The 72,089-nt window shown below is 33.2% G+C and overlaps 2 protein-coding genes across 2 annotated transcripts; both read left to right on the top strand.

Annotated features, from left to right (window-relative positions):
- Window positions 1-35,720: 35,720 nt before the first annotated feature.
- LOC136032600 (uncharacterized) lies at window positions 35,721-36,068 on the top strand. The gene has a single exon (XM_065712869.1). The coding sequence runs from the start codon at window positions 35,721-35,723 to the stop codon at window positions 36,066-36,068; it is 348 nt and encodes a 115-aa protein (XP_065568941.1).
- Window positions 36,069-42,227: 6,159 nt separating this feature from the next.
- On the top strand, window positions 42,228-62,150 carry LOC136032599 (cyclin-dependent kinase 10-like). The gene is made up of 5 exons (XM_065712867.1): window positions 42,228-42,234; window positions 47,711-47,929; window positions 59,273-59,447; window positions 61,427-61,548; window positions 61,960-62,150. Exons 1-5 carry the CDS (start codon window positions 42,228-42,230, stop codon window positions 62,091-62,093), a joined length of 657 nt encoding a protein of 218 aa, XP_065568939.1. The 3' UTR covers window positions 62,094-62,150.
- The last annotated feature ends 9,939 nt before the right edge of the window (window positions 62,151-72,089 follow it).

Raw genomic sequence — 72,089 nt, 5'->3', positions numbered from 1 at the left:
CATCCATGTCCATGTTGCTTTTTATTTTGGTGGGTTTGGAAGTATCTTCTTCTCCAGAGCTATTTTTACCATAGACAAAAATCATTTTCGTTGAGAGCCCTTGGTGACATGACGGCAAATGTTCTTATCGGAATAGTGAGCAAAGCGATGATTCTCATCTTAACTCCTGCAAAAACGTGTTCCTTTGCGACATCAGCCTATAAATGTTAATGGCTATTAAACTAAGAGTTACTTAATTTTTATATATCAAATAATTAATCCCCTTTATTAAAATTCTCTGAACATCCTAATTTTTTGACCTCTGAAAAAAAATCTATTAATCCTGTCTTTTATATTTAAAAATCCTCTTCTTCCTTTCTTCAAAAATTTAAATGTCAATAATTAAATCAATAACAAATCAATAATTTGTTATAAATTGACAAACCTATTAAATTTTAAATAGAATTTAAATTAATAAAAAAAATACCGGAATTAAAATTAACATACAGCTCGAAAAAATTACTTTCACTAGTTGCCCACAGCAGCAAGGGGCTGCTTCCTTCTCATCTTAAAAAACATTAAATGCATTAAACAAATCATCACAATGTACAATATTTTTCTACATATATAACACAAATCTATATGAACTTAAAATAAAATGCGTTTAATCGTATAGAAAATCGTTTAAATCGTTAATAAAATCGTTTAGAGTGCGGAATTCCCAGATGATAGGTGTGGTTGAATATTTCTTTGTGATAGATGCATTCTTTTGAAGATGTTGATGCTTTGTTAATGCTTGTTCCTATATTATTGTTGATGGTAACATTGAGATGTTGGGATATTGTGGTATTTTTCTTTTCTTCCGTTGTTGCGTTTATTCTTTTATACTAATTTCAGTTATAATGTCCTTGGTACAACAGCATCCTCAAGCTGCCTAGATATGGAGTCTTAGCCTCCCAAGATGAAATCACAGACTGAATGAAATCACAGACTGTAAACTGAATCAAATAAGCCAGTTAAGCTCCAAATTTGTCAAACCAGAGTACCAAATGTTTTGGAAGGCAATCGGTAAAAAAAAGTGCAATTTCCTACTATATTTATTTTGCTTAGAAATACTTTCAATAAAGCAGTAAAAAAAACTCTATAGCATTAAAAGCAGGGACCGAAAAGAGGAGAAGCCTCCCTCGTATAGAGGGAATATTCATTTGCCTCGGATATGAACTTTACCATCATCACCCTACTGTGCAAATATATACCCTGAAATGTATATATGCAATGACTTTTCTTTACTTTTGACAAAGTGTTAATTTAATTAAGAGAATAGTTTGACTTAAGGAAAATTCAATGCCCATGAATGAATGTCATATTCTGGTCAAGGATGCAATTCTGACTCTAATGGTATGTCTGCTTCTTAGCCAAGTCGGTAATTTAAACTCGAATTTTACCCTATTTATAAGTTTAATGTGACTCTCTACTTTGGTTCGTAGAGTTGAATTGGTCAAAAATATTCCAAAAAGGGATAGATAAAATTTCTGTAGATATCAAAGTGTGTGGAGGGAACTCAAACTTTGAGTGTTTTAAAATTCGAAATATTAACCTGTATTTAGAAGCACCGGTTGTGTAGCACACGTCATTATTTTCTGACCTGAGTTATATTATAGTTTAACGGTAAATTACTCTGCTGAAATGAAACTATCTTATCTCCAAATCGGCACCGATTGAAACTATCCAACGTTCAAACGTGGAAAAAAATGAATTATTGGTCCCTTATGTGTAAAATTTTGTGCTGAATCCGAATTTTCAGCACCATGCCGCTGAATGTATTCCAATCTGTTTTTTTTTATCCTATATTGAAAATTAATGTTGAAAAGTTGCTTTTATCACATCCTGAAACTATTCTAAGTGCTTATTTGGACTTTTAAGCAGTAAATTTTAACCTAATTTAAGAAACTCGAAAGGTCACTTCTTCCCCTATTTTTCCAGTACTGGAAAAAAACCTTAAACACTTCAAAATCTCTACTGAAAAGTAGCAATTTGGACATGGATAGTTTCAATTAGAGCAAATTTGAAGGTAGGATAGTTTCGTTCCAGTGCATCGAAATGTTCAGCTGCAAAGGTGTTAAGATTTTCAAGACCATGATCATTCGGCAAACAAAAAAACAGGAAAAATGCTACAGCTAATCAAGAAAAAGAGGGTAAAAAGTTGACATAAAAAATCTAACCTTATCTATAAGCTTAGGGGGTATGATTTCATCACACGCTGCTAGTAATTCCATCTCCCACACAACCAATAATATCACCTCTTTGCACTGTCTTAACGTCCCGAGTGAGCAGATCTGGCCGTTGGTAGCGACTAGCGTCAGCCATTATTTTCAGTTGATTCTCACCATGAAAATAAAAATGTTTTACTGTCTTACTGGACTTTTGATCACTTTGAATCCGTATTTGAAAGCAAAAATGGAATTGAAATCAATCTAAATAAAATAAAAGACAAACCTTGTACATCTTTACTTTACTAGAAGCTTATACAAATTCAATTTTGAAACTGACAGAGATAAACTGCCACGGCACGGTGGGATAAGGTGGGGTAAAAATTGCTTATGGGAGGGGGAGAGAAACAAAAGGCGAAATTCTCTACTAGTTGTAGTCTCGTCTAAGCTTTTTTTATGGAATTTTTCTCTCTTTGTTGTTTGTGCACTGCTAACGCTGAACTATGAAAAGCTCTTAAAACTGCAAAAACAAACGCCAAACATGAGATAATTGACGAACAAGATATGTATCAATTTGACCCTACTGATCACGATGATATCTAAATCATAAAAACTGGGATATCTTCCCAGTTGCAAGACAGTTAAGAGGTCGTCTTTTGTATATACTAATATCCAGTCCCTATTTTAAATAAATATTAATTGATTGTCTCAAAGCTAAAACTTGATAAAGTCCCTAAATCTTTCTTTTGCACGAATATATTCCGTGCTTTTGCATCGTTTGACTGCCTTCTAAATAAGGATATCACGACTTTATAATACCACGGATATTTTGATCTTGATAAGATAATCTCTTATGGAATTGACAAGACATATATTTAAATATAATTTAATTCGTGCAATCAACATTTGGCAAGACATATATTCAAATGTAATTAAATTCGTGCAATTAACACTTGCTTTAAGTCAGGACTTTCTTAAGGAGAAGTCATTTTCTTATGGATTGCATTTAAATTTATGTTCTTTTCATCTTTATAAGATATTATTTTCCTATGGAATGCATTTGAATTTATGATATTTGTTGAAGAATGTGTTGAATACTTCAAGAAAGAATTTTTTTCACTATTTCGAAATCGGGTTGCAAAAATGACGATTTTCAAAACCTTGGATTTTATAGGAGAATTTTAGGACTGTATGTCACACATCCCCCTTCCCATCCTAGAATGATGTCCTCATCGATTAATCTCCCATTTTATAATAGTTTTATCTTAAAATTTATTGTTTTGAAGTTTGATATTGTTTATTAATGTTTTTAAAATTCATCCTAATCTCTCCTTCATCGTGGAATGATTATTGATCTACATCTACAGTACTATATTCCTTTGTGTTTATTATTTTTATTCTTACAGCTAGAACCATGATAATTAAGGTAATATTAATGAAATGATTTGCCTTATTTACACTTGTTGGTCTTATAATATTCACTTAGGTGATTGCTGTCCGGTTGAAAAAGATGTGATTTGGGCATCTTTCGGTGGTTGATAAATCATGATAAATATTTTTTCAACATTTGACCATAACGTATCGCCAGCTAATGCCAGAGTTTACCAAAGTCTGTAATAAAAATTTTCAAGCGGAATCTTTTTTGTTGCGCATAAAATAATACTAACGCTACATAACTAAGAATCATTATTATAATATAAATAATTGCAAAACATATTTTCTTTAATTCCAAGGAAAATTGAATTTATGATAAATTTTTAGCTACATTAGAAGTAACGTGATGTATATAAGGTTATATAGTAGATAAGAATATTATCGTATGTATACTGCCTTAACGCTATCTATATATTATTATGATGACATGTAAATATAAAAGCACTGTCAAAAAGGGGTGGTTAAATATAAGATTACTTAGAGGTCTTGATTTACTCTGGATTATATTTTTTCCAATTTTCTAAACTTTCAATGCATGATATTGTCGAAAAGAAATAGAATTAATTGTATCATAGCCTTTCAACTATCATGCATTTGGTTTTTTTTTCCTTTGGAACAAAATACCAATTTTACAAGAGACGGCCTCTTCATTCTCTTGCATATCTATAAAAAGGAATAATTTTTCCTTAACGGTTGGAGGTCTATATTTACATAAAATTTTCTGCCAAATGTTTAATATTTTCGATGTAATACACCAAAAAGACGCACCAACGTTGCATCATAGCCTTTCAGCTGTCATACATCAACAATATTTCTTACAGTAGGGAGAGGATATGTGAATGTACGGGAAAAGACCTTTCGATTTTCCTGTAATCTCATTCCTCCCTTTTATAATGGCTTAAATATCATCAGGAGCAGTAAGGTTTAATTGATGCATCTCTTTTGCCTCAAGTATATAATTTTTTGTCTGTTTTCTCTTCAAGAGTTTTCCATGGTCTACTGTTAGTGGCGGTCTTATTGTTAGTGAAATAACAATTATCATAAATATTGTGATTATAATATTGTACCATGAATGTGGTGAGAACAATCCGTATTTGTTTTCTACGTACTTTAATCTTTGGTCCTCGTCAGTGAATAAAGGTATTTGCTGATCTAACGCTTCTTTTATTTTCGTTAATTGCATATTGCCTTTGATCTTCTCTATTTTTGGCCATATGGATGTTTTAGATTCCTTATTGTTTATGTTCGGGATTGTGAAAGATAAGTTTATTCCTTGAAAGTTTATTATTTTCGGGCTCATAGTATTAGTTCTAGTTTTGATTAAAGGTGTTTGAACCGTTGTCTGTTTAGTTACAAGTCAATATAAGAGTAAGTTAGTTACTTCCATTTCTACTGGCAAATAGATACCAAATGGTAAGTCGGTTTTTATCTCGTTTTTATGTCTGAGGGATCTACTAAGTCGTAGGAAAGGGATCCTCCTGTTAATTCAAATAATACAAACTCGAATTTACTGAAATCAGTAGCTAAGTTCAAATATGACATTATAAGAATTTCAAGTGAAACCATCGTTAAATTTGAATAGGAGATTACTCTGTCGAGCTCATTTTTTAAATAATTCATTGTGTTGACTGTTCATGAGATAGTTTGTTATACTCGCTTGTATTTTTGTACATATAATGTGGTATTCATGGCTGTATTTAGTCTTTTAAGATTATCTCTTAATATATATAAATCTTCTTCGGTGGTCAAACCGAACAAGCGAAAAGCAAGCTCCCCAAGTATTGGGATTAAACTTGTTGATCCTTTATATTTAATCCTACGGAAAAATACTTCAACTAAACGTGTTGTGCTTTGTTTAATTTTTTGTATTTCTGCATTGATTAGTTCAAATAACGCTTCCAGCCTTTGTCTGTACAATATAAGGAATGCCAGGTGATAATATATCTTATGAGTATTTTCAATTATTAATTCTGGGAAAAGTTCTAACTCATTTTTTGTTTCTCGTCAGCCATGGCCAGTCGTGCGCAAGTTTTTTTTACCATCTATGATCCAACATTCTCTTTTCTAATAATCTTCTTGGCATTTTTCGTCTCCATCCACATATTGCGTCCTACCATAGTCGGCGCCAACAAAAGGGATTACATCTAACTTGTATTCTTCCTTTTCTTGTAGAAGTCCATATCCAACTAGTGGATCATACTGGTTGTCTTACTGTTATTAAGATTTCATCGTTGCTGTTTGGTATTAATACGTTAGGGATAGTTTCCGTAGTTATTTCTGATATCGAGGTGTCTAACTTTATTGGTTGCAGGTCAGTAGTCGTGGGTATTTATGTAGAAAATGTTTCATCCACTTCTGTTGTTGGGGTATACTCAGTCTTGGGTGTAGTTTCTTCATTTTTACTATTGGATTCCCAGAAAGTAGTTATTTCATAGTTCTTTGATATACATTTTGAGATTTCCAATATTTTATTAGTGGTTACCTCGATGTTATTATTAGTAGTAAGATTTGGAATACGGGAGGTTGTGTTTATTTTTGTCGTTTCCATTGTAACATTTATTATTCTACAGAAGTATTGACATTTGAAACTATATTTCGGTTTGGTAGTACCGTTGGTAGAATTGGATGTTACTTCTATGTTTTCTATACCTTTTATTGTTTCTGGTATTTTATTTGTTCGTGTTACAAGGTCAGGCTCAAATTAGGTAATTTGGATTTCAGTTGGAACGGTTTCTTGTGTGGTTTGAGGAATATCTGTTACATTTTATGTTTGAAATTCTGTTGGTTTTATTTTAAAGAAATTAATATCTTCTTTTGTTGGTTTCTTAACAGCTGTATTAGCTGATTTTAACCTGTTCTATAGTTCTTTGAAGAAATTGCATACTGTAGGGAATTCATTAAACAATGCGTATTCTGCAACGTAAAATTTCCTTTGTTTGAACTGGGTGTCAATTGGTTTAATTATATTTGGGTCTCTATATTACTGTTATCTGGGTTAGGGTTTTCATTAATTGTTCATTTTTTTCTCTTTTCTATGGCTTTTCCAAGTCCTATGGCTTTATCAATTCCAGCAATTTTTGCATCGAAATCGTCAACTATTTTCTTTGTTTTGAGTTTTGGGTAGATAAGGGATGGTATGTTTTTATTTTTCCTTTTGGGTGCTTTTGTTTGATTGTAGTCTCCTGTCTGATCTTAGAAATTGAAAAATTGATTCTTTTAGGTCGATAGTATTTTCTCCAGTCTTATTACTTGTCGGAATAATGTTTCAAACAGTTTAGGGTCTAGCTTCATAAATATTTTCCTTGCGTTGTTACTAGTGAGAAGTGAATTTTCTTGCTTGAATATTGTTCCATCTTTTACTATGTCTTGTGCATTGGTATGTATATATATGGCCATTAAACATGTTAAGATCATCATTGCTTATCTAGAATTAATGTTTATTAAATATTTTTTTTTGTAATGAATAATCTTTATTATATTTTTTTTAGTTTATAATTTCAGACAAGTTTTTTTGGTGAGTTTAATCGTAGTATACTAGATGTTTTGTACATTAGTATAAATAAAAAAAATAAAAAATTTAGGAGCATATTGAAAATATATCATATGCCAAAGTTAATGCAACGTCTAATAAGTTAAAATTAATTTATCTATAATTGAAACAAAAGGAACAATTTTCAATCAAACTTTTAGATTTGACAAATTTTAGATTTGACACTAAATTCTTAGAGTCTTATTAAAAAAAAAATTGAAAAGAAAACAATCTCATTATAAAATAGCCAAAATATATAAATTTCGAGTTAAAGCCAAATAGTCGATTAAGTTCACCGAGCTAACCATCCTTTTGAGTAAATGTCATTAACAATTTATACCTTATTAGATTTTAATTTTTATATCACAGGATTAATTATAAAATTTTAAACATTAATCTCCTGAAAAGCTAACAAACTCCTTGAAGAGAAAAAAATTTAGAAAATCAAAGCTAATTAAAAGAACATTAAATACCTTGCTACCCTATGATGTACCGTAGTGGTCATTTCGATAGGCCTTTTGGTTTACAAAGTTATAGCCTTACGTTTTATGACAAGATTGAAATTCTTGTTGGGCAAATGTTAGTTATAGGGATGTTAATAAGGTTTAATGTTAAGAAATAATTTTTGCGGCAGAATATTTTTGTAGAAACCGAGATTACTTACTGAGTCCTTGAGCTTATCTAAGTCTGATTTACTTTTTGTTCTGAGGAACTCTTACTTGTGTATTTAGTATGTTGCTTTTCTGATGAAGACGTTTGGGACTTAGGCTTGGACCCTGCCTGTCCTTAAAAAATCTCTTCTCCTCGTGAAGTAGAGGGTTTTCTAATTGATTCGTCTTGTTGATTTCTTGGATAGAGAGAGTTGAAGGATTCTTGGGATCTTGGAGAGGAGTTAAATGTTTTCTTAGGATGCCTCCATTGTTTAAAAGCCATATCCTCAGGAGGATGCGGAATTGATTTCATTATGGTTTAATAAGAAGACAATATTTTAATAAGAAGTTTTGTTTGAAGAATCTAACCATTTATTGGTGAAAGTTCACTTCCATTTTGCGCTTCTTTATTGGTTTGTTGAACTCCTTCCTCATTGGCAGTATTCCATCTACGAATCCAGTCTCACATATTTATGAGGCAGCGACACGCTAAAAGATAAATTGGGAGGATTGCAACAGCTAACATGGTAACACCAAGCCAGAAAGTTGTTTTTAAGTCAATTTCCTGTCCAAACATGAAGACCAATTGGGCACTAAAACTGAAAATTCCACTAAAGATACCTTGAATAAATCCAATATTTTGGGGAAATGACCCCCGGGCTATATTGTATGCATGAAGCACAGCAACCGGATATAATAGCCCGAAGGAAAGGCCCTGAAGATAATCAGCGAACAGGAGCCACCAATAGTTACTGATTACATGCGCTATAAGGCAAAACCCTTGGGCCCAGATCCCCAATGCAAGGCATGTTGAAGAATACCAGTTGACTGATCCAGCCAGACAAATAAGAAAGCATCATTTCTCCAAAGACATAGTCAAATATGATGCCAACAATTCGTCTGTATCTAAAGTTCACAATGGAATGAAATCCTTCTTTTTCCGCCAAATCGTCTATGAGCCCTGCAAATTGGTTCAGCACAATACCTCTTCCAACCCCAGAAAACATCATCGGTAACACCACTAGATATAAAATTTGGCACCAGGCCGATTCGGTATTCATTTTGAGAAAAACCCCTCTGCAGGTTCGTTCTCGTCACGATCTTCCTCGTCTAACGATTCAACTGGCGTTGAAACGACACCGTCAGGTGCATCTCCCTCTACCTCAGGAATTGGCTCTTCCCTGCTCTCTTGATTTGTCTGTGCTGCACCTTCAAGGTTGAAAAATAAGATCACCAAAATCAGATCCAAAACCATTATAATGGAGAAAATCAGTGGAAGTACAAAGGCTAGGAAGAGGTGCTTGAACTGTAGGAATTCAATAATCACCAACAGGATTCAAAAGTTCTACGGATCCAAAAGCCTTATTAAGGCCAAATTCTAATCTTTATCATTTCTTTAAGGGCTCTTCAAGATCCATGTATCCGAAAGGCTGGAAAAAAGGCAGTAGCCAGCGAGCAGAGGAAGTGCCAAAACCCAAAATTGAATTGTGGCATCTGAATTTCCACCAGATACACAGGTCACCGGTAGAGCCGTATTGTTAAACCCTGGATTGCATGGGTCTACAATGATCACAAGACGAGCAAGTTAAAGTACCAACAAATGAGGGCACAGCAAGTGACACGGAGCTCAGAATAATGACTATGCAAATCAGCCATTTTGGATTTTTCTTCATATCAGACCATAATTCAACCAAAATGTTTGAGATGTTTCCAAGAAATGGAAAAGACACCACCGTGAACCAGTTCGGATGTGAGTCACTCTCCCCGAGTTGCTTCAATATTATAAATAAGGAAGGAATAAGGGATGCAGTTCCTGCGAAAATTAAAATATAATGAAGGCTGAAGATTGTTTTAAATCTCATTGTGTTCAGATGAACAAGTTTGGATGGGTTCACAAATGTTTTTTTAAGACTTCACTTGATATCCTAACTGAAATATATTTTATTAAGAACTCGTACTTGTGTATTTAGTATGTCGCTCTTTGGAAGAAAATGTTTGGGACTTTAGTCCTTCTAAAATCTCTTCTCCTCGTGAAGTAGAGGGTTTCCTAGGATTCTTTGGAGCTTGGCGAGGAGTCAAACGTTTTCTTAGGATACCTCCATTGTCTAAAAGCCATATCCTCAAAAGGATGGGGAATTGATTGCATCATGGTTTCCTTCCAAGATAATCAGTCGTTTGGTTTTACTTTTGAAACTGTTATGTTGTGATATTTTTGTTCGCTGGTAATTGGGTTTGCTTCAAATGTACTTTGTCTGGTTTTTATCGGATAATTAATAAAATCCATTGCTTCACGCAATGTTTGTTTTTGGGGCTGATTGACTTTTCCTGGCTCTTTATCACCAGGAGTCTGTAGAGCCTTATTTAATTTATCATATAACGTAAGAAGTCAGTCTATTGGTGCAATAGGGTGTACCATACCGTCGGGAGAACGTTTTGGGGGTGAACTGTTGAAATTCTATCGGGGAAAAATTGGGTTTTGGGAGAAATCATATAGTCCAATTCTTCGCTTGAAGATGAGTTGGTTTTCTTGGGTCTCCGCATGATAGGGGTACTGTTTTGGAGGGTAGCCATATTTTTCATTGTTTGAAATTCATGAAATTTTTTTCATCACTACTGTTTGCAAAATATCCTTGTTTAAAATTGAAAGGTTTAAACTCACTCAGTCTAGATTGAAGTGTTTCATTTTAGTCTTTCGAGGTATTCGATGTTTACGGGTGCAGGATCTATGCTTCTATTGATTTTGCCCTTTTTTTACGACTAATATTCGTTTTACAGATTTTTTCCCGATTTCAGTTTTAAGAGTTTAAATGTAACGTTATTATTATTCTTTTTTACTATTCTATAAGGTCCAGAATATCAATCAGAGAGCTTTTTGCTGTCCGCTTTGTTTTAATTTTTTAAGTAAACGCAATCTCCTATTTGAAAATTGAGTTCCCCCTTAATATTTTGAATATTTTTGGCTTCTTTTTTTATTTTTTATTTTTCGATTTCTCGTTTCACAAGTTTATAAGTTTTTGTCATTCTGTTAATAAATTCTTGTTTATAATCTTTGGAATCATTATAATATTGTCTAAACTATACAGTTTCATCATACGGGATTCGAAAATCTCGTCCGCATAATAATTAAAATGGGTTATCACGTATAATTAGGGAGTAAGCTGTATTAATCACATTTATTAAATAGGATAGGGTTTCGTGCCAATCTCTACTATTATCTTTTCTATAAATACCTAAAATATTTGAGAATAACTTTTACCTTTTTACAATTTTACCATTGGCTTGGGGGTGGTATGGGGTTTTTACCAATTTTTTTACTTGAAGATACGACACTAAATCCTTGGTCACTTTTGATATGAAATTAGGACCATTGTCACTTAATAGTGCATTAGGAATACCGAAATTAAAAAATATTTTGTCAAGGTCCTTGCTCGTGGCATAAGCGCTCTGGCTGTTCAATGGCTTAGCAAATGTGTAACCAGAAAAATTATCGATTACTGAAAGTACGCAGGTAAGTCCTTTGTTTGACGTGGGTAATCCCACCGCATACAGATTAAAAGAAACTATCGAATGGAATTTTGGCCGTAGGCGTTCTTCCTATTGTTGGACTAGGGTACATTTGAGGATTTTTTCTTAAATTACATGTTTCACAAGTATTGTCCTAATTCTTCAACTTTTTTAAGGCTGAAGTAACGAAAAAGTATTGTTTTAGTCTATGGAAGGTTTTATCTATACCCAGATGTCCACCTACTTCAGAATGAAAAAATTCAAAAGCGGGCCTTTTTAGAATTTGGGGTAAAACTGGTACGATGGAAGTTTGATTTCTATTATTATTATCGGTCATTATTCTACATAATATATTTTCATCTAAATCATAATAGAAATTATCAATTTCTTTTTTGAAAGATTTCATGGTATCAGTTAGTTCCTTATCATACAAGAAATAATCTGTTAGAGCAGCGCAGATATTGTGTTATGTTATTAATTGCATTAAACAAATATCATTAACAAAAATGCTTTATGTTATTTAATGAAAGAGGGCGGTCATTGTGTTCTCCCTTAACTGGATTACTGGTTTTATTTTAAAACTGGTTTTATTGTTTTTTGGAGCATATTTTGAATTTATTGTGTTAACTTCTTCGTTTTCATTTTCCACGGTAGTATAATTTGGAAATCTACTAAGATAATCACATGGGGCATTTTGTTTTCCCTTAAGGTATTCAAATTCGTAGTCTAAATCTTGCATTTTTAGTATCCATCTCGCCTGGATTTTGGAAAGTCTGTAAATATTGTAAGCTTTTATGGTCAGAATGTAGTTTAAATTTTCGTCATACTAAATAATGTCTAAGCATATCAAGAAGATGTATAGTTGACAATAATTCAAACTGTGTGGCAGAGTAATTACTTTCTCCGGGGGTTAGGGTACGAGAAGCGTACGCTTTAACTTTTCTTCTCCGTTTAGTATTTGGGAGAGAATCACCCCAATTCCCTTGGTTGAGGCAACAGTTGTAACAACGAATTGTCCTGTTTGGAAATCTGGTAATGACAATATAGGTTCTAAAATAAGAGTCTTTTTTAAGTGATCTAATGTATCTTGGGCTTTCCTAGACCAAATAATCTTCTGTGGGTTCCCTCTACTAAGGTCAGTTAGTAGTTTCGCTACCCGTGCGGAATTCCTTATAAATTTTCTAAAATAACTTATTAATCCTAAAATTCCTCTTAATTGTTTAATAGTTTTGGGGGGTTTTAGATTTTTAGCATATTTAATTTTTTCGGGGTCTGGGGAAATTTGTCCTCGTGTTACAGCAACTCCTTAAAATTATATTTCCCTTTGAAGAAGATTTACCTTTTCTAATCTACATTTTAAATTACCATCTCAAAATTTCTCAAATACTTTAGCTAAGGTTATTAAATGGTCTTCAGGATCTTTGTCCATGCAGATCACATCGTCCACGAAGTTAATTATATTATTTAGGCCTCTTAATAAGTGAAGTAAGAGTCTAAACAGTGCACTTGAACTAGTCCAAAAGTTTTTAGTCCAAAAGGTACTCTTAAATACTCATAAGAGCCATATTCGGTTGTAAAGGACGCAGTTTTATATACATCTCCCTCGGCTATTTTTACTTGATGATAGCCTCGTGTCAAATCTAAGAAAGTAAATATTTTATTTTTATTTGATATGGAATCTAGAATTTCGTCTATTCTAGGTAGGGGAAATTTGTCACTGACTACTTGCTTATTCAGGGCTCTATAATTTACTACTAACCTTAGATCAATATTTTTCTTTGGCACAAGTATAAGGGGCGGAGAGTATGGACTTATGCTCGGTCTTATGAATTCGTTTCTTTCAAACTCCTGGATTTATTTATTACTTATTCTATATGCTTATATGGGACACGGTAGGGCTTTTTTGCCAATGGTAGTCCCGTAGTTTGGATTTCATGTTCATAAAATGGGATAAGTCCTATGTCGTCTTCAGATATCGAGAAAACATCTTTATATTCCCACAGTAGGTCACATAATTTTTGTTTCAATGTAATGTTGATTATGTGATTCAATTCGAATTTTTCAAGAAACTGAATTCTTGACAGGGCATATTCCTTATCGGATTGAGTACTTATATTATTGACCAAATTTTTTTTCGGATTTTTTCTAATTATTTATATTCGTTTCTGATGGTGCTTGTATTTTCGCTAAACATGTTATTTTGTTTAGTGTAATCAGGTCATTTGCGTGGGTGTTCATTACCCAAATGTAACCTTCACCTTTTTCATAGTTTATAATTTGTTCTTCACATGTTATATTTTTTGGAATATCCTCCAGTGGTGAGTCTATCCAAATTTCATTTTTATCATTAGGAGGATCTAGTATTTGCGATATTTGGACACTGCATTGATTTTGGTGGAATTTTAGTCTTTCGTACTAAAAATCCATGTTTTTCATTATGATTTTCTTGTATTAAGTTTATGTATATGTTTACCTGTTGTTGTTATGTATATTGTTTACTTGTTGTTACTGGTATATATTTATTTTTGTCCTTTACTTTATATTCTCAATTAAAGTAGAGTTGTAATTTATTGCAACTATTTATTAGCTGCATTAGTTAGTCAATTATTAGATGATCACGCTAGATTTGGTAGAGGAAAACAGATATGGAAATGCCCTACAGATAGATAGAGTGGCTCTATAGGTGGCTAACACCAAGTAGTACCTTGTCCAAGGGGGTCCATTATAGAAACTGAGAAACCCTCTCCTAGGAGTCATAAATACAGGTGAAGGAGGAAGAAGGTCCCTAAAATGTACACTCAACAGGGGCCACTGCCGTGTTCACACGTCAGATGAGTTACAAATATTTTCCCAGTAATGGGTTAAATTGCATGGTGATGCAGAACACCATCGTGGGAGGATTCTCTATAAGAGGACAGCTGCGGCAGGGCGTAAGATCCAGATTTAAGGACAACGGCCTCTGTGAAAGGCTGCCTCGACCCTTTCGGGGTACCTGCAAGACTGGGAAACTTGCAGCCAATTTTTCCCACTTGAGGAGTGGCACCCCTTGAGGAAACTATATCTTAGTAAACAACACAGTACTCGTACAGGATTCTGATTATTGGATATTTTTCTGGGCTTGGTTTGTTTCGATGGGTGTTTAAGGGCTGAAAAACCTCTTCCTAACTAATTTATCTACTATTGGTTTCCTCCCCGTAGTAGGATAATATTTGAAGGCATGGATATATAATCACTCGGAGATAATAGGCTTGGGACTGTCTGTGAAGGATTTCGGCTCTTGTTGATAGAAGAGCATCGCCAAGTGCTGAAAACCATGTTGTGACCAAGAAGGGCCCAGGATCGCACAAAAACTCCAACTTACTGGAGGTCCCAGGGCTTATTGCAGTCCATTTCTAAGCTGGATTAAGTGCTTCGGTGTTGACTTGGGAAGATATTTTGGTCTCCGTCCTGCACTGGTACTTGGGACCACTGCTATTCCTGAGGCTAAAATAATTTCAATGATATAAAGAATGTAAAAATTGGAACTTGGAATGTTTTGACGTTAAGAAATGACTATCGTATTGACATTTTGACTGACGAATTCAGACGGTTTGAACTGGATTTATTAAGAGTTTCAGAAACTCGTATCCCAGGAGTAGGAAGCATGAAATTAGGTGACATAGGATTTGTTTATTCTGGCACGAAGGATGGGTTACATAGACAGGAAGAAGGGCTCATGATGAATAAGGAAGCCACTAAGTCTTGTTTAGGCTGGGAAGGTGTTAAAAATAGAATACTAATTGCTCATTTTATTACTAAAAAGTTTAGGGTATCAGTTATAGAGGTATATGCCCCCGTTGGACCAACTGATAGATCATAGTAACTCAGATGAATTTTACTTACAGTTACAGGAGCAAAAATACAGGGTACCGGGTAGAAATATGGTGTTTTTGCTAGGAGATTTTAATGCCCAGGTTGGTAGAAATAGGGATAGATGGTATCCTAGCCTAGGTAATTGTGGTGAAGGAAAAGAAAACAGTAAAAGGCTTTTGCAATTTTGTAGGTATAACAACCTAGTTATAACCAATACGGTGTTTGGTCACAAAATGGCCCGTAACTTGACCTTATTGATTACGTTTTTGTAAACAGAAGACTAGCATGATCAATACAAGATACTAGGGTACATAGGAGTGCTGTTATTGATGTTAAAAGTAAAGATTACCATCTAGTAGTGTATAAGGTTAATCTAAGGCTGAAATTTCGGAAGGGTAAATCCTTCCAGGAAAGTTGTGATGTTGGTTGACTCCAGGATAAAATTTGAGAAAAAACTTTCAGGAAAAGTTGAATACTAAACTTGTGAGTTTAAAATTTGACAATGTGGAAGATGGATGGAATAATTTCAGAAAAACAATTTATGAAGTTGCTGATGGTGTCCTAGGGAAGATTTCTAAGACTGCAACTAGGAATATAAGTGAAAACACTTTAGGTTTAATAGAGATTAGAAGGATTTTGTATAAGAATTATCTGAGTGATAGGTCGTATGAAAACAAGGAATTTAAAGAAAGTGGAGAAAGCATTAAAATATGAACTAAGGAGATGCGAAGTGAAGGCCATGGATAAAATTGCTGAGGATCTGGAATATGCGGCTAGACGGCATAATAGTAAAATATTATACTGGCATGTTAATAAATTGAAAGGAAGTAGTCAATCCGGACTAGTCCTGGCTATAGATAGAAATGAGACCACGATTAGTGATAAGGAAAAAGTTAAAGAAAGATGGGTTGAACATTTTGAGAAAGTGCTAAACCGAGATACAGTTGCAGGAAAACATATAGATGAAAATGAAAAAGTTTGTGATACCTTGGATGTGAAGGAAGATTTTCTTAGTGAGGAAGAATTAGCAACAGTACTAAAAGGATTAAACATAATAAGGCTCCAGGTGCTAATAGTATGATTAATGAGCTTTATAAATATGGTTGCTCTGTATTTCTCCTCTTGTATTTGCATTTTATCACCTCTTGTATTTCTATTCCAACCTTTACTAGGTTGGTTTGTCCTTCCGCGACACTGATACGTATTGCGTTGGAAATTCTGATTTTGGGTTTGGTAATTACCTCTTGTTAATAGGGTGTTCCCTCAATTACCTCTTGTGGCGTACCCAGTATAGTTTGTCCCCCTGGACAAACAGTTGCTCGTTCCCCTAAAATTAGGGCGATAATTGTTGTTTAGAAAACAATTTCTTGTTATATGGCCTAATCGGTTACAGGTGTAGCACCTTAGTGGTTCATTATTGATTTGTGATCTCAATTGATTATTGGGGGCAAAATGTACTTGTCTTGGAGGTTTGGTGGTTCGAATTTGATATCGAATGGGTTTTGGCGATGATTCTCGGGGGAAAAATTGCGGAGAAGAATCTCTTGATTTTAAAGCAGTGTTGTTTTCTACTGCTTTTAATGATAATTTTTGATGTTGCAGGATAATTGAGTCTATTTCCAAGGCCCTTTCTACTTCCTGAACTGAGAGTTCTAGGTTATCAATAGTTTTGGCTATTAATAGACGATATAATTTTTGGTTGAGTCCCTGTTTATATGTATTAAGTTTTTTTTTCATATAACTCTCCTTCCCCTGGACCGTATCGCGCTACTGTTGCGATTCTAATTTTGTGCAAGTACTTCCTTACGTTTTGAATCTGTTAAAATTTTACTAGGCCATGTTTCAGTTTTTTCAATGAACTAGTGTCAGTGAATCTTTTCTGGAAGTCCTGTTGCAATAACTCTATCGTGTTAATTGTTGAGATGGCTTCTGTGCCTATTGTATTTTCAATTTGTTTTAAAACGTTAGCGTCTGTCCTTTTAGTCTTAAGAGTAGTATGTTTTGTAATACTTTTAAGTCAATTTTTATCATTTCTACAAATTGTCCTAAATGGATGTTGAATTAGTCAATGTCCGTATATCCTTCATATTCTGATAATGATTTTGCAATTTCTACCGAAGCTGCAATAATTTGTTGCGCTTTTAATAATTCATCTTGTTCCTGAGCCATATTTATTATTTCAGTTAGGTTCCTTTTAAAGCATTATAGAAGGTATGCGGTATATAGTAATTTGTATTAGTGTTGCAAACTTTATTGGTATTTCATTTTAATTTTAAAGATTTTGATTATTTTTGGATTGAGTATACGCATATAAAAATCTAAAATAAAAACAAATTTACACTACACTTAAAAATCGAAAAATAATTAGTAAATAATCATAATGGTCTATGTTAGTACGCAGTCATGTTGTCAGGTACCTACAGTTCCTTTTACTGTCTTTCTTTCCGGGGCCGCACCAGATGTTGCGGTTTTTTTTAATCGAGCGAAGTTAGGGGATATTTATTTAAATGGGGATAGTATGGAGTTTTGTTGCTACGAGGTATTTGAGACTATTCTACGTCTTGGTAGCTTAATTTCGGTATGAGATATGGGATATTCAAATCTAGATATGGGAGCTAAATAACTAACAGAATAAGAACGTTCTATGAATAATGTCCAGTAACCTAGAAGACAGAATCATCTTTGTTATATTCTGGTCTCCTAAACTATATAGATTCCCTTGGGAACGTGCCTGAAACACTAGAGGAACTCTACCTTATGTCTTAGTTCATAGACAGAAAATGATTAAAAGAAAAATTTTTAATTTTGTACTCACATTTTAACTTTGGATAAGACAACTTCAATAACCTATAGCATAAAATGGTACACATGAACGCCAGAACTCAACTGCTTGCCCTGCCTGTCTGCCTCCTGTTCAATTAACACAAAAACTGGATTTCTAAAAAATGTACTGAGCAGATGATCTGGGTAAGTTACATCTACTGAAAATGTCAGAATACCACTGGTAATTCCCAATTATGATACGACTAGTTTTAAATCCCAAGAGACAAAAGAGAAGGGAACAAGGATTCTCCATTCTGGTTTTCTGGGTACACATAAGCGCAGGAACTCAACTGCTTGCCCTAGCTGTCTTCCTCCTGTTCAAATACTACCGAAACTGGATTTCTAAGACAAGAACTCGGCAGATAACCTGGGTGGGTGATCTATACTGAAAATGTCGCAATATCACTGGTGTTTCCCAATCATGATACATTGACTCGTGTCCACTCCCAAGAGACAAAAGAGAAGGGAACAAGGATTTTACCTTCTGGTTTTTGAGTTCATATACACCAGTAATAGAGATTCGATTTTGATTGGCTAACTCATAGTCAATTTGAATTAGCCAATCAAAATCAAATAGCCATAAGGTGCGCAATACTTCATAAGCACGTATCTTATGGAGTATTGAATTTAACTTTAAAATTTATAAATGCTTCAAATAATTTTACTTTAAATTTTCTAAAGGGGGATATGAATGAGATATTTGGTCCTGAATTTAAGATTTTCTAAAGGGATACGAATGAGAGATTTGGTCTTGAGTTTTATAGGGGGGGTGCTGGCCTATATGTTACATAGCCCCTTTCCCGTTGTAGCTTGATGTCTTCATCAATCAGACTAATCCCTTTCTTTAAATATTGCATTTTTAAAATTCTATAATGTCTATTAAATACTTTTATTATAATTCCTTCACCGTTGAATGATTATTCAAAATTTGTAGATTTAAATCCCTACACCTTATATGGACCCTACACCTTACACTTATTAAAATTGCATAACGACAGCACTTGAAATCAACTGTGTTTACACATGAATACCTGATTCCAGTTGTTTGTTTTTAATTGAATTATAATCAATTTTATCTATTATATTTAATTCTCAATGGATAACAGGTATTTTAACATTAAGGTGTAAAAATATTTCAAGATTATATAATAAAATCACCACTGGTACTTTTATTTAATGTAAATTTTCAATTCACTATTGGCACTTTCTTTAATCGTCCATCACTTATTTTTTGGAATGTTATCTTTACACCTATTCACAATTTTCGTGTCCTTGTCCAATTCACTAATTGAACTCATATAATGTCATTTTCTAGTTTGTCACCTCGAAGTGTTTTACTGCTTAAAACTTTAGCAATTGCTAAGTCTGTATTGTTTTTAAGCTTCTAATAAAATGGGAAGTGAGGGACCCAGAACACCTATCCCCAGCAATTTCAGTACAAAAATACGGCCGGTACTAAGGCTCTTCTCCCCTGTTCCCACTCTCTTCTGCATTTGTATTGTTTTTAAGCGTTATGTGTATAGTTTTATTAGTCAATCGACTGAAGTACTATTTAAGATCTTACTTGGCATATTAATGCATAAGTTATAAAATTAGGGTTCAAGTTATTCTGTTCTAAATCTTCATCTATGTTCGTGACGTTGCTAATGTTGGGTTTCCATTTTGATGCAGATTATTACTTTTGGTGTCTTCGTGGGTGTGTGGTGGTTGTACCTGCTCAACTGAATATTACGGCTTCTCAGGTCCACGGTGTTCAGTTGGGAAGATGAAAATGATTGTAGGAAAGTAGGTGAGGCTATATGAGGCGTGTTACTTTGGTCAACAGCTGTCTGGTTGAATCAAATGTGTGATTTGGGCATTTTTCGGCGGTTGATAAATCATGATAAGTGTTTCTCAATTTTTGACCAAGACGTATCGTCGGCTATTGCCAGAGTGTGCCAATTTCTATAATAAAAATTTCCAAGTAGAATTCTATTGTTAACACACAAAATAATAATAACTGTACGTAACTAAGAAGCATTGTTATAACGTAAATAATTGCAGTCGTTCCAAAGGATAATTAAATCTCTGATAAATTTTTGGGTACATTAGAAGTAAAGTGAGGTATATAAGGTCATATAGTAAATAAGAATACTATCTTATGTGTATCGATCTAACAGTATCTTTAAATCAATATGGGGACATGTAAATATAAAAGCACTATTCAAAAGGGGCGGTTAAATATATGATTACATAGAGGTATTGATTTACTTTGGATTATATTTTTCTCCAGTTTTTAAACTTCAAATGCCTGATTTTGTCCAAAACAAACACAATTTATTGTATCATAGCCTTCCAACTATCGTGCATTTATACTATTTTTGCCTTGGGAGCAAAATACCGAATTTAAGAGAGATGACCTCTTAATTCTCTTGCACATTTATAAAAAGGAACAGATTTTCCGTACTTGTTGGAGGTCTATATTTAAATAAAATTGTCTGCCAAATGTTTAATACTTTTGACGGGATACGCCAAAAAGAAATACAATATATTGCATCATAGCCTTTCAGCTGTCATACATCAACAATATTTCTTTTAGTAGGGAAAGGATATGTGAATGTACGGGATAAAACCTCTTAATTTTCCAGTATTGTCATATCTTCCCTGTTATAATGGCTTAAATATCAGCAGGAGCAGTAAGGTTTAATTGATTCATCTCTTGTGGCTCTATTATATCATTTTTTGTCTTTCTTCGCTTCATGAGTTTTACATAGTTTACTGTTAGTAGCGTTCTTATTGCTAGTGAAAGAATTAATACCATAAATATTGTGATTATAATATTGTACCATGAACTTGGTGAGAACAATCCGTATTGGCTTTCTAAGTACTTTAATCTTTGGTCCTCGTCAGTGAATAAAGGTATTTTTAGATCCAATTTTTCTTTTATTTTCGTTAATTGCATTGTACCTTTAATCTTCTCTAATAGTTCCAACGTCTTGTAACAATATTTCGGTTCGATAACTGGGGTCAATTTTTTTTGGTACTGTAAATAACCATAAATCGTTTCGTAAATTAATAAAGGTTTCTCTTTTTGCGCTTCCTATTAGGGTTTCATATGAGTTAAGAATATCTTGTTGTTGTGATTCCTTTAAGAACAGATCTAGCATGCATGATCCTATTTTTACGTTATATATGGGTAATGTTAGTTGACAGACTAAATTTTTAAATGACACAAATTCCTTTAATTCCTGGGTATTTGCTAATACGTGTTTTCTTCGGTCCTGATCTATTAACATATATTCTGCTTCTCAGATGATGCTCATGAAGGAGCTTGTTTCTTTTATGTTAATTGGGAAGGTAAATATTTTGTTTAGGTCATATATGGACTGTTGATTAATTTATGGAATTCTTACTACCGCAAAAAGTTTTCAATTAATTTAGGTGATATGCACTTTTAGTTTGGTATAATATAAGAATGGGTTAGCTACTTCCGGTTATACTGGCAAATGGAGACCAAATGTTAAGTAGGTTTTTATCTCGTTTAGAATATTTTTTAGAATTGAGGCATCTACTAAGACGTAGGAATGGGATCTTCCTGTTAATTCAAATAATGCAAACTCAAATTTACTGACATCAGTAGCTAAATTCAATAATGAAATTATAATAAAGTCAAGTGAAGCCATCGTTAAACTAGAATCAGAAATTACTCTGTTGACCTCATTTTTTAAATAATTCATTGTGTTGACCGTTCTTTTTTTTTGATATGGCCTCAATTTTTATGTCTTTGATAGTTGGCTGTACTTGCTTGTGTTTTCTGTGCATATAATGTGGTATTCATGGCTGCTTTTAGTCTTTTAACATAATATCTTGATATATTTAAATCTTCTTCGTTGGACAAACCGAACAAGCGAGAAGCAAGTTCCCAAACTATTGAGATTAAACCTTTCAATCTTTTATATTTATCCTACGGATAAGTGTTCTAATATACATGTCGTGCTTTGTTTAAGCTTTTGTATTTCTGCATTGAATAGTTCAAATAACACTTCCAGCCTTTTTCTGTACAATATAAGGAATGCCTGGTGAGTAGATATTTTATGAGCATTTTCTATTGTTAATTCCGGGAGGAGTTCTAACTCATTTTTGCTGGCTCGTCAGCCATGGCCAGTCGTGCGCAAGTTTTTTTTTCATGAAGATATTAGTCAATTTTTAAGAACAGGTCTGCTAATGCTGAATTTTAGAGGATTTGTAGGGCCTCGGTTACTTCAACAATGGGACAAAAATGTACCCCTCTCCATGCGGTTCTACTTGGTAAAGGGTCAGGCCAGACAAAGGAAAAGACGCGCCTTCTCCAAGGATGTACTGAACTGTCAATTCAAAATAGCGCCTAGCATATCTACTGTTAATCCCGTCAATCCAAAATAAAAAAAATATATCTTCCAAAAGCCCTGAAAATTAGTACGACACTGAACCTCTGTCAAGCCCAGCAAACATCATTGGTAGTAAAAATAGGCAAAAAATTTGGAGCCACACAGAGTTATTCTTAATATTTTTGAAAATACAATCCTTACAGCTGTTTTCATCCTGGTTGAATCCTGATTGGATCCATTAAACCTGGTTTGCCACTCCAACGATGACATGTGCCTGATCTGGATCTTCTGATCTTCTGATTTCTTTTGGATCATTACCATCAGCCAGTGGTCTAACTTCTTCAAAGAGGCAGATATAAAATATAAGATCCGATAGGATAATAGAGAACATCAATAAAGGTAGTAACTTTGCGAATATAAGAATGGAATACTGGGATATTATGACTTCTGTTAATATCAAGGCTAAAAAGGCTCCAATGGCTCCAAAAGCCTTGATATATCCAAATTGCTTCCAAACTTGAGTTTCAAAGTCACGTTGTCTTTCTTCTGTCAGGGTCTTGAATGCCCAGCAATCTGACTGGATTTCAATAGTAGAAAAAAACACAGCAAAGAAAAACACTCAGCATTGCTAAGCTCCAAAATTTGATTGAGTCAGTTCTATCGAAATGAAATCTAAATGAAAGTTCATTTATTGAAAAAGATTTCATATATCTAAATTGAAAGTTCTATTGAAGAAATAAATTCTTCTGCAGGGACTTTATTAGTTTTAAAGTAAAAATTTGGACCTGGATTTAATTTAGGATTTTACTTCCATGAAGATATTAGTCAATTTTTAAGTACGGGTCTGCTGATGCTGAATTTTACAGGATTTGCCAGGCTTTGGTTACTTCAACAAAAGGAAAAAAATGTACCACTCTCAATGTGGCTCTATCTGTCTATTTGTAAAGTATCTTAATGATATTCCAAAAGGTTAATTTGCCTTTATTGTAATTTTTGTAATAATGGGTGATTTTAGTCTTAAGTTTCTAAGGCAGGATCCCTCCCTTATATTTGAATTTTTGTCTAGCACAATAAGAAGTGGAAAATTACCTAGAATTAAAATTATAACAAGGGGACTAAGATTTCAGCAAGAATCATCATTTACAGTTTTTTCTACAACCGGAATAACAAATGTTTATGCAATCTTATCAAAAATTTTCTGGTCTTTTTGCAGTTACATACTCTCTGCCAACTCAATTTCGCATGTGGAGATGTTACGGTTTTTTTTTTATCATAGAGCGAAGTTGGCGGGTGTTTGCTAAAGGAGGATTACTGGGAGTTTTGTTGCTACGAAATACTTGGAACTTTTCTTGGTCTTGGTAGCTTAATATTGATATAAGATGGGATATTCAAATCTAGATATGGGAGCTAAATAACTAACAGAATAAGAAGGTTCTATGAATAATCTCCAGTAACCTGGGAGACATAATCATCTCCGTGAGGTTAAGGTCTCCTAATCTGTATAAATTCCCTTGGGAACGTACCTGAAAGACTAGAGGAACTGTACCTGATGCCTTAGTTCATAGACAAATATGATACAAAGACAATAATTTCATTTTCGTACTCACATACAACTTTGGATAAGACAACTTCAAAATCTCTAGCATGAAATGGTACACATAAGCGCCAGAACTCAACTGCTTGCCTCGGTTGTCTGTCTCCTATCCAAATAATACCAAAACTGGATTTCTAAAACGAGAACTTGGCAGATGACCTGGGTGGGTGACCTCCACGAAAAATGTCTTAATACCATTGGTGTTACCCAATCATGATACATTGACTCGTTTCCACTCCCAAGAGATAAAAGAGAAGGGAACAACGAGTCTCCCTTCTGTTTTTTTTTAGTTCATATTAACCGGTTACAGACTCTTACAGTAACAACTCATAGTCAATTTGAATTAGCCAATCAAAATCAAATAGCCATAAGATGCAAAATGCTCCATAAGCACGTCATCGAGTATTGAATTTAACATTAAAATTTATAGATGCTTCAAAGATTTTTACTTTAAAATTCTCTAAAGGGGATTAGGTCCTGAATTTAAAATTTTCTAAAGGGGTATGAATGAGGGATTTGTCGTCCTGAATTTTATGTGGGGGGTGCTGTCCTATATGTTACATATCCCCTTTCCCGCTGTAGATAGATGTTCTCATCAATCAGACCAATCCCTTTCTTTAAATATTGCATTCTTAAAATTCTATATTGCCTATTAAATACTTTTATTATAATTCCTACACATTAGAATGATTATTCAAAATTTGTAGATTGATGTCCCTACACCTTATATGGACCCTACACTTTACACTTATTAGAATTACATAACGACAGCACTTGACATCAACTATACTTACACATAAATACCTGATTCCATTTGTATGTTTTATTTGAATTATTATCAATTTTATCTATAATATTCAATTTTCAATTGATCCGGGTTATTTTAACATTAAGGTGTAAAAATATATCAAGATTATATAATAAAATAGCCACTGGTACTTTTATTTAATTTAAATTTTCAATTCACTATTGGCAATTTCTTTAATCGTTCATCACTTATTCTTTGGAATGTTGTCTTCACACCATTCACAATTTTCGTGTCCTTGCCCAATTCACTAATTGAACTAATATAATGTCATTTTCTAGTTTATCACCCTTAAGTATGTTTATTGCTAAAAAAAATCAGGAATTTTTTAGTCTGTATTGTTTTTACGTTTCTACAAAAATGGGAAGTGCGGGACCCGGAACACCTATCCCCTGCAGTTTAAGTACAAAAGTATGGCCGGTAATACGGCTCTTCTTTCTCGTTCCCGCTCTCTTCTGCATTTGTATTGTTTTTAAGCGTTATCTGTTTTATTATCATTTGTTATCTTGTTTTATTAGTCAATTGACTGAGCTAATTTTATTTAATTTAATATTTTTGATGTAATTCGCCAAAACGAAACGCAATACATTGCATCATAGCCTTTAAGCTGTCATTAATCAACAATATTTCTTACAGTAGGGAAAGGATAAGTGAATATAGAGGAAAAAACCTGTTGATTTTCTTGTGCTGTCATATCCTCCCAGTCATAACGACTTACATATCATCAACAGCAGTAGGGTTTAATTGATGCATCTCATCTGGCTCAATTATATAATTTTTTGTCTTTCTTCGCTTCATGAGTTTTCCAGAGTTTACTGTTTGCAGCGCTCTTATTGTTAGTGAAATAACAAATACCATTAATATTGTGATTATAATATTGTACCATGAACTTGGTGAGAACAACCCGTATTGGCTTTCTACTCACTTTAATCTTTGGTCCTCGTCTGTGAATAAAGGTATTTGTAGATCTAATGCTTCTTTTATTTTCGTTAATTGTATTGTACCTTTAATCTTCTCTATTTTAAGCCATATGTATGTTTTAGATTCCTCATTGTTTATGTTCTGGATTGTGAAGGACAAGTCTATTCCTTGAAAGTCTATTAGATTCGGGCTCATGACATTAGTGCTAGTTGTGATTAAAGGTGTTTGCACTGTTGTCTCTTTAGCTACAAGTCTACAAACTTGTTTAATTGTAATAGTTAAAACGTTTTGTTACAATATTTCGGTTCGATAACTCGGGTCAGTTTTTTCCGTATTGTTGTAGTAGGATAGAGTTCCTACCGTTTTTCTTGGTACTGTAAATAACCATAAATTGTTTCGTAAATTAATAAAGGTTTCTCTTTTTGTGCTTCCTATTAGAGCTTCATATGAGTTAGGAATATCTTGTTGCTGTGATTCCCTTAGGAACAGATCTAGCTTGCATGATCCAGTTTTTACGTTATATATGGGTAATGCTAGTTGGCAGACTAAATTTTTAAATGACACGCATTCCTTTAATTCCTGGGCATTTGCTAGTGCGTATTTTCTTCTGTCCTGATCTATTAACATATATTCTGCTTCTGGGATGATGTTCACGAAGGAGTTTGTTTCTTTTATGTTAATAGCGTACGTAGATATTTTGTATAGGTCATATATGGACTGTTGATTAATTAATGGCAATGTTACTGCAGCAAATAGTTGTTCATTAATTTCGGTAATATGCTCTTTTAATTTGGTATACTATAAGAATAGGTTAGCTACTTCCGGTTCTACTGGCAAATGGAGACCAAATGTTAAGAGGGTTTTTTTTATCTCGTTTAGAATGTTTTTTAGGTCTAAGGGATCTACTAAGTCGTAGGAACCTCCTTTTTTAACCCGACCTCCTTTTTTAAATAATTCATTGTGTTGACTGTTCTTGCGATTATTTTGGATATGGCCTCAATTTATCTTTTCGATAGTTGTCTATACTTGCTTTTATTTTTTTACATGTAATGTGGTATTCCTGGCTGTATTTAGTCTTTTAACATAATCTATTAATATATTTGATTCTTCTTCGTTTGACAAACCTAGCAAGCGAGAAGCAAGTTCCCCAACTATTGGGATAAAAGTTTTCGATCTTTTATATATATCCTACGGATAAATACCTCAAATACACGTGTCGTGCTTTGTTTCAGCTTTTGTATTTCTGCATTGAATAGTTAAAATAACGCATCCAGCCTTTGTCCGTACTATATAAGGTATGCTTAGTGGGTAGATATTTTATGAGCATTTTCTATTGTTAATTCCGGGAGGAGTTCTAACTGGTTTTGCTGGTTCGTCAGCCATGGCCAGTTTTGCGCAAGTTTTTTCACCATCAATGGTCCATCATTCTCTTTGGGGCATATTCAGTTTCGGATGTAGTTTCCTCGTTCTGTGTATTGGATTCCCAGAAGGTAGTCTTTTCACATTTTTTGTACACTTTGAGGTTTCCAATACTTTGTTCGTGGTTACCTCGATATTGTTATTAGTAGTAAGATTCCGAATACGGAAGGTTGTGTTGATTTTTGTTGTTTCCGTTGTAGCATTTATTATCCTACAGTAGTATTGACATTTGAATCTACATTTCGGTTTAGTAGTACCGTTGGTATAATTAGATGTTACTTCTATTTTTAAACCTTTTATTGTTTCTTGTATTTTATATGTTCTTGTTACAAGGTCAGACTCAATTTTAGTTGTTCAGATTTCAGTTGGAGCGGTTTCTTGTGTGTTTAGAGGAATATCTGTTACATTTTTGTTTGAACTTCTGTTGGTTTTATTTTAGAGAAAATTATCTCTTCTTTTGTATGCTTTTTCTCAGCTGTACTAGCTCATTTTGGTCTATTCCATAGTTGTTTGAAGAAATTCCATACTGTGGGCAATTCGTTTAATAATGCGTATTGTCCATCATAAATTTCCTTTGTCTAAATTAGGTCTCAATTGGTTTAATTATATTTTAGATCTCTATATTACTGATATCTGGGTTTTAGTTTTCATGCATTGATCTTTTTTCTCTTTTCTATGGCTTTTCCAAGTCCTAGGGCTTTATCAATTTCAGACATTTTTGAATCGAAATCGCCAACAAATTTCTTCGTTTTGAGTTTGTGGTAAGTAAGGGATGTTATATCCTTTTTTTCTTTATGGGTAATTTTGCTTGATTGTAATCCCTTGTCCGATTAAATAAAAAAACAAGTTTTTTTAACTGAAAGTAAGGAGCAAAATTAAAACTTAAAACGAACAGAAATTACTTCGTATATGAAAGGGGCTGCTTCCTCACCAACATCCCGCTCTTGACGCTAAAGTTTGACTCTTTCTCTCAACTCTTCTTTTTAAAACAGTAAAAAACTTTAGCGTAAAGAGCGGGATGTTGGTGAGGAAGCAGCCCCTTTCATATACGAAGTAATTTCTGTTCGTTTTAAGTTTTAATTTTGCTCCTTACTTTCAGTTAAAAAAAGCTTGTTTTTTTTTATTTAATTTCTGAACGTTTTTCAATCAATGCATGTTTTGATTTTGGCTCTCCGCAGAGGAATAATTAAAACAAAATTTGCAAATTATTTTTTTTTTTTGCTAAATGACTTTCTCATAATTTTGATTGAATGATTTTGAGAAAAAATAGCGGGGGAGGAAGCCTAGTTGTCCTCCGATTTTTTGGTTAATTAAGATAAAGGCAACTAGAACTTTTAATTTTTTACGAATCTTTTTTTTAGTAAAAGATATACGTAACTTATAAATTAGCTTACGTAAAGAAATTTCGTATTCTCATGTTTTTATTACATATATGAGGGGGTTCGCCCCCTCGTCAGTACCTCGCTCTTTACACTAAAGCTTAGATTTTGTCCCAATTCATTAAGAATGACCCCTGAATCACCAAAGCCGTAAAATAAATAGTTGAAATTACTAAAAATACTTTAGCGTAAAGAGCGGGGTATTAGGAGGAGGTGAGCTCCTCATATGGGTAATAATTTCTGTTCGTTTTAAGTTTTAATGCTGCTCTTTTCTTCCAGCTGAAAAAAACTTTTCCATATTTCTTTTTTGATTGTTTTTTTTAATAATGCTAGTAAATCCTGCACTCCCTTCATGGAAATTTTCTTCTACCATGACAAATTCCTCGATGGAAAGCTCCCCCAGCCTATCCCCCTATTCTCAACCCCTCCCCCCAGCCAAAAAATCCTACTGAAAACGCCTACACACTTCCCAATAACCATTACTATATGTAAGCACTGGTCAAATTTTGTAACTTGTAGCCCCTCCCCCAGGGACTGTGGGGGAGTAAGTCATCCAAAAGACATAGTTTTTATGGTTTTCGACTATGCTGAACAAAATGGCTATCTCAAAATTTTGATCCGTTAACTTTAGGAAAAAATGAGCGTGGGAGGGGGCCTAGATGCCCTCCAATTTTTTTGGTCACTTGAAAAGGGCACTATAGCTTTTCATTTCCGTTAGAATGAGCCCTCTTGCGACATTCTAGGACCGCTTGGTCGATACGATGACCCCTGGGAAAAAAAAACAAAAAACAAACAAATAAACACGCACCCGTGATTTGTCTTCTGGCAAAAAATACAAAACTCCACCTTTTTGTAGATAGGAGCTTAAAACTTCTACAATAGGGTTCTTTGAGACGCTGAATCTGATGGTGTCATTTTCGTTAAGATCCTTTGACTTTTAGGGGGTGTTTCCCCCTATTTTCCTAAATAAGGCAAATTTTCTCAGGCTCGTAACTTTTGATGGGTAAGACTAAACTTGCTGAAACTTATATATTTAAAATCAGCATTAAAATGCGATTCTTTTTATGTAGCTATTGATATCAAAAACTCAATTTTTTAGAGTTTTGGTTACTATTGAGCCGGATCGCTCCTTACTACAGTTCGTTACCACGAACTGTTTGATCTTAAGAATTGAAAAATCGATTCTTTTAAGTCAGTGGTATTTTTCTCCAATCTTATTACTTGTTTTAATAACGTTTCAAATGGTTTAGGGTCTAGCTTCATAAATATTTTCCATGCTTTGTTACTAGTTAGAAGTGAATTTTCATGCTTGAATATTATTCCATGCTTTACTATGTCTTGTGCACTGGTATGTATATACATGTCCATTCAAAATATTAAGATCATAATTCCTTATCTAGAATTAACGTTCATTAAATATTTTTTGTAACAAATTATTTTTATTATATATTCTTTTTTTAAATTTATAATTTCAGACAAGTTTTTTTAATTATGAGTTTAGTTGTTTACTATGTAATATATTAGATGTTTTATTCACTAGGAAGAATAAAAACAAAAATTTTGGAGCATATCGAAAATATGTCATATATAAAAGTTAATTGAACGTCTATTAAGTCAAAATTAATTTATCTATAAAGAAAACAAAAGAAACAAGTTCAAATCAAATTTTTAAGTTTTAGTAGTGTTATTTAGAAAATATGGAAAAGAAAACAATTTCATTATAAGAAATTGCCAAAATATGTATGTTTCAAGTTAAAGCCAAATAGTCGATAAAGTTCACAGAGCTAACCATCATTTTGAGTAAATTCAATGAATAATTGGTACCATATTAAATGTAAATTTTGATATCATAGCATTAATTAATTTTTTTAAATTAACATTTCCTGACAAGCTAACACACTCCTTGAAGAAAAAAAAATGGATTATTATACTTCCTTTTAATTTAAAATAAATTGGTATTATTGAAAAAGAAACTTAAAGTTAATTAAAAAAACTTTAAATTACTTAATCAAAAAAAATATAGGATTCAAATTCGGATTTGAAGTCGCACAAGCGAGGACGAAATAAAAAAAATAATAGAAATTCGGGGATGCCAGACAATTTAGACCAAAACACAAAAACAAATCCTAAGTAATGCCTCCGCTTGTGCAAACGCACCGAGCAAAAATTATTCTTAACAGTCAAGAAGAGAATTATCAAATAATAGCGAAAGTTCTTCTAAATTAAATCGAAGAATGGCAAACTTTATTAAATACCATTTGAATTGCTGAACATAAGTACATTTTCCAAATACTATCTTAAGTGTAGAAGTTGTACAGCCCATATTATGGTTAACATGAAAAATGTGCCCTTAAAATAGTAATAACTAATAACCTTATAATTTAAGTATTAACGAATATTAGCATTATAAATATACGTGATTTTTAAGAAGAGGCTACAAAAACATTGATTAAAGCTAAAAAAAGACCTGATAGTCTTTTAGTTAATTCAAATAATCAAATAAAATTTTGTCAAAAAAATTTAAGTTTGAAAAATTAAAACAAATTTTGAAAAGAAAACAATGATACTCCAAGGATGTAGCACTCAGTATCGTAATAGTATATTGCGAACAAATTAAAGGATCAACTTGAGAATTAATGATAATAATGTATTAGAGACTTTCTTGAAATTTCGCTTAGGTCTGGTATGGGGTTATTTCAAGACCTATTATTTCTTCATTACTCACCCATACGAGAGGGCTTAGGGCGAGATGAATATACATTAGCAACATCAGTTTAGAGAAAATATTTAGTAAAATAATAATAAAAAATATGGGGTATGGCAGTGGTAAATGCCATTAGAGGCATACTACTTAAATTTTTTATTTTAGTTAAAAGTATCTGTTCACATTATTTTATTTAAAGGTATCTGATTAAAATAATTAAACAGATATCTATTTAATATACCCTAAAACTAAGAATAATAACGTTTTTGTGGATGAGTAAGAGAAGGGTTTACCATTAAATTTTCATTAGTTTGGTCAAACTTAAAATTTATAAGTTTATTTGATTTCCTAAATTCGAATTTGTTTAAAATTCAATCATAGTCTTTATATATATATATATATATATATATATATATATATATATATATATATATATATATATATATATATATATATATATATATATATATATATATATATATTTACATACACACACAAACATACACATACTAAGATGTGATTCCTTACCATGCCTTCTAGAAATTTCCCAGAAAAATTCTAGGAAAATTTTGATAGTGTCTTTACTTTATGGTTTGGTGGGGACAAAACTATAAAGTATAGCCTATTTATTTATTTTCATTTTTTTGCTAGCATTTCTTTTTATAGTTAACACTTAAAAAGTATTAGTTTCTAAATATCTGGATTACAGGCCCCTTGTCATTTTGGTGTATTAAAGATAGTTCATTCCCCAGCAACTCTTTCATTTTCTTATTTTAATAACTACAAGTTTTAAACTTTAGTTCGAATATTTGGTCGTTTTCTTCGATGTTATCTTTAATATACATTAGATAGTTCACCGTACATCTTGGTATTTGAAGAATTTCTAAGGCATAATTAATATTTATTCTTTGCATAACCGTACGTATTTTTTCTCTGCAAATCTTTTTTAACTTGATTGACCAGTTTTAGTACGAATTATATTATATTTTAGTATCCTATAATAATATTAAGGATTGACACATTCTACTATGTTTTCGGATACGATAAAGTCTGTTTCTGGAAATACTCTTGACCAAAAGTTTTGTTCATTTATGTATAAATTGACTGTGATTTTCTTCAGCGTATGATAATCTTCGTCATATAGAATGTGATATCTTTCTACTATGTCATTTTCTAGGTTATCGGTCATGTAGTTTTTGTAAAGTGAAAGTAGTAAGTTTGATTTTTCTAATAAATTGAAGTCTTTTTCTGCTAATATTAATAGAAAATGTAGAGGCCATATGATTGTGAAACCATCTACATTATATGCAAAATAAAGATTTTCGCCAATGAGGTTTGGTATCAGGAAATAGGCCTTTTTTGGAATTTCGTAAGTAATACCTGAAGTGATGGATGAAAATTTTCGCATGTATTGATAACCTTCCCTGATTACTGTCTGTGAAAAGACACAATATAAAAGTATAATCATAAATTCTCTTATTAAATTACCTTTGATGATGATGGGAATTTGTAAATATAAGGACAAAGATTTATAATCCAGATTTCTTACTGCGTTCTTGACCGAGTTTTCCAAAAATAGGTCATTAAATTCATAATTCAATCCTGGCAATTCGGGTTAGCTCAGGGTTTCTCTAGCCAACCAATGGTTTAGCTCACGGTTCTGGATGTTAAATTTTGGTTTTGAATTTTTAAAATTTGGATTACTTAGTGTTCTCCTTAAAGGCAGTTTGTTAGTTTTTACTTTCAAGCAGGATATAAGCCAAGGGTTATGTGTTTAACGTGGGATTCACTTGAGGATGATCTAGAAATGGCAAGGTATTAATTCCTTTAGGTCGAAAACAAAAAAAAATTAAGTTATTTTATTCCTGTGTGCAACGCTTTTCTTATGTAACGCATGGTGTAGTGCGGTAATTAGTTGATTTTAACAGAAAAATAATGTTCTGGTTTGAAATTACCCTGATATTTGTTTCATGCGTCCCACTTCTTCGAAAAATATTCAACTGTCTTCTAAAATTGTGTTCCAAAAGAGAGGATAATGTCGGAGCCGATCCAGTTCCACAAACCGAGACAGGAACACAGAATGGAACTGAACTTCCACAAATAAACAGAGCCGATCAAGTCTCACAAACCGAGAAAGAAACGCAGAATGGAGCTGAACTTCCACAAATAAACAGAGCCGATCGAGTTCCACAAACCGAGACAGAAACGCAGAACGGAACTGAACTTCCACAAATAAACAGATCTGATCCAGAAGTTCCAGAAACAGACTTAACTTCCACAAATATAGTGTTAGTGTTGTTTTAAAGTATAAATAGTGTAGTGTTGTATTTAAGAGTATAAAGTAGTAGTAAGTGTTGTGTTAAAGTATAAAGTATAAGTGGTAGTGTAGTGTTGCAAGTCAAAATCCTTGTCCGTTGCTGCCACCTCCTTGTACAAAGCGTCTGCTTACCCGAAGCAGGAATAAGATCGAACCGATGAGATGCCGTACCAATCGTTTTTGAACTCTTAATTCTCAGTGAACATATTTTATTATCTTATTTATCAGTGAACTCTTTTTTGTCAGTGCATTTAATCCTTCGTAGCTCGTTCTTAATTTTCGAAGTTGTAAAAATAGCATAATTGTAGCATAATTTTGGAGGGTTTTGGTAATTTTCCAAAAGGACAATCTTTCATGGGAAGGAAAATCTCCAGGGAAAATTTTACACTTGGCGTTAGATAAGATAAGATAATATTTATTTTCAAAAGACTATCACCAGCTCTATAGAGCCGAATTCGCTTTATATGTCAGTTAAAGTTAAGAGAAAAAAATTTCTGATCAGAACATTAAGTCAAACACTTAAAATTTAAAGAAATTAAAAAGTCAAAACCACCAAAGATAAAAGGTGAATCAGTAAACTTGACAATTAATTTAAAAAAACATAACAAAAATAAAAAATAAAAACGGCAGTAGGGGAAAAGGGGATTTTGACAAGGACATAATCACGAATTATTGTTAATTTGCGAGTATATCAAAAATAGTTTTATCTTCTTCAAGAATAAAGGGGATAAAACTTTTACGAAACCTGTCGTAACAGCATGGATCGGAAAGTAAGTTGGGATTGCTAAGGAGGCCGGCCAGGGGAGTGTTGAGCTTAGCTTTAATTGGGGTCGTCAGAAAACAAAAACTAATTTAAAAAGAAGCTCAATTTTTGTCCTGGTTTCAAATCCATTTTACTCATATTTTATTGAACGTTACACTTAGATCTTAAAAAGGAATAGCTTAGCAAAGTTTGAGTGTTTCGATTAAATGTTATTTATTGGTTAGTTGGTTTGGGTCTGAACGAAAGTTTCTTATATACTTTATCGAATTTGCTTTAATCTATGTTTGTCGGAACTCTGTACCGACTGACAACTTAATTTTCAAGCACTGCCTGACGAAAGCTTACTGAATTAGCTTTTTGTGTGTTTGTTTGTGCTCTGTGCCAACGGACTAGTAGACTAGTTTCGAGCGTTGCCCGACGAAAGTTGACAAACTTTAGTTTCTTATATGCTTCATTGAATTTGCTTTTGTCTGTATTTGTTGGAACTCTATGCCGACAGACAAGTAAACTTTCGTAAACTTCATTCAAACTCTTTAGCTCGTTCTTAAACTTCTTTTTGTACGAGTTTGTCGGGTCAAAAGAAAGTTTTTTGTGCGTTTTTTCATCTTTCAGTAAAGCACCTAATTTTGAAATGCCCTACAGATAGATAGAGTGGCTCTACAGGTGGCTAACACCAAGTAGTACCTTGTCCAAGGGGGTCCATTATAGAAACTGGGAAACCCTCTCCTAGGAGTCATAAATACAGGTGAAGGAGGAAGAAGGTCCCTAAAATGTACACTCAACTGGGGCCACTGCCGTGTTCACACGTCAGATGAGTTACAAATATTTTCCCAGTAATGGGTTAAATTGCATGGTGATGCAGAACACCATCGTGGGAGGATTCTCTATAAGAGGACAGCTGCGGCAGGGCGTAAGATCCAGATTTAAGGACAACGGCCTCTGTGAAAGGCTGCCTCGACCCTTTCGGGGTACCTGCAAGACTGGGAAACTTGCAGCCAATTTTTCCCACTTGAGGAGTGGCACCCCTTGAGGAAACTATATCTTAGTAAACAACACAGTACTCGTACAGGATTCTGATTATTGGATATTTTTCAGGGCTTGGTTTGTTTCGATGGGTGTTTTAGGGCTGAAAAACCTCTTCCTAACTAATTTATCTACTATTGGTTTCCTCCCCGTAGTAGGATAATATTTGAAGGCATGGATATATAATCACTCGGAGATAATAGGCTTGGGACTGTCTGTGAAGGATTTCGGCTCTTGTTGATAGAAGAGCATCGCCAAGTGCTGAAAACCATGTTGTGACCAAGACGGGCCCAGGATCGCACAAAAACTCCAACTTACTGGAGGTCCCAGGGCTTATTGCAGTCCAGTTCTAGGCCGGCTTAAGCGCTTCGGTGTAGACTTGAGAAGATATATTGGTCTCCGTCCTGCACTGGTATTCGGGATCACTGCTTTTCCTGCGGCTAAATTAATTTCAAAGATTTAAAAAACATGAAAATTGGAACTTGGAATGTTTTGACGTTAAGAAATGACTATCGTATTGACATTTTGACTGACGAATTCAGACGGTTTGAACTGGATTTATTAGGAGTTTCAGAAACTCATATCCCAGGGGTAGGAAGCATGAAATTAGGTGACATAGGATTTGTTTATTCTGGCACGAAGGATGGGGTACATAGACAGGAAGAAGGGCTCATGATGAATAAGGAAGCCACTAAGTCTTGTTTAGGCTGGGAAGGTGTTAAAAATAGAATACTAATTGCTCATTTTATTACTAAAAAGTTTAGGGTATCAGTTATAGAGGTATATGCCCCCTTTGGACCAACTGATAGATCATAGTAACTCAGATGAATTTTACTTACAGTTACAGGAGCAAAAATACAGGGTACCGGGTAGAAATATGGTGTTTTTGCTAGGAGATTTTAATGCCCAGGTTGGTAGAAATAGGGATAGATGGTATCCTAGCCTAGGTAATTGTGGTGTAGGAAAAGAAAACAGTAAAAGGCTTTTGCAATTTTGTAGGTATAACAACCTAGTTATAACCAATACGGTGTTTGGTCACAAAATGGCCCGTAACTTGACCTTATTGATTACGTTTTTGTAAACAGAAGACTAGCATGATCAATACAAGATACTAGGGTACATAGGAGTGCTGTTATTGATGTTAAAAGTAAAGATTACCATCTAGTAGTGTATAAGGTTAATCTAAGGCTGAAATTTCGGAAGGGTAAATCCTTCCAGGAAAGTTGTGATGTTGGTTGACTCCAGGATAAAATTTGAGAAAAAACTTTCAGGAAAAGTTGAATCCTAAACTTGTGAGTTTAAAATTTGACAATGTGGAAGATGGATGGAATAATTTCAAAAAAACAATTTATGAAGTTGCTGATGGTGTCCTAGGGAAGATTTCTAAGACTGCAACTAGGAATATAAGTGAAAACACTTTAGGTTTAATAGAGATTAGAAGGATTTTGTATAAGAATTATCTGAGTGATAGGTCGTATGAAAACAAGGAATTTAAAGAAAGTGGAGAAAGCATTAAAATATGAACTAAGGAGATGCGAAGTGAAGGCCATGGATAAAATTGCTGAGGATCTGGAATATGCGGCTAGACGGCATAATAGTAAAATATTATACTGGCATGTTAATAAATTGAAAGGAAGTAGTCAATCCGGACTAGTCCTGGCTATAGATAGAAATGAGACCACGATTAGTGATAAGGAAAAAGTTAAAGAAAGATGGGTTGAACATTTTGAGAAAGTGCTAAACCGAGATACAGTTGCAGGAAAACATATAGATGAAAATGAAAAAGTTTGTGATACCTTGGATGTGAAGGAAGATTTTCTTAGTGAGGAAGAATTAGCAACAGTACTAAAAGGATTAAACATAATAAGGCTCCAGGTGCTAATAGTATGATTAATGAGCTTCTTAAATATGGTTGCTCTGTATTTCTCCTCTTGTATTTGCATTTTATCACCTCTTGTATTTCTATTCCAACCTTTACTAGGTTGGTTTGTCCTTCCGCGATACTGATACGTATTGCGCTGGAAATTCCGATTTTGGGTTTGAAAATTACCTCTTGTTAAAAAGGTGTTCCCTCGATTACCTCTGGTGGCGTACCCATTATACTTTGTCCCCCTGGACAAACGGTTGCTCGTTCCCCTAAAATTAGGTTGATAATTGTTGTTTACAAAACAATTTCTTGCTATATGGCTTAATAGGTTACAGGTGTAGCACCTTATTGGTTCATTGTTGGTTTGTGGTATCAATTGATTATTGGGGGCAAAACGTACTTGTCTTGGAGGTTTGGTGGTTCGAATTTGATATCGAATGGGTTTTGGCGATGATTCTCGGGGGAAAAATTGCGGAGAAGAATCTCTTGATTTTAAAGCAGTGTTGTTTTCTACTGCTTTTAATGATAATTTTTGATGTTGCAGGATAATTGAGTCTATTTCCAAGGCCCTTTCTACTTCCTGAACTGAGAGTTCTAGGTTATCAATAGTTTTGGCTATTAATAGACGATATAATTTTTGGTTGAGTCCCTGTTTATATGTATTAAGTTTTTTTTTCATATAACTCTCCTTCCCCTGGACCGTATCGCGCTACTGTTGCGATTCTAATTTTGTGCAAGTACTTCCTTACGTTTTGAATCTGTTCAAATTTTACTAGGCCATGTTTCAGTTTTTTCAATGAACTAGTGTCAGTGAATCTTTTCTGGAAGTCCTGTTGCAATAACTCCATCGTGTTAATTGTTGAGATGGCTTCTGTGCCTATTGTATTTTCAATTTGTTTTAAAACGTTAGCGTCTGTCCTTTTAGTCTTAAGAGTAGTATGTTTTTTAATACTTTTAAGTCAATTTTTATCATTTCTACAAATTGTCCTAAATGGATGTTGAATTAGTCAATGTCCGTATATCCTTTATATTCTGATAATGATTTTGCAATTTCTACCGAAGCTGCAATAATTTGTTGCGCTTTTAATAATTCATCTTGTTCCTGAGCCATATTTATTATTTCAGTTAGGTTCCTTTTAAAGCATTATAGAAGGTATGCGGTATATAGTAATTTGTATTAGTGTTGCAAACTTTATTGGTATTTCATTTTAATTTTAAAGATTTTGATTATTTTTGGATGGAGTATACGCATATAAAAATCTAAAATAAAAATAAATTTACACTACACATAAAAATCGAAAAATAATTAGTAAATAATCATAATGGTCTATGTTAGTACGCAGTCATGTTGTCAGGTACCTACAGTTCCTTTTACTGTCTTTCTTTCCGGGGCCGCACCAGATGTTGCGGTTTTTTTTAATCAAGCGAAGTTAGGGGATATTTATTTAAATGGGGATAGTATGGAGTTTTGTTGCTACGAGGTATTTGAGACTATTCTACGTCTTGGTAGCTTAATTTCGGTATGAGATATGGGATATTCAAATCTAGATATGGGAGCTAAATAACTAACAGAATAAGAACGTTCTATGAATAATGTCCAGTAACCTAGAAGACAGAATCATCTTTGTTATATTCTGGTCTCCTAAACTATATAGATTCCCTTGGTACCGTGCCTGAAACACTAGAGGAACTCTACCTTATGTCTTAGTTCATAGACAGAAAATGATTAAAAGAAAAATTTTTAATTTTTGTACTCACATTTAACTTTGGATAAGACAACTTCAATAACCTATAGCATGAAATGGTACACATGAACGCCAGAACTCAACTGCTTGCCCTGCCTGTCTGCCTCCTGTTCAATTAACACAAAAACTGGATTTCTAAAAAATGTACTGAGCAGATGATCTGGGTAAGTTACATCTACTGAAAATGTCAGAATACCACTGGTAATTCCCGATTATGATACGACTAGTTTTAAATCCCAAGAGACAAAAGAGAAGGGAACAAGGATTTTTCATTCTGGTTTTCTGGGTACACATAAGCGCAGGAACTCAACTGCTTGCCCTAGCTGTCTTCCTCCTGTTCAAATACTACCGAAACTTGATTTCTAAGACAAGAACTCGGCAGAAAACCTGGGTGGGTGATCTCTACTGCAAATGTCGCAATATCACTGGTGTTTCCCAATCATGATACATTGACTCGTGTCCACTCCCAAGAGACAAAAGAGAAGGGAACAAGGATTTTACCTTCTGGTTTTTGAGTTCATATACACCAGTAATAGAGATTCGATTTTGATTGGCTAACTCATAGTCAATTTGAATTAGCCAATCAAAATCAAATAGCCATAAGGTGCGCAATACTTCATAAGCACGTATCTTATGGAGTATTGAATTTAACTTTAAAATTTATAAATGCTTCAAATAATTTTACTTTAAATTTTCTAAAGGGGAATATGAATGAGATATTTGGTCCTGAATTTAAGATTTTCTAAAGGGATACGAATGAGAGATTTGGTCTTGAGTTTTATAGGGGGGGTGCTGGCCTATATGTTACATAGCCCCTTTCCCGTTGTAGCTTGATGTCTTCATCAATCAGACTAATCCCTTTCTTTAAATATTGCATTTTTAAAATTCTATAATGTCTATTAAATACTTTTATTATAATTCCTTCACCGTTGAATGATTATTCAAAATTTGTAGATTTATATCCCTACACCTTATATGGACCCTACACCTTACACTTATTAAAATTGCATAACGACAGCACTTGAAATCAACTGTGTTTACACATGAATACCTGATTTCAGTTGTTTGTTTTTAATTGAATTATAATCAATTTTATCTATTATATTTAATTCTCAATGGATAACAGGTATTTTAACATTAAGGTGTAAAAATATTTCAAGATTATATAATAAAATCACCACTGGTACTTTTATTTAATGTAAATTTTCAATTCACTATTGGCACTTTCTTTAATCGTCTATCACTTATTTTTTGGAATGTTATCTTCACACCATTCACAGTTTTCGTGTCCTTGCCCAATTCACTAATTGAACTAATATAATGTCATTTTCTAGTGTATCAGCTCAAAGTATTGTTATTGCTTAAAAATTTATGTTATTGCTTAATTAAATTTAGTACATTAGAAGTAAAGTGAGGTATATAAGGTCATATAGTAAATAAGAATACTATCTTATGTGTATCGATCTAACAGTATCTTTAAATCAATATGGGGACATGTAAATATAAAAGCACTATTCAAAAGGGGCGGTTAAATATATGATTATATAGAGGTATTGATTTACTTTGGATTATATTTTTCTGCAGTTTTTAAACTTCAAATGCCTGATTTTGTCCAAAACAAACACAATTTATTGTATCATAGCCTTCCAACTATCGTGCATTTATACTATTTTTGCCTTGGGAGCAAAATACCGAATTTAAGAGAGATGACCTCTTAATTCTCTTGCACATTTATAAAAAGGAACAAATTTTCCGTACTTGTTGGAGGTCTATATTTAAATAAAATTTTCTGCCAAATGTTTAATATTTTTGACGGGATACGCCAAAAAGATATACAATATATTGCATCATAGCCTTTCAGCTGTCATACATCAACAATATTTCTTTCAGTAGGGAAAGGATATGTGAATGTACGGGATAAAACCTCTTAATTTTCCAGTATTGTCATATCTTCCCTGTTATAATGGCTTAAATATCAGCAGGAGCAGTAAGGTTTAATTGATTCATCTCTTGTGGCTCTATTATATCATTTTTTGTCTTTCTTCGCTTCATGAGTTTTACATAGTTTACTGTTAGTAGCGTTCTTATTGCTAGTGAAAGAATTAATACCATAAATATTGTGATTATAATATTGTACCATGAACTTGCAGAGAACAATCCGTATTGGCTTTCTAAGTACTTTAATCTTTGGTCCTCGTCAGTGAATAAAGGTATTTTTAGATCCAATTTTTCTTTTATTTTCGTTAATTGCATTGTACCCTTAATCTTCTCTAATAGTTCCAACGTCTTGTAACAATATTTCGGTTCGATAACTGGGGTCAATTTTTTTTGGTACTGTAAATAACCATAAATCGTTTCGTAAATTAATAAAGGTTTCTCTTTTTGCGCTTCCTATTAGGGTTTCATATGAGTTAAGAATATCTTGTTGTTGTGATTCCTTTAAGAACAGATCTAGCATGCATGATCCTATTTTTACGTTATATATGGGTAATGTTAGTTGACAGACTAAATTTTTAAATGACACAAATTCCTTTAATTCCTGGGCATTTGCTAATACGTGTTTTCTTCGGTCCTGATCTATTAACATATATTCTGCTTCTCAGATGATGCTCATGAAGGAGCTTGTTTCTTTTATGTTAATTGGGAAGGTAAATATTTTGTTTAGGTCATATATGGACTGTTGATTAATTTATGGAATTCTTACTACCGCAAAAAGTTTTCAATTAATTTAGCTGATATGCACTTTTAGTTTGGTATAATATAAGAATGGGTTAGCTACTTCCGGTTATACTGGCAAATGGAGACCAAATATTAAGTAGGTTTTTATCTCGTTTAGAATATTTTTTAGAATTGAGACATCTACTAAGACGTAGGAATGGGATCCTCCTGTTAACTCAAATAATGCAAACTCAAATTTACTGACATCAGTAGCTAAATTCAATAATGAAATTATAATAAAGTCAAGTGAAGCCATCGTTAAACTAGAATCAGAAATTACTCTGTTGACCTAATTTTTTAAATAATTCATTGTGTTGACCGTTCTTTTTTTTTTATATGGCCTCAATTTTTATGTTTTTGATAGTTGGCTGTACTTGCTTGTGTTTTCTGTGCATATAATGTGGTATTCATGGCTGCTTTTAGTCTTTTAACATAATCTCTTGATATATTTAAATCTTCTTCGTTGGACAAACCGAACAAGCGAGAAGCAAGTTCCCAAACTATTGAGATTAAACCTTTCAATCTTTTATATTTATCCTACGGATAAGTGTTCTAATATACGTGTCGTGCTTTGTTTAAGCTTTTGTATTTCTGCATTGAATAGTTCAAATAACACTTCCAGCCTTTTTCTGTACAATATAAGGAATGCCTGGTGAGTAGATATTTTATGAGCATTTTCTATTGTTAATTCCGGGAGGAGTTCTAACTCATTTTTGCTGGCTCGTCAGCCATGGCCAGTCGTGCGCAAGTTTTTTTTCCATGAAGATATTAGTCAATTTTTAAGAACAGGTTTGCTAATGCTGAATTTTAGAGGATTTGTAGGGCCTCGGTTACTTCAACAATGGGACAAAAATGTACCACTCTCCATGCGGTTCTACTTGGTAAAGGGTCAGGCCAGACAAAGGAAAAGACGCGCCTTCTCCAAGGATGTACTGAACTGTCAATTCAAAATAGTGCCTAGCATATCTACTGTTAATCCCGTCAATCCAAAATAAAAAAATATATCTTCCAAAAGCCCTGAAAATTGGTACGACACTGAACCTCTGTCAAGCCCAGCAAACATCATTGGTAGTAAAAATAGGCAAAAAATTTGGAGCCACACAGAGTTATTCTTAATATTTTTGAAAATACAATCCTTACAGCTGTTTTCATCCTGGTTGAATCCTGATTGGATCCATTAAACCTGGTTTGCCACTCCAACGATGACATGCGCCTGATCTGGATCTTCTGATCTTCTGATTTCTTTTGGATCATTACCATCAGCCAGTGGTCTAACTTCTTCAAAGAGGCAGATTAAAAATATAAGATCCGATAGGATAATAGAGAACATCAATAAAGGTAGTAACTTTGCGAATATAAGAATGGAATACTGGGATATTATGAAGAAACAATCCTTGGGCCAGTAACCCAAGTGATATACAATAGAGGAATTTCAGATTTATTATCAGCCAGCAAAACAAATAAAGTTTCTCCCAAGAGATACTCAAACAAAATGGCAACAATTCGTATATTTCAGAAGTATACAATAGAATCGCATCTTTTTACTTCCGCCAAATCTTCCATGAACCATAAAAATTAATGCAAAAATAGCCCCTGCCCACCACAACAATCAACATAGGTAGCACATAAAACACAATGATTTGGCCCCACATTTTTCTGTTTACTTTTATCAAGCATCTCGTTGAAATATCATTAGATGCAGGTGGGTTTCTAGTCGGTGGTTCAATTTCAAGATATTTAAGGTACCAATATATCAATATCATGTCAATAATCATAAAAATCCCAAATAAGAGCACAAGAAAAAATTTCTTAAAGCCATGTACATAACCATGCTTTCCGTAGCAATCAAAAACAAGCAAGTTCCAAAAGCTCCCCAAGCCTTAACTTCAAGCGAAAAGTCCAGATATCTGACATGCTGGTAATTGTTGAGAAAAAGTAGAAGCCCAAGATGATCAAATCCAAAATTGGAATGTAATATGGTCTTGCAAAGTTCGGAAGTTTGTCACCAGTAGTATAGCCATATTGTTGCACACCAGATTGCATGGGCTGCAAGGTTCAAAGCAAGGAGAGCAAGTAAAAGCAGCGGTAAGAGATAACCCAACAAGTGCAATTGAACTAAACAAAATTGTCGATTTTAGTATCAATTTAAATTTTGCAATCCACTTATCTGCTTGGAAACAAAACAGTTACGTTACATGAGATGGCAAAAATTGGTAAAAGCCAGTAGAAAACACCAATTTCGGAGTCAGTAATCCAAGATCTTTCCAAGTTTTCGAATACGCAAAAGTCAGAGCAGCAGTACTAGCGTATGAAAAATAATAATAAAAGCTAATCAGAAACGTGGATTCTACCTACTATATCATTATAACCTATCCACAAGTTCATCCAAATTTTTGATGGCCTGAATTCTTAGTGATAATGAGCTGGTGACAGAGCCTGTAATTTCGGTCTCGGTTAAAATTTAACACGAGCCTAATTTTAATATATGAAACTTTCGATCTATATTTTCTGTAGATCAATCCAAAATAGATAAGTAAATAGTTCCTTCATTATCTAAAGGGGCAGAAAAACACACTAACATTGGGATGTCAGTTAGTATCCAGATGGTACCAAATCTCCCTTGAATTGTGGCAACTTTGCTTGGATATAAATAAGCTGAAACTTTGTAGGCTATTCGTAAGATTCCGTCACCAAAAAGTTCAATCCCAAAGAAAATACCTGCAGAAAATCAATGACCAAGACACCCCAATGGTTGCTGATGACGTAACAAACAAGACACAATCTTTGGGCCAGTAACCCAAGTGACATACAGTAGGTGAATTTCAGATGTTTTATCAACCAACCAAACAAATGAAAAATAGCGTTACTTCCAAGAGATATTAAAAAAATGGCAACAATTCGTATAATTCAGAAGTAGACAATACAATCACATCCTTCTACCTTCTACTTCCACCAAATCGTCGCGTAAGATGAACCGAACCCTAATCACGCGTGTCCTTTCGCTTAGACAATAGTTTATTCCGTAGAAAATTTAGCTTTGGTTGGAGATCGCTGCAAATGCAAACTCCACTACTTTTCCACTTATTTACCTCACTGAGAATCGACTGAATGCTACGATCCGTGTCTAGCGATATAAAAATAGGGGCCAGTCGAACACTGGTTTTCCTACCAGTAATGTTTAAACTGCTATCTCTCATTGGGCGATAACACTTGGTAAGAGAAATATCCTCGGTAATTTCCAATTTGTCAGAGTCACTGATTGGTTATGCTTTTCAGCAGGCAGACCATGAACGATCAAATTTAATCTCCTTTCTCTCACTTCGATGTCCAAAAGCCTATTCTCAAAATCGTTATTCCGCAATTTTTCTTGCTCAAAATCATTTCTAATTGTAGATTATCTCGTAGATTAGCATTATTTGCTGATATTGGCCTAACTTCGTCTTGAAGGGCAACTATTGAGACAGAAAAACTTTTTTGTTCCGCTAATATTTTATCCAGCAACACCTGAAGCCGTTTAGTTCCTTCATCAAACTTTGCTTGAGTGACCACCATAATATATACTATAATCCGCACGTAGAAGTCTTCTTGCACCAAATTACGCAATAGAAAAGTCCACAACAATATCAAATTTAATCCTTTTAACTTGAACAATAAATCCAGTTATAGGAGTTTACTCTTCGATAGCTAGTGAATTATTCATACCCCCATTCCTGTCACATACCGTCGAATTCTTTCAGAGAGAGGATCCGGACGATTCAAACGGAAGGAGCATAATCTAAATAATTAATGTTTATTTAAGAAACAGATAAAAATAAGATAAGACAAAATTGTATTACCACTAAAGCTGTAGAGCAATAGTACCGGCCGTACTTTTGTACTTAAACTGCTGGAGATAGCTGTTCCGGATCCTGCGCTTCCCATTTTATTAGAAGCGTAAAAATAGGACAGACTTAACAATTACTAAATTTGTAAGCAATGAAGATACTTTGAGGTGATAAACTAGAAAATTACATTATATTAGTTCAATTAGTCAATTAGGCAAGGACACGAAAATTGTGAATGGTGTGAAGATAATATTCCAAGAAATAAGTGATGAACGATTAAAGAAAGTGCTAATAGTGAATTGAAAATTTAAATTAAATAAAAGTACCAGTGATATTTTATTATTTAATCTTGATATATTTTTACACCTTAACGTTAAAATACCTGGAATCAATTGACAATTAAATATACTAGATAAAATTGATTATAATTCAAATAAAAACAAACCTTGGGAATCAGGTATCCATGTGTAAACACAGTTGATGTCAAGTGCTGTCGTTATGTGATTTTTACAAGTGTAAGATGTGCGGTCCATATAAGGTGTAGGGACATAAATCTAAAAATTTTGAATAATCATTCTAAGGTGGAGGAATTATAAAAAAAGTATTTAATTGACAATATAGAATTTTAAGAATGCAATATTTATAGAAAAGGATTAGTCTGATTGATGAGGACACCAATTTACAACTGGAAATGGAATATGTAACATATAGGCCAGCATCTCCCCCACTATAAAATTCAGGACCAAATCTCTCATTCATTCCCCTTTAGAAAATCTTAAATTCAGGACCAAACATCTCATTCATACCCTTTAAGAAAATTTTAAAGTAAAAATCTTTGAACCATCTATAAATTTAAAGGTAAATTCAATACTCCATAAGACACGTGCTTATGGAGTATTGCGCATCTTATGGCCATTTGATTTTGATTGGCAAATTCAAATTGACTTTGAGTTAGTCAATCAAAATCAAATCTCTATTACTACTTTATATGAACTAGAAAAAACATAAGGGAAAATCCTTGTTCCCTTCTCTTTTGTCTCTTGGGAGTGGAAACGAGTCAATGTATCATGATTGGGAAACAACAGTGGTATTGCAACATTTTCAGTAGAAGTCACCCACCCGAGTCATCTGCCGAGTTCTTGTTTTAGAAATCCAGTTTCGGTATTATTTGAACAGGAGGCAATACAGCCTGGGCAAGAGGTTGAGTTATGGTGCTTATGGGCACCATTTCATGCTAGAGATTTTGAATTTGTCTTATCCAAAGTTGTATGTGAGCAAAAAAATAAAATTATTGTCTTTTAATCATTTTTGTCTATGAACTAAGGCATCAGGTACAGTTCCTCTAGTCTTTCAGGTACGTTCCCAGGGGAATCTATACAGATTAGGAGACCTGAACATCACTGAGATGATTATGTCTCGCGGGTTACTTGAGATTATTCATAGAACCTTCTTATTCCGTTAGTTATTTAGCTCCCATATCTAGATTTGAATATCCCATATCTCATATCGATTTTATTTTGTTCTATGGACTGCTAATAGTCATCAGAAAAAGAAAAGGGTCCTTTCCAGAAAAAAAATTGGTAAAAAGCAGCCAAAAACTCACTTTTTAATGCCTGAGCCTACCCTCTCCTTAGGAAAAAAAAATCTGATACCCCTATAAGCGTCTAACCCGTCTGCATCTACATACCATAGATATATTATCTTTATCTTTTGTTATAAGATAAATTATCTTTTACAGGTAAATTATCTTTATCTTTATAAAACTTTGATCTCTATGTTATCGGAGTTTCTTTCTCTGATGTTTGCTGCAGACGCAACAACTTCGTTCCAAAATTTAAATTCAATAGTTGAAATAGTTTTTTTTTCCATTTTTGCTCAAAAATTTTCTCACAAGAAATGTATGCGAAGAAGTATTAACTTGATCTATATTTATTAAGCGAGATTTTAAAATAAGAAAAATTCAATTATTTCAAAAAATTTTCTCACTGAACCATACCCACAGAGATCAGTTTACAACAGTTTTTTATACAAATAAAATTTCTATTTTCCAATAACGTAATAGTAATAAAATATAATATTGTGACATATTATATAGTTATATATATGATATAATTAAACATATAAATATGATTAAAAATTTTCCAATAACATAATAGTGATAATATAGTATTATTCTATAGTTATACATGGTTATAATTAAATATATAAATATGTTTAAATATAACTAGGTTTAGTAATTATATAAGTAATGGATTATTTGTTATTGATTGTATTATCCTATTTTCTGACGTGTTCTTTTTATAGGCTCTTCTCTTACTAGCATATTCCTGTGCATCGAATACTGCGAGCAGGATTTGGCATCTCTTTTAGATAACATGAATTCAGCGTTTTCAGAGTCAGAAATCAAATGTATCATGCAACAACTTTTTATGGGTTTAGACTATATGCACAAGCGATATATTGTTCATCGCGATTTGAAGGTTTCGAATTTACTTCTGACGGATACTGGAATCCTAAAAATAGGTATTATCCACTTTTATATTTACATAATAATCCCTTTTGCTTACTAAATATGCGTTTGAGGAAGTTAGTAATGTTGTTAGACTGTATGTTGTATCATGGGTACTGACAGGGGTAATTGCCAACTGGTAAAAAAGAAGACACTATAAGGTTTTATCATGGTTGTGGCGTCAGACGCAACATAGTACAGAACGAACTCTAGTCTATTATAACCAAATATTTAAAAATACGTTTAAAAAATCCTGTCAAGTGTCTAAGAATCCCCATTTAAAGCTGATTAAGGAATGATAACCATTATTTCGATTTGTCGTAATGGTAAAAGTTTATTACGAAAATGAATATATATAATTTTGAAAAATAGCCTGAAACCCCTAAAAGCTGTGTTAAAAAATCAAAACGAAAGCTCAAATTTCTCAAATTTTTTAACGGTTTGGAGCTTAAATTCATCATATTTCCTAAATCAGCTTCCTCCGACCCTCACAAAAGTCACAAAAGTAAGGTTTGATTCTCTCCCTCCCCTCCCCCCTAATTTTTCCTCACTCGTAAAAGCGTAACAAAAATGCATGTGAACAAATTTTGGGTGCGTATTTTTTTTTTTTTTTTTACCCTCCCCTCTAAAACCTGAAAAAAAATCCTGGCCACGGCTCTTATGATCAATTTACTTTTTTGCTTATTGTTTTTGTTTCTTACCGGTAACTCTTCACTGAATTTTGAGGCAATAAAAATTTAAAAATGAGAAATACAAAGCTATGGTGGGACTTACCAAACCTCCCCCTCCCCAATTTCCTGGCAACGTTCATGTGTTGGTTATATTGTTTATTGCAATGATTACTTGATATATCAAATGAATGAGAACTGAATATGACAGAGTATTAAATTTAATCATTCATAATTTAACAGTTGTTACCACGGCACAATGTTCAGGGGGCTTAATATACATGATAGTAGTTCAAATTATTGTGTGGTAACTAGGGCGTTTGAATGATAAGAAGGATTACTGCCTGGTGCCATGAAAGATGGCGCCAGGCCATCATTTGAGATGGTACAAAAAGAAGTAAAATATTCATATTCAAATCTTTACAGAGACTTGGAATTATAACTGTTCGTCCTTTGGTGGCGTCGTAGGTTTGACCTTAGCCTGGTAAGACGAAACCCAGAGTTCGACCTCAGCTGCAGAAACAACCCATAAGGCTAACGCAGAGATCTTAGTAGTCAAGAAGCGTTGTTAGTCCGATGCATATATACTGTAATACTGTTCAAGTTTTTACCCTCGATTTATTCCATGGTTGTTGAATCATTTTGATACACCAACTTAAAGGAATTTTAGAGCAAACCAAATTTACAAGTTTTACAGATTGAAGTCTTATGTTTTGAGAAGGCTTTTTTATTTGTAATTTGAACTTTTTTGGGTTTTCGGGCAACAAAATTTGATATTTAACAATTTCCAAGATTTTTTCTAGGAACGGTTCTCACCCAATTCGAGTGTAACCGCAGTAAGCTTACATTTAGTAATATCTGAGATTTCTCGAGGAAGCAAAATAATAATATATTACTTAGCTATCTCCAAGGTTTTTGTTAGGAAGCTAAAAAAAGTTCTTGGAACCCGATTCGGCTGCTTAGCGAAAGCGGGTTGAAACCAGAATAAGCAACTATTTAACAATTTCCAAGGTATTTTTAGGAACCAAAAACACAAATTTTAGAAACCCGATTTTGGTTTTTCCAAAATAAATTATTTTTTTTTCTTTATAGGAATCAAATTCACTTTTTTACCTGAACCGGGTGAGGAATAAAAAAGGCTGAGGTTTGCCAATATCCAAGATTTTTTCTTGGGAACAAAAAAAAATATATTAGTAGGAATCCTGTTCAGGTTCTAACCTGAACCGGGTGATAACTGCAATAGGCTGAGGCTTAGCAATTTCTGAGAAATTTTCTAGAAAGGATAAATGAAACTCTCTAGTAAAAAGGAAAGAAAACCGCTGTTTGTCGCTTAAACCTGAATGCTGATGTTTTCTTTTGTTATACCATAGTATAACATATGGTATAACATATGGCACAACATATAACAACATGGTAAAACATGGTAACATATGGTACAGCATATATTGTATAACGTACAGCATATGGTACTGATTTGGACTAACGAGAAATACTGTTCTTAGGTTATATAAGGTTTAAGTGGTGCTAATGCAAGGTTAAATACTGTTGGGCTAAATCAATATTCTACCTGACGTGCTTCCGATTGAGTGGATAGTTCTAAGGACCACGATTTGTCTTGCAAGGGTAAAATGTGACGTAAATTAAGCAAATCAGCTACAAAATTTTTCGTGGGTTCTGACTATAACCTAACCTAAAGGTTAATATAACGTTTAAGTTGTGATAATGTAAGGTTAAATACCTTTCTTGGGCTATATCAGTATTTGACCAGACGTGCATGTGGTTGAGTGGACAACTTGTTAAAAAAAAAGTAAATATCTAAATATTTCTTTCTTCCTATCCCTTTTTTCAAATAAAAGGCTCCGTGGAAGGTCTAAAAATGTGGAAAAAGGCTAAATCTCAGTAAGTGGAAACACTAGCTCTGTTAAAATTGATTTCCAAGTGTTTTGATGTTGTTTTTATGTAGCTTTAGAGCAAGAGAAAGTAAAGTTGGTATTTCTAAGGACTTGAATTTGTCTTAACCGTATACTGCGCTCTGTATATAGCCATAAGTTTGTAAGGGCTATATGGGGTCTATAAGGATAATAGCCAGTAAAAACAAAAGAATAAATTATGCAATTATTTTGGTTGAGACTTCCGCTCAACCGTCTTCAGTGCAGAATAACAAAGATATGTTGATCAAATTCCAAAGGACAATATAAAAACCAAACCTTCAAATAGTTTCAATAAGCTTCAAAGTTGTATTTATTTTAAGGTTTAGTTTTCATATTGCCCTTTGGGCTTTTATTTGCATTTTTTTATCATTCTGTACTGGAGACGGTTGATCATAAATAGTTTCAATAAGTTTCAATATTTTCAAAATAGTGTTTATTTTGAGGTTTGGTTTTTTGTATTGTCCTTTAGACTTTTATTTGCATTTTTTATCATTCTGCACCGAGGACAGTTGATCAGAGATCTCAATCGAGATATTTGCATAATTTTTTTTTAAATGTTTTTCACTGGCTGCTATTGTCCTCGTTTCTCTCTTTTTTTTGCGATTGTTTGTTTTGTTATAAGGTTAGTCAATATTATAAGGTTACGTCTTGTGTGGTTTTTGCATATACTGTGCTTTGCATCTACTCGTGTTTGTGGAATAAAGACCTCCATTTTGTAGATTCATCTTGCTCTAAAACTAGGAAGGGGGGAATCTTGTGTATTTAACATGCTTACTGTATTGGGGACGAAAATCCTTCTATATCTTTCGGTAGACTATTTTATCGGGGTAAGAAGAAGGATTTTGCTGAAGCAGAAAGAGGGAGGCTAGGTCGAAGAGGGGGGGGATTGACTAATGTGGGATATTAGCCCTTTGAAAATAAGGAAAATGGTTTGCTTCAATTTAATACTAAGTTCTCTACATTTACAGTTGAGTTTACTGTCTTAAACCTGTAACTTGACTATGAATTCGTCATACTTAAGTCTCTATTTCCTGTTATTTATTTTTTCTTTTTTGTCATTTTTTATACAGAATCAAAAAATTATCTATCTAGCTATTCATTTAAAACGTATTTTTTATCAGAAGATATTCATTTTAAATATAAATATAAATTTGGCAATAATCAAGAGGAAAAGGGAAATTATTTTCTTACTTTTCCATGGTGAAAATCAGACTTTAATTTAATTGGTTTACGTTTGTGAAGTATTTTTGTCAGCCAATTACATTATCCCTTAAGGGGACGTTTGAAAGGAAAGCAATATAACACAACTTTTTTTGAACTTAATTGGCTCTCCTGTGTGATACTAAGGCAGTTGAAAAGACTTTCTTTTTCACAAGTGCTCTTGTTTGTTGCTTTGTTGTACAACCTCCAAATTTACAGTTGTTTGTTTTCTATAATTTATAACTAACCTAATAAATATATATATATATTTTTTTAGCTGACTTTGGTTTGGCGCGGAAAATTAACGCACCAGAGTGCCCAATGACTCCAAATGTTGTCACATTGTGGTACAGAGCTCCAGAGTTGCTTTTTCAATCTAAAACTCATACTACAGCTATTGACATGTGGGCTGCTGGATGCATATTGGGTAAGGGCCCATTTATTTCCTCTTATTTGGTGTTGTCTCCTATAAGTGTGCTAAATTCGTTCCCATAGATATTATAATTTTCTAATAATGCTGTCAGTTCTAGTAAAGTTGAATAGGACGAAAAAAGTACTCAAATGACGGAATTAATGAAGCAAATTAGCGGAAAAATCTTCGATGAATTAAGATCTATTCCGAAAATTGAGAGGATGCAAATATAGTTAAATTGAACTGTTACATGTAAACTTTGTATAGTGTAGCTGCTAAAGACTTTGATTTATAGGTACTTTGATACAGTACTTTGAATTATAGACTTTGATTTATAGGTTTATATTTATAGGTTTGATTTTTAGGTATTTATAGGTACGAGTATGCTAAATTAGTTTTGAATTCAACTATACGACAAGTAATCTAGCGACTAATCAAGACTGCGACATAAAAGAAAATAGCTGAAAACTCTAATAGTATTTTGAAGACAAACGAATATGGCATTAGCATGTCAATATATGAAATTCGTAAAACGAAAAATTGCCATAAGCAAATACAAATAAAACAAATTGTAATAATGTCGTTATATTTTTCCCGTGCTTAGTGTAGATCTGTTATTCCTAACGTAGGACACAGCCGTCCAGAATTAATGTAGATCTGTTTTTCCTAACGTAGGACACGGCCCTCTGAATCTCAGAGAATCAGGAAGTTCGAAAATCATTGGTTCAAAATCTAATAAACTCAAAATTTCCTTTGGATAGGTTGGCAGTGTCAATTCTAAAGGTAGCATATATATATATATATATATATATATATATATATATATATATATATATATATATATATATATATATATATATATATATATATATATATATATATATATATATATATATATTTATATCCCGTGGCTCTTTTTCTCAGAAATATCCAAGTCACATCTTCATTTGACATCAACGTTGGTTCTTCATACGATTATCCCAAGGGAGAGAACCCAGAAAAAATTGATTCATGGCTCTTTCAGATTTTTACCTGATTTCCCTGTACTCCTTCGTTTTCTTGGGCCTTTGTATTTTCGGCCATGGATGATTACAAATTATTCCAAGGGGCAATTCGTGTTTTAATTGAAATGTTGTGTTTATTTCACCATGGGAGGTTAAGAGGCTAGTTTAGCCAATTTTTGTTGATGGCTGGCATCATCGAATGTGCCAGAACCTGGTTCTACGCTTCTCTGAAATGTAAATTCTCGAGAGCGAGACAATTTTTGATCAAATCGTGCTAAGCATGAGTATGTTCAACAAATCTCAGGGATTTTTCCTTCGGTAAAATTCTAGTTTAGTGACTTTTGGCTCTCTCGGAAAGGGGTTAGATTAGGAAAAATGAAACTTTCAGGGATGGATCTACAAGCTAAAGTATATCCCGGTATAGATTAGGAAAAATGAAACTTTCAGGGATGGATCTACAAGCTAAAGTATATCCCGGGAAGGTATTTTAAAATACCCACCTTCACTTTTTCTCCCTCTAGAGGGCCCTGAAATTTGCCTACATGACAGGTCTATACCTATTGGAATTTTGACAAAACTACATTTTACCTTAATTTTCAGTTATCAGTTGCTTTTTCTCTGCCTTTAGTTCTCAAAATGCAATTCCTGTTATTTGAGCAGAATTCTGAGCCATATTAATGTTCTTTTTCAAAATTTAGGAAATGTAGTTGCATGTCTTTAAAACCTTATAAATTGGGATTGAGCAAAGTTGCGAAGCTGAAAACAATTTTGTTGTACTTCATTCAAGTAGAAGATCTATTTTGCAAGGTTGAACTTTTGTAACAAGTATATTTTTAAAGGTCATCAAAGGTCAGGACCCTCTAGAGGAAAAGAGAGTGGAGGTAGTTACTTTAAAATACCTTCCCAGGACATACTTTAGTCTTTAGATCCATTCCTGAAAGTTTCATTTTCCTAACCTAACCCGTTTCCGAGATAGCCAGAAGTCACTAAACTAGATTTTACCTTTTCCTTCTTCGAAATCGCAAACTTGATGTAGAAGACTATACCAACAGTAGCTTTGATTGGTTTGACAGAGATACTGAATGGACTGGAACTAAGTCAAGCGGATGGTAAAGTCATGAAACCATAATTCAACCGGTAGTTGCAGTGGAGATGTGCGAAACAAGAAAGAATATAAGACAGATGTAAATTTGGTGATTTTGAAGCTTTTATATTTTGTATATATTCGTTGTATGTTTTTAGGTTCTGACCAATGGTGTGGTGACGGTCATTTACCTTACGAAGGAGGTGTTGGGACCTTCTACCACTTTTTGTCAGATAAATGCCTTTTTTGTAGTTGAAGGAGTTCAACTCCTTAGCCTAGCTATTATTCTCTCTTGGTTAAGTGATTACGGCACGCCTGAAAAGTGTCTGCCAATTAGCTGGCTTGTGAAAAAAGGCAGGCGACTGATGACTTCAGGCATAAATTTAGCGTGCAAAATCCAAGGGTAAATTTTGTACTTCGATTTGAAGGGGCCTTTGAGTGAGGGGTAATTGCGTTTGGTGAGAGTCAGATGAACCTCCGTGCAAGGAAGCATGCCGTGACGTTTCCTGTTTATTTGTGAGTTGATTGTTAGGTACTTTTTTATGACCTTTGATCTGAAAAGAAGTAACATAATTGTTCTATAATTTGACTTCTTTATTATTAGTCTAGAGTAAGTTAGGTTATCCAAGTACAGAGAGTGTCGGATGACAGAGAGCACTTTGGCAGGAGTTATCTTTCCCGGAGGGGGGGGGGTGAGAGCTTTCAGACGATCGTTAAGCCCGAACCCTGGGGCGCTTTGGACCAATTAGCCAGGCACTTTCGTAGCCCGGGAAAAGTGCACTTGTCAGAACCCTACCGGTTGGAAAAAATTGGCGGGGAATGTTGAAATCCGTGGCGATTTATAGTGTCCCTGAACCACTGTTGCACCGCCAGGTATATTCTGATCTAAAAAAGCGATTTAGATAAGTCAGAAGTTTGCGAAAATTCACTAAGAGCCTTAATTTTTGAAAAAAATAATTATGTGAGTGACGTTATTTTAAATACATTGCTAAGGACGGCTCTTGGACATAAGGCCGAATTTAAATACATTGTTCAAAAGGAATACAACAATTCAAAAGTCTTAAAAAAGAGCACCTTTTTGTACGCAACCAGTTATATAATGTCTGTAGGAAAAGACATTCAATTGCGAAAAGAGCAAAAACTGGTAATTGCAAAAATATGGGTATATATTCTAACAAGGGATTATATCAATTCAAAAACCTTAAAACAGAAAACCAAAAGTTCGAAGCTTAGTAGAAATCGTTGTTAAAAATTGGACTTCCTTATCAATTATCTTTAAAAAGACAGAGTATGAAAAGACCTTAAATTACCCTAAAGAGTGGAAAACTGGTAATTATTATTATTTAAGAATTAACGACGCTTCTTGACTACTATGGTCCCTGCGTCGACCCTACAGTGCATTCCTGCAGCGTGAAGAAAACTGGTAATTAGAATAATTCAAAAACCTTAAAAAAGAAAACCAAAAGTCTGAAGCTTTGTAGAAATTGTTCTTAAAAAAAACATTATTACCGAATTTATTTCATTATAAGTATAAGCTATGTCTTTTTAAGACATGAAAAAAAGAAAGAAAAAAGTTGAAAATTGTTTTAATTGTGTTCAGAACCGCTAATTGTATTATGTAAACTGCAAAAATATTTACGGTGCCTGAGCAATAATCTAATGTTTCAATTCAAACTAGAAAAATACCTTACAATTTTAAAATTAGTTTGTCTTCGTTTGATAAGATAGAGTCGCTACGTGATTAACTTTACAGGTTTGAACGCAATCAGTTATATTATGTCAGTATGAAGGTGCAAAAAACGAAAATTTGTAATTATTACAAATGATGATTCTCTATTGTGACAAGAGATTACAACAATTCAGAAACCTTAAAAAAGAAAATCAAAAGCTTCAAGCTTCGTACAAATCATTGTTAGAAATCGGACTAGCTTCAATTATCAAATATCTTTGAAAAGATTTTGAATGGAAAGACATTAAATTGCGTAAAGAGCAAAAAAAAATTTATAATTGCAAAAATATTTGTATTTATTGTAGCAAGGGATTACAGCAATTCAAAAATCTTAAAAAAGAAAACCATTTTGAATGCAACCAGTTAAATAATGTCAGTAGAAGGGCAAAAAAAATTAATTGTTGCAAATGATAACTCTCTATTTTGACAAGGTATTACAAAAAACTCAAAAACCTTAAAAAAGAACCAAAAGTTTGTGGCTTAGTCTATATGGCTATTAGAAATCGGAGTAGCTTCAATAATCAAATATCATTGAACAGATCTAGTATGAAAAGACATTAAATTGCGGAAAGAGCAAGAAACTGGTAATTGTGAAAATATTTCTGTATATTTTAACAATGGATTAAAACAATTCAAAAACCTTAAAAAAAACTAGAAGTTTGAAGCTTAGTAGATAACGTTGTTAGAAATCGGAGCTTTAAAAATTAAGTATCATTGAAAAGGTCAGTATGAAAAGACAGTAAAGTCTCTGTTAGAAGACAAGCGGCAATGAGAATCCATAATTAAATATATTCTATGATGCTCAAGTATTATATATAATAATATAATAGAGTATTATATACGGTACTTGATTGATCTAGTCCAAATTCTACAGGCCCATAACAGTGCCAAGTTTGTTCAATTGAAGAGATAATTGCAATTAATGATTTCAAGCCAAATATTTTGTTACTCTCTAGTGCATGCAAAAAAAGATTTTATCCAACAAGAACCTCATCGCGCACATCGTGCTGCCGGCATCGTGCTTTTCTCGGCGTCTTGCTGCCGGCACCGTGTTATCGGCTTCTGCTGCCGGCTTCTAGCAGCACAGCCAGAAAGGAGAATTGCTTTCTTCATTTTAGTTTGTTTTAGTTTAGCTGTTCTGGAAGTTTTATATCCCGCAACGGCACCTATGTCGAATAACAGCAGCATATCTATTAATCTTTAAGTTTAATCTTTGATTGAAATCAGACTTGGCTCTGTTAAGTATTCAAATTACTTTCAATCTAGGGGAAATGATTTCCAAAATCCTCACCCTCTACTGTTTACTGTAAAGGCATAATTCTAAAGATTTAGAGAATTAAACCAGTCTTTAATTTAAGAATAGTTTAGTGCCCAATTGGGCACTAAATTATCTTATTTTTGATCGATTTATATTGACATCATCGTTCAACCAATTTTATCTAGATTCCTAGTGTGTTTTAATCGTGTCTGAAATGTGGTTGTGTCTGATATTTGGCTATTTACCTTAATACAGGCTCCTAGAATGCAAGTATATTGGCTTTAATAATCCAGCGCTATGGAGTTGGTCCACTTTACCACCAGCTCTGACTCCGGCTGAAACTTTAAACATAATTGCTCCGACTCTTAACGTTTTCTTTTAAGAAGTAAGAACTCTGACTCAAGTATTCCTGCTAATTTACTGATGAAGTTCATTTTATTAGTTTCTCCTTAAATGCTTTATTTTAGTTTTAGAAAATTCTATCCATCATTATTAGCCTAATATATTAATTTTTGTTTCTTATTGCCATTTTTTAGTAGTATTTAAGAGTATGTGGATTGACTCCAGCCTTTAGGTGTTTCCATAACTCTCGACTAAATTTCGACTCAAAAGTCTAGCATTATCTCTGTTGCTCCAACTCCATTCAGCAAACATGTACTAAAACTCCGACTCCGCGATTCCAACTTCACAGCCCTCTAATAATCTGACATCAAAATAGATTAAAAGTTGTTTCTTTTTCCCGCTATGTAACGCTAATATTCCCAAATAGGACTTTAGTTTGTCATTATTTGTTGATAAGATTCGTATTATATTAGCTCATTCTCTAAATAATAGCGGTATCATAACCAACATTAATATTGTATTACTAGCATACATAAAAAAAGATAAGTGTATGGAGAAAAAGTGGGAGAAGACATAAACAAGAAAGAATTCGCACAAAAAACACTAATAAGAGTATGGAGAAAAAGTCGGAGAATATATAAACAAGAAAGAATTGGCACAAAAAACACTAATAAAAGTATGGAGAAAAAGTGGGAAAAGACATAAACAAGAAAGAATTGGTATAAAAAACACTAATAAAAGTATGGAGAAAAAATGGGAAAAGACATAAACAAGAAAGAATTGGTATAAAAACACTAATAAAAATATGGAGAAAAGTGGGAGAATGCATAAACAAGAAAGAATTGGCACAAAAAACACTAATAAAAGTACGGAGAAAAAGTGGGAGTAGACATAAACAAGAAAGAATTGGCACAAGATTCACCAATAAGAGTATGGAGAAAAAGTGGGCAAAGACATAAACAAGAAAGAATTGGCACAAAAAACACTAATAAAAGTATGGAGAAAAAATGGGAAAAGACATAAACAAGAAAGAATTGGTATAAAAAACACTAATAAAAATATGGAGAAAAAGTGGGAGAATGCATAAACAAGAAAGAATTGGCACAAAAAACACTAATAAAAGTACGGAAAAAAAGTGGGAGTAGACATAAACAAGAAAGAATTGGCACAAGATTCACCAATAAGAGTATGGAGAAAAAGTGGGCAAAGACATAAACAAGAAAGAATTGGCACAAAAAACACTAATAAAAGTATGGAGAAAAAATGGGAAAAGACATAAACAAGAAAGAATTGGTATAAAAAACACTATTAAAAATATGGAGAAAAAGTGGGAGAATGCATAAACAAGAAAGAATTGGCACAAAAAACACTAATAAAAGTACGGAGAAAAAGTGGGCAAAGACATAAACAAGAAAGAATTGGCACAAAAAACACTAATAAAGTATGGAGGAAAAGTGGGAGAAGATATAAACAAGAAAGAATTGGCACAAAAAAACAATAATAAAAGTAGGGTGAAAAAGTGGGAGAAGACATAAACAAGAAAGAATTGGCACGAAAAAACACTAATAGAAGTAAGAAATCAAACCGTGGGGAGGCAGTCCTTTCTGACAGCCTCTGTTGTCAAAAGTATGAAGCATGAAGAAGTGGAATGTAAAGTAGAGTGAATAAACCGTAATGGAAGTTTGAAGAATATAGAAGACTCCCTTTTGTAATTTCTACTCTCTTTCAGGGGAACTGCTGCTTCACAAGCCTTTGCTACCTGGTCGATCTGAACTTAACCAAATAGAGATTATAATAGACTTGTTAGGAACGCCAAATACCGCTATCTGGCCAGAATTTGCTAACCTGCCGATGTTGGAGAATATTACCTTGAAGTCTCAGCCATATAATAATCTTAAGCCCAAGTATGATCTATTTCTTTCCTTTTTAAACAATTTTTATTTTGCTGCTTCTGAGTAGGATGCAAAAAATCCAAGAATATCAAATTAATGTAGGCTGGTAAAGCCATGGCATTGGTTGTTTTGAAAATATTTAGAATTTTTTGGACAATGCGAGGGCAAAAATCGTTCGCTGGGAAGAATAGATGGGTAGCGGAGAACCTCTTAGCTAAAGGATAATATTTGTTCATTTGAAGTTTATTTTTATTTGATTCATTTCATTATAACTTTTTTTTATCTAGTTTGTGTTCATTTTAAATTATATTAAATTAATATAATTAATTAATTAATAATTAATAATTAATTAATAATAATTATAATAATTAATAATTAATTAATTAATTAATTTAAATTCATTTAAATTAAATTATATTCAAAGCTCCTCTAAATAGTTGGGCTGATACTCTTTCCCTTGAAAGCCTTGTTTTTACACTGAATTTTTACTTATTTAGATTCAATACTTTGATAAAAGAAACCATTCAGATCTGTGTTTTCTTACAAAAATGGGATAATTTACTCCTTTCAAGCCCCCATTGTTTTCACTGAAGTTTAAACTATCCATCCGATAAATCAATAATTTGACAACAAAGTTTTTCTTTTGAAACTTAACATTTTTCTGCAATAAAAGGGACAGCTATCGCTTCCTAGGTACACATAAAATTGAATTGACCGAAAAATATAATCCTCCAAGTGAGCGAAGGTCAGGGATTACCCTTCTCAATTTTGGGATCCATCTGCGGTAAAAAATTGAAAGTGTTGTAAGTATAGGGCCCCCCTTGCCCGTCTCCCCTCCGTTTCTATAGTTGTAAGAATAGGAAGATAGAATGTCCATATTACGCCTAAAATATTTTCGTAATAAGAGGGGATCTCCCATCACACAGCACATATTATAGCTGGCCAAGTCTAGCTGTATTCCTCAAAATAAACAGAGGCTAGGGACTAAAGTCTCCCTCATACCATTCCACACTCACACACACACTTTTTTCCCTCTAATCGTTGGGGCAGAATTTTGCACTATTGGGCATAAATTAAGAAAGTCTTAGATGGATCAACTCTGGTGGGGGGGGGCATTTTCCCTCATAGATGGCAAATTTGTTTTCGTTTTATGTTTTAATGTTGCTCTCTACTTTCTTTTAAAATAATACCTCTGTTTTTTCTTTGATTATTTGATATGTCCGTAGAACTAAGTAACAAGGATTCGTTTAATAGATAAAAATGCAAAACATGATATCTCTACACAAGGATTCGCTAGCTGATTATAAATTATTTACATATTTCTCACATTAGTGTTACTTTGATATCACACTATAACCAGACGACACCATAGTAATATTATTAAATGTTAACGAGAATTATTAAAATATATAAAAATTGGATTATAAACAGTATTTTGGCTAAAGTAAGTATCCCAAAATCAAGTGTTTTACGATAGCAATATTATTTTCTTTAATTAAAACATGGAGTCCAGGGAACTTCCAAGAAAAATGAAAATATTTCTTCCTTTTTTTTAGGAAATAGGAAACCTCGAGAAGAAATCAAAACCCCATTCCCAGTATCAGAATTAAAAAATCTTCTAACACAATGATCGAGTAAAAAATGTTCTAAAATAAAAAAAAGAGATGGAAGGGTTACTTCCCTCATTTTGACGTAATTTTTTGCTATTTATGCCATTAGATTCCATGAAAATTGTTAAATTTTTACAATAAACTATTCTGAAGAAACACAGATCCTTTACTTTACTGTATCTTACGATACTGTTTGAATCGGGATAATTTAGCTAATATTTCCAAAAGATCAATTTCCCAGTGCGTTTAAAAAAGTATGTCATGCTGCCAAATTTTAGAATTTCTGCTCATGTCTCCAACAAGATGCAATTTCCTTTATTGTGTCTCAGCCTCTCACGTTTGAATCTAGACCCATGATTGAAAGGTGTGCCATATTTATAGATTTTCGTCTCTATCGAACGCTGGTTTGCGTCTTCTTAATTTTTTGTTCATGTACGACTCAAGGAAGAGAGCCACAGCCAGTGAATGTCTGCAAAGTACTTACTTCAAAGAAGAGCCATTGCGTAAGTTACTTTAATTGGCATTAATTGGATTTAATCTTAGACCTTCAGAGTTTAAAGGGCTAACATTTAAGAGTTAGAATGAGCGCGGGAGGGTTTAAAATGAAAATGGGTTTAGCCTACTTCAAAATCCGGTAATAACATCTGTAAGACTTAACTCTGAGAAATGATTTGATCTATTCGCTCATATTCTTAGTTCCGTGTTTTGCGAAAAATATTGCTGCAGCTGCAGTCTTTTTATGGAAAAAATAAAAATGATCTGTCTTGCTTATGCCCTAGCTCCCTCCCCTCTATTGTGCTACCTCACTTTTTATACTCTTCCTTTATTTTTATTTTTACCATTACCTATCTCTCTGAGTCTTCAATAGGTATTCACTTTTGCTTATTTTTTTTATTAATTTTTATTCATTTCAGCTGTTGATCCTCATTTGATGCCAACTTTTCCACAGCACCGAAATTTGAAAAATGGAAATGGCGAATCATCCACTGTAACAAATCTTTTGGGTGCTTTTTCTGACCTTAGAGAGCTAGTAAGTCCCAGCATATAAGCAAACCATTTTCTATTTATAAGGAATATCTGTAATCTTTTGTACCTTCTTGATATGCCCTACCAAGGACAATAAATATTAAATCTGTTTTTTTTTTTTTTTTTTTTTTTTTTTTTTTTTTTTTTTTTTTTTTTTTTTTATTGATTTAGAGGATGAGCTTTACCCTGAAGGCATAGCTTTACTCTGAAGATATATTTATCGTTAATGTTTGAATTTTGTGGCCAAACCGGAATGTTAAACTATTTAATTTTGCTGATTTATTCTCCCCGGTCGAACTGACAACACTGACGAAAATGTTTAACTGCTTTAAAGAGTCGATAATTCGGAAATAACCAAAAAACATGCTTGAAAATCGTTGTTTTCAGCTTGGAACAATCCTAAGATGGATCCAGGTGGCAAAATACGTTTCAATTTTAATATCCTTTGTATTTTAATATTCAGACACCATATCAAAAGGATGAGGTGCATAATCAGGCTATATGATGTAATCATTATTTTCTCGTTAATTTTTTTTCTTCCCTCAGTCAATTCAACCGATTTATACATAGCAAGTAATTATTAATAGGATGAATAAGCAGTTTTATGTCCAGCCTTTCTTTCTGCTATTCTTAGATATTGGTCAAGTATTTCAATCAGAACTATCCCAAGACTTAAAGAAGCAAGAGGTAATACAGCGAAAGCACAAATTCTGATCATATTATATATTAACATATAATCATATATTGCTTTTCTTTCTGAAGAAAAACGCAGTAAATGTTGTATTGATTAGCAGATACTTAATGTAATAAAAGTTTAATTTCTACATCATCAGTTGATCCACATTGATAAATATTCGATTCATGCTTTGCAACATTCAAACAAAATAAAGGATATACTGTTTAAAAATCATTATGACTTACAATTGTTCCACTATCAACATTTTTATGTTTATATCCTAACTATAAAAATCGTTAGTAAGCGTTTAAATAATCTTCATAAGGATCACTGAAGCCACATTTAAAATATTTTTGTGGATATTTATATCCATTTCCTCTCACGTCAATTCTATTAGTTTTCATACGGTCAAATACCATGTTGTTTTGTGTATAACGTTATCTTTTCAATTCATCAACAATTTTAGTTGTATTATAGCGTTCACTGACTACCCTCCATATTAATTCTTTATCCGTTTTATTATCGCTTTTATAGGTATTACACGTTTCCCATCTTAATTCAAATGAACTGCCCTTTTCTAATCCAACTTTTAATTGTTCAGCCTCATTTGTTAATCCAGCTTCTAATTGAGTCTATATGGGTAAACTGGGATGTAATACTGGTAACGTCCATGATAAATGCATTACATCCACTTTAAAATTGACCTCCAGATTTTATAATCATATTGGGAAATCGTTTCTTTTTATTATAATTTGATGTTTAAAATCTCTAAAAAGCACGATTAACATCTTGACAAAATCAAAATAATCCAGATAATGGTAAATATATACTAACTAGCTGTTAGTATATACTATACTAACACCTAGTTGGTGGGGCGCTTCGCCCCCCCAACGGCGCTTCGCACTGAAAAAATGTAAAACACTAAAAAAAACTATAAAGAAAAAACACTCAAAGATAAATTACAGACCGGGACACAAATGACGACCGACACAGAGGGAATATAAATGACGACCAGGAACCTCAAAGAAAAATTACAGACTGGGACACCCGGACACAAATCACGACCGGGAATATAAATGACGACCGGGACGCAGGGACACAACTACAACGGGGACGCCGGGGGCACAGGTGGGATATATAATTGACGACTGAGACACAGGGATTGTTTGAATAGAAATTACAGACCGGGACACCGGGACACAAATGACAACCGGGACACTGGGACACAGGGAATATAAATGATACAAACTGGGACACCAGGACACAAATGACGACCGGGACGCAGGGAATATAAATGCTATTTATATGCACAGACAATGGGACAGCGAAGAATGTTGTATATTCGCATGTTTTACGTAGTTAAAAATATATATTTATATCTATCTCTATTCACAGGTGGGACACAGGGACACTGCTACAATGGCGCGTAACTAATATGGCGCGTAACGACTTACAAGCGCGGGGGGGCCTGGGGGGCGCGAAGCGCCCCACCAACTAGGTGTTGGGGTGGCGCTTCGCGCCATCCCAACAGCTTGTATATATATATATATATATATATATATATATATATATATATATATATATATATATATATATATATATATATATGTTTTTAACTACGTAAAACATGCGAATATACAACATTCTTCGCTATCCCATTGTCTGTGCATATAAATAGATTGTCAGGTTTACTGACTCTTGAACATGCAACATATAATTGTCCATGGGAAAAACAATCCGTATTCAGATCTATACCTCATTATTCTAATGATGTGTGGATGTGTCCTGGTCTTCATTTATATTCCCTGTGTCCCGGTCGTCATTTGTGTCCCGGTATCCCAGTTTGTAATTTCTCTTTGAGTGTCCTGGTCGTCATTTATATTCCCGGTGTCCCGGTCTGTAATTTCTATTCGAACAATCCCTGTGTCCCGGTCATCATTTATATATCCTGCCTGTGCCCCCGGCCTCTAAGCGCCACCCCGACACCTAGTTGGTGGGGGCGCTTCGCGCCCCCCAAGCCCCCCCGTGCGCGTAAGTCGTTACGCGCCATATTAGTTACGCGCCATTGTAGTTGTGTCCCTGTGTCCCACTTGTGAATATATATATATATATATATATATATATATATATATATATATATATATATATATACTAGCTGTTGGGGTGGCACTTCGCGCCACCCCAACACCTAGTTGGTGGGGGCGCTTCGCTCCCCCCCCAAGCCCCCCCGCGCGCGTAAGTCGTTACGCGCCATAATAGTTACGTGCCATTGTAGTTGTGTCCCTATGTCCCACCTGTGAATATAGATAGATATATATATATATATATATATATATATATATATATATATATATATATATATATATATATATATATATACACATATATATATATATATATATATATATATATATATATATATATATATATATATATATATATATATATATATATATATATATATATATATATATATATATATATATATATATATATATATATATATGGTTTTAACTACGTAAAACTTGCGAATATACAACATTCTTTGCTGTCCCATTGTCTTTGCATATAAATAGATTGTCAGGTTTACCGACTCTTGAACATGCAACATATAATGGTCCATGGGAAAACAATCTGTATTCAGATCTATACCTCATGATTCTAATGATTGCCCTTGAGCTTTGTTGATGGTGATTGCTAATCGACCATTCCCTGTCCCGGTGTCCCGGTCGTCATTTATATCCCCCTGTTTCCCCCGGTGTCCCCGTTGTAGTTGTGTCCCTGTGTCCCGGTCGTCATTTATATTCCCTGTGTCCCGGTCGTCATTTGTATCCCGGTGTCCCGGTCTGTATATACATTCGTTTTTTAGTTTTGTTTTTCTCCTTTATTTTTTTCCTTTTTTTTTCTTTTTTAGCTTATTTAGATTTTTAGATTTTTTAGTCTTTTTATTAGTTTTTAGTTTTTTTTTTCTTTTTAGTTTTTTTGTCCCGGTCGTCATTTATATCCCCCTGTTTCCCCCGGTGTCCCCGTTGTAGTTGTGTCCCTGTGTCCCGGTCGTCATTTATATTCCCTGTGTCCCGGTCGTCATTTGTATCCCGGTGTACCGGTCTGTATATAAATTCGTTTTTTAGTTTTGTTTTTCTCCTTTATTTTTTTCCTTTTTTTTTCTTTTTTAGTTTATTTAGATTTTTAGATTTTTTAGTTTTTTTATTAGTTTTTAGTTTTTTTTTTCTTTTTAGTTTTTTTGTAGTTTTTACCTTCTTTTTAGTTTTGTTAGTTTTTTTTTTACTTATGTCCTGGTCGTCATTTATACTCCCTGTGTCCCGGTGCTTTGTTGATTGCTAATCGAACATTCCTTTTGTCCTGGTCGCTTTCTCTTTGAGTGTCGTCATTTATTTTTTTCTTTTTTAGTTCTTTTAGTTTTTACCTTTTTTAGTTTTTTTTTAGTTTTTTAGATGAAAAATTTTTTTAGTTTTTCCTTTTTTTCTTTTTAGTTTTTTATTGGTTTTTACCTTTATTTTAGCTTATTTTTCAGTTTTTTCCTTTTTTTTTATTTTTTTTTTTATTTTTTATTTTTTTTAGTTTTTTACCTTTTTTTAGTTTTTTTAGTTTTTTTAGTTTTTTTAGTTTTTTAGCTTTTTTACTTTTTTTATTAGTTTTTAGTTTTTTTGTAGTTTTTGCCTTTTTTTAGTTTTTTCAGTTTTTTTTAGTTTTTTATTGGTTTTTACCTTTATTTTAGCTTATTTTTCAGTTTTTTCCTTTTTTTAGTTTTTTTTTAGTTTTTAGTTTTTTTATTTTTTTACCTTTTTTTAGTTTTTTTAGTTTTTTAGCTTTTTTATTTTTTTTTATTAGTTTTTAGTTTTTTGTAGTTTTTGCCTTTTTTTTAGTTTTTCAGCTTTTTTATTAGTTTTTAGTTTTTTTTTGTAGTTTTTGCCTTTTTTTAGTTTTTTTAGTTTTTTAGCTTTTTTATTTTTTTATTAGTTTTTAGTTTTTTTTGTAGTTTTTGCCTTTTTTTAGTTTTTTCAGTTTTGACTGAAAAAACTGATCCACGATCCACGATCCACAGATCCACAGACAACTTATTTTTATATATATAGATAGTTTTTTTTGTTACTTATGTCCTGGTCGTCATTTATACTCCCTGTATCCCGGTGCTTTGTTGATTGCTAATCGAACATTCCTTTTGTCCTGGTCGCTTTCTCTTTGAGTGTCGTCATTTATTTTTTTCTTTTTTAGTTCTTTTAGTTTTTACCTTTTTTAGTTTTTTTTAGTTTTTTAGATGAAAATTTTTTTTTGTTTTTTCCTTTTTTTCTTTTTATTTTTTTATTGGTTTTTACCTTTATTTTAGCTTATTTTTCAGTTTTTTCCTTTTTTTAGTTTTTTTTTATTTTTTATTTTTTTTAGTTTTTTACCTTTTTTTTAGTTTTTTAAGTTTTTTTAGTTTTTTAGCTTTTTTACTTTTTTTATTAGTTTTTAGTTTTTTTTTGTAGTTTTTGCCTTTTTTTAGTTTTTTCAGTTTTTTTTTTTAGTTTTTTATTGGTTTTTACCTTTATTTTAGCTTATTTTTCAGTTTTTTCCTTTTTTTTTTAGTTTTTTTTAGTTTTTAGTTTTTTTAGTTTTTTACCTTTTTTAGTTTTTTTAGTTTTTTTAGTTTTTTAGCTTTTTTATTTTTTTTATTAGTTTTTATTTTTTTTGTAGTTTTTGCCTTTTTTTAGTTTTTTTAGTTTTTTAGCTTTTTTATTAGTTTTTAGTTTTTTTTGTAGTTTTTGCCTTTTTTCAGTTTTTTTAGTTTTTTAGCTTTTTTATTTTTTTTATTAGTTTTTAGTTTTTTTTGTAGTTTTTGCCTTTTTTTAGTTTTTTCAGTTTTGACGTCACCTGATCCAGTTTTTTCAGGTGACGTCACCTGATCCATCCACAGATCCACAGACAACTTATTTTTATATATATAGATATATATATATATATATATATATATATATATATGTATATATATATATATATATATATATATATATATATATATGTATATATATATATATATATATATATATATATATATATATACATACATATGTATATATATGTTTTTAACTATGTAAAACTTGCGAATATACAACATTCTTTGCTGTCCCATTGTCTGTACATATAAATAGATTGTCAGGTTTACCGACTCTTGAATATGCAACATATAATTGTCCATGGGAAAAAGAATCCGTATTCATATCTATACCTCATTATTCTAATGATTGCCCTTGAGCTTTGTTGATGGTGATTGGTAATCAAACATTCCCTGTGTCCCCATCGTCATTTATATATCCCCCTGTGCCCCCCGGCGTCCCCGTTGTAGTTGTGTCCCTGTGTCCCAGTCGTCATTTATAGTCGACAAACATGACGTCAGTCGACACACAAACATGACGTCAGTCGACACACACGTCACAGTCGTCATTTATGTCCCGGTGTCCCAGTCTGTAATTTCTCTTTGAGTGTCCCGGTCGTCATTTATATTCCCTGTGTCCCGGTCTGTATATACATTCGTTTTTGAATTGGTATATGATGAAATAATTTTTTTTTCCTTTTTTTCTTTTTAGTTTTTTTAATTTTTAGCTTTTTATTTTTTTTCTTTTTTCTTTTTAGTTTTTTTGTAGTTTTACCTTTTTCATTTTTTTATTTTTTTTTTTTTAGTTTTCTTTTTATCCTTTATTTTTCAATTTTTTTCCTTTTTTTAGTTTTTTTTTCTTTTTCAGTTTTTAGTATTTTTATTAGTTTTTAGTTTTTTTTCTTTTTATTTTTTTTTGCTATTTTTACCCTTCTTTTAGCTTTTTCATATTTTTTTTCTTTTTTAGTTTTAAGTTTTTTACCTTTTTTTAGTTTTTTTTTTAGTTTTTTAGCTTTTTTAGTTTTTTATTAGTTTTTAAGTTTTTTTTTTCTTTTTAGGTTTTTTGTAGTTTTTACCTTGTTTAGTTTTTTTTTATTTTTTTTTTACTTTTTTAGTTTTTAGTTTTTTACCCTTTTTTAGTTTTTTAGCTTTTTTAGTTTTTTTTAAGTATTTTCTTTTTAGTTTTTTTTGTAGTTTTTATCTTTTTTAGTTTTTTTCTTCTTTTGTATTAATGCTAAAGCCAAGGTTCGAACCTGGAACCTCTCGGACCTAGAACCTGGAACATAACGCTTTACCAACTTAGCTACTGTATTTGTATCGGATTAACGACGCTTCTTGACTACTAAGGTCCCTGCGTCGGCCCTGTAGTGCATTCCCTGCAGCATGGTTCGATCTCTGGGTCACGTATTACCATGCAAAGGTCAAACCCACTGCGCCAACACAGGTAGTTATATAACTGAGCTAAATCGGCTTGAATACATTCGTTTTTGAATTGGTATGTGATGAAATAATTCAGACGTCATATGCGGACAGTGACGTCACCCGACACACACACACACACACAGAGACAACTTATTTTTATATATATACTAGCTGTTGGGGTGGCGCTTCGCGCCACCCCAACACCTAGTAGGTGGGGCGCTTTGCGCCCCCCCCCAAGCCCCCCCGCGCGCGTAAGTCGTTACGCGCCATTGTAGCTGTGTCCCTGTGTCCCACCTGTGAATAGAGATAGATATAAATATATATTTTTAACTACGTAAAACATGCGAATATACAACATTCTGCGCTGTTCCATTGTCTGTGCATATAAATAGCATTTATATTCCCTGTGTCCCGGTCGTCATTTGTGTCCTGGTGTCCCAGTTTGTATTTTCTCTTTGAGTGTCCCGGTCGTCATTTATATTCCCTGTGTCCCAGTGTCCCGGTCGTCATTTGTGTCCCGGTCTGTAATTTCTATTCAAACAATCCCTGTGTCTCAGTCGTCAATTATATATCCCGCCTGTGCCCCCGGCGTCCCCGTTGTAGTTGTGTCCCTGCGTCCCGGTCGTCATTTATTTTCCCGGTCGTGATTTGTGTCCGGGTGTCCCAGTCTGTAATTCTTCTTTGAGGTTCCTGGTCGTCATTTATATTCCCTCTGTGTCGGTCGTCATTTGTGTCCCGGTCTGTAATTTATCTTTGAGCGTTTTTTCTTTTTAGTTTTTTTTTAGTTTCTTACATTTTTTCAGTTTTTTTTCTTCTTTATTTTTCAGCGTCACTATGAAGTACATATCGCCGAACCTTTGTTTTTTAACTTAAATCTGGTAGGCATTGATGACCTTATCCTAGTCAAAATCCCAAACCCAATCATCATCGCTATCATTTTCAGTTTTGATATGTTTTGACTCTCGCTTTCCAGGTGGATTTTCATCTAACTGCGCGGTTTTGCGTTCTTTAGCCGCAAGCCTGTTTTCTTGCTGTTCTCGTGATTCCTCGGCACGCTTTCTTTTCTTACTTTCTCTATCAGCTGCAAGCCTGTTTTCTTGCTGTTCTTGTGATTCCTCGGCACGCTTTCTTTTCTTACTTTCTCTATCAGCAGCAAGTTTTTTAGCATAGACTCTTTGAGCAGCTTCCTCGGCTGTTGCCATTGTAGGTTCTTCAGTCATTTTACAATTAAACATTTTTCCGTGAACGCATGTCTTAAATACCATTAATGACGTCACCGTCATAGCAAAAATAACGACAACTAACTTCATGACGTCAGTCGACACAGAAACATGACGTCACCTGACAGACAGACAACTTATTTTTATATATATAGATAGATTACGTGACTTCTTTGTTGTATTCAATCTTTTAAATAAACCGCTATTTTGTCTTATTATAAACCTGTTATTACCCCTTGCTGTAACAGGGTTATTATAAACCCTGTTATTACCTTATTATTATTACCCCCTGCTGTAACAGGTGTAAAAGTGCTTTCAAAGTCGTTTTCTGCTTTAAAGGAATCAACGATTTATCTTGGCTGTGCTTCGACTATAGTAAAATTATAATTCTAACAAAAGTTTAACAGTAGTCATTATACCTATATAATGAATACTTTTAATGCATTTTCAATTGACAGTATGTTCAGCATTTCTGAGCAAATTAAATCCATTATTTGTTAAAGTAGCTTCATCATTATTTCGCGTATTTGTTCCATCCAACCGTGTTATTTTCACTTCTACATAAAGGTAAGCATCACTTGGAAAAATCCAAGAAAATGCATCTTTTAAAGTGAAATTTTGATTTAATTGTTGAGATACATTCTCATTGTTTTTCTCATTTCTGTATGTTCATATTTGGTTGTAGAATCATAAATAATAGGCTTTTCAAATATTCCCCAATAAGATGTAACAACCTGATTCACTACCATTTATATACGAAAAAAAAAATATTAAATAAACTTCAAAAGATTGCCAAATAGTGGAAGTGGATCCTCGGGGTGTAGTTTAGAATAGAATAGAATATATTTATTCACTACAATAGCCGGAGCTAGCATTAGCATGTCATGACAAAAATAATTTATACCTTCAAAAACACTCACAGGAAAATTTAAACAAACATTATATTAATCAAACATATGAATCAAACATTAAATATTAGTCGCGCCAATATTATTAAAATGACGGGTAAAATATGGAACAAATGATTTGCAATATCTCTCAGTACTATAGGCTGAGCAAGTCAGTAACTGTGGACAATTCTTTTTTATTCGTCGGAGTCTAGTAACTGGTCCTTCAGTGGGTAGTAGACGACAATGAGTTGGGAAATTTAAACAATTTAGTCCAAATCTATATGTTAAGCCATGTCTACGACTATCAAGTGAGTCCAAATTGAGTTGTTTCAGTGGGTCTTCGTATGTTGAGTAGTTTTGTCCAAGTATAATTTTTACAGCTCTTTTGTGTATCGTCTCAAGTCTATCTGTTTGATCTTTTGTCAATCCCGGATGCCAAGCAGGGCATGCATACTCAAGAGAAGGTCTAACATAGCTGCAGTATACAGGCCATATACAGTTTAAGTCCCTTCCATAAAATCAATACATTCAATAAGTCTTTCCTCTGTTCATCAAGATGTTCATTGAAATATCTCCAGTTATTTGAAACTACATCTTTTAGAAATCTCACGTCATTTGATTCTCATTGATTATAATCTATACAATCTTTCCCACGTTCAATCGCTCTATTTTAAAATAATTCCAGCCGATGTTTGATTCATAGTGTTATACATAGAACGAGCTTCATCTTTTATATGTTTATGGACCTCTTGAATAATTGAACATTGGCTATATTTTTAAAGAAACTACCAATCCAACTATCATACTGTCTTGCATACAGCAGTTGTATCTTATTGATCAAAGTTTATTATAGATACATTTTATAAACAATTCATATTCAATATTCTCTCCGTGCAGATCAATTAACCTACCTAATTGATCTGGCTATAGTCAT

This window comes from Artemia franciscana, chromosome 11, assembly GCF_032884065.1.
Source record: "Artemia franciscana chromosome 11, ASM3288406v1, whole genome shotgun sequence".
NCBI lineage: Eukaryota > Metazoa > Arthropoda > Branchiopoda > Anostraca > Artemiidae > Artemia > Artemia franciscana.
Note: the sequence above shows the minus strand (reverse complement) of the source record. Positions and strands in the feature narration are given on the sequence as shown.

Bases quoted from the DNA above. Each gene is read 5' to 3' on its own strand.
- LOC136032600 (XM_065712869.1), top strand. From the start codon at position 35,721: ATGAAAATTGGAACTTGGAATGTTTTGACGTTAAGAAATGACTATCGT.
- LOC136032599 (XM_065712867.1), top strand. The intron at 47,930-59,272 runs GTATTATCCACT...ACTCTCTTTCAG, and splicing joins TACTGGAATCCTAAAAATAG to GGGAACTGCTGCTTCACAAG. The intron at 59,448-61,426 runs GTATGATCTATT...CCATATTTATAG, and splicing joins TATAATAATCTTAAGCCCAA to ATTTTCGTCTCTATCGAACG.